Genomic DNA, 68,057 nt, shown 5'->3' with positions numbered 1-68,057 from the left:
CAGAGCATCCCTGGATCGGGGGTAGGGGTGAGGAGTCCTTTCTCTCCTTTGGCCTCTGAGGTTCACTTGAGAAACCTGGGGTCTCACGCAGCATCTAACCTTAAAGGTGTTCTGTAGGCCTCCTCTACCCCTACAACTCAAAGCAGGAGCCAGGAACTATTTCTAGGTAATGATGTAGTAATTTTAATTCAGATCGCAGCTAACATTGCCAAACATGTGATGGGACCCCCAAGCCTCCTGCCCCTGGCGGAGCTGCAGTCGTGACCCCAAGCTGCGTTAGTATCAGCCCAAGCCCTGGCCCAGCCATGGCGGCGCATCTTCTGCCCCCCACCCTCGAGGGACTCTGCTCTTCTGTACCCTCGCGCGTGGGGCCGTGGTACCTGTTAGGACCGACAGTCCAGGCACTGTTTTCTGTATTGGCCTCAATTCTCAGGACTCCTCTGTGAGGTCACTATTCTTGTCATTCCTCTGTTACAGATGAGGACCCCGAGGCAGCTCAAGGTGAAGGAACTGGCCCTGGACCACGGGGCTAGTTGGGGACCCAGGATGACCAGGTAGGGCCAGTGCGCTGGCTGGGCAGGGCAGGGCAATGCAGAGGTGCCCGGCCGCAGACCCGCTGGCCGGAGTATGCCCGGGGAAAAGGGGCGCTTCTTGCTGCAGGTGATTCACATTGTCCAAAGGGCCCGGCAGGGAGTGCAAAGGCCAAGTGCACTGGGCAGAGCAGGCCCTGCCCCTCCCAGGGCCGCTCAGGCTGGCTCTGTCTCTGCTGGGCAAAACCAGGGCTCCAGCTGGGCCCCGGCCTCTCGGGTCTGTGGCCTCGAGCCCGTGCTCTGCTGGTGCCAGGCTGGCCCACCGAGGTGCTCACCTTCGGCTCCGTTCTCACGCATACACCCCCCCCCCCCACAAGCCGCCTGCTCCTCTTCACCAGCGTTCGCCGTGTTCCCAGCAGAAAGTGACAAACGGAACAGGGGGCATCAAAACACATGAAGGCAGGGGAGTCTTAGGCTCTACATTTTAGGGTCCGGTTCACCACCTCCCCTACCCCCATTTTATAGAGACTGGGAGAAGAAGGCACTGGCCAAAGTCCCACGGCTGGAGCAGAGCAGAGATTGCAGAAGGGACCGGGCTGGCTTTGGGCCAGTGGACAGTATGGGGTGCAGCTGCTCATTGCATGGGGTGTGTGGTAAGTTGTCGGGGGGGCCAGTGGGGCAGGGGTGGGTTGGTATGCTGCACACCCCACCCCTCCCTGGCTCAGGCTCCCCTTGGCCTTCACACACAGCTTCCCGAAGTGCCTGGCTTCCTCCGCACGCAGGCGGGGCCCCTCTCTTGCCGGGATCACCAGCACACAAAGAACCTCTGGCCCCCAGACCCTGATTGAAGCTGCAGGAGAGGAAAGTTAGGAATAAAAAAGGGAGAGTTTGTCTGTGCTTCCTCTCTGCAGTCTCCTCTAGGCCCTGTGGCCCTCTGCCAGCAGCCAGATGGGAGACTGGAAAGAACATTTTGGGGAGAGGGAAGGTATTTGCAGGCAGATGGATGCTGGGGGCTCTGCTGCTAAAACCTGTTGCTCTAACTCACAGAGCTGTTGTTTTCCAAGACGAGACTCCCAGGAGGGGCGGGAGGAGCCAAGGAGAGCTGCCTTCCCGGCAGGACGCCAACCCTGAAATGACATTTGGCATGTTCAAAAGTACCCCTCAAGGCCACAAGGCTCTGTTGAATTTTGTTTTGTTTTTATGTCCTGCTTTGTTCCAAAAAGGATGGGAGGCAGCTTACCAAAATACCCAAATTACAGTGGGATAGAAATAGGTCAGAGGGAAAACAAGGCCAGAACAAACAGACAAAGCACTAAGAGAGGGGTACACAGAACTGCTACCAGCATGGGCCTCCGCCATTGTCAAAGGTGGGCTGAAAACTGGGCCCTGAGCTTCCTCCCAGTCAAAGCAAAAAGGGAAACCCGCCCGTTATGAAACTCACAATGTCCATGAGGTTGAAACGGTCCCAGAAGCGGCTTAGCTTTTTCTGACAGTGGCATCTAAGAGGGATTCTTGTAAGCTCTTTGGACGGGCAGGGCTGGGGTTCCAGGCCATGTCCTCAACAACAGTCTCATAACAGATACAGTCAAGCAAACCCCGCAAGGCTGCTTCTCTGCTCAGCAGGAATCGAAGGCTTGAGGCCAAGACACAGATCAATAAAACCAGCTCTCTGGAGGGCCAGACCCAAGCCGTCCAAGTATTCACCAAAGACACACAATTTAGATTCTTCAAAAGCAGGATTTCTCAACCTTGGCACTGTTGCTACTTGGCACCTGATCATCCTGTGTTGTCGGGAACTGTCCTGTACACTGTAGGACTCTGGGCAGCATCCGTGGTCTCTACCCACTGGGTGCCAGGAGCTTCCTCACAACGAGTCACGTCCATCCAGCACGTCCCCAAACATTGCCAAGTGTCCCGCTGGCTGCAGAAAAATCACTGCTCTTACAGAAATGGTGAGATGAATTTTTTTGTTTGCTTTTTTTATTTGTTTGTTTTTGTTCTTTTTACCATAAGGACCAGTTTAAGACTAAAAAAAAAAAATGTTTCCAGGTTATGAGCTTTTGGTTCAAAGCAAAACAAAAACAGAAAATGTATATACTTGCATCTTACATTACCTACTTTATCAAGAAAACCAGCACTTCTCTTAGCCACTGACATTGTTACTATGAGGGTATTATTTGAGAAAGAGCTGCCAGATGCACCTTCTAACTCCTCACCCTGCAGTCAGAACGAGGAACGTGTTGAGACGGTGCCCAGGCCGTGGTCTCCTCTCTGCGGATCGAGGGTGGCGAGTGACCTGCGTCACCTCCCAGCTGTCTTAGAAGATAGCGCTGCCCCTACGTCCTTCCTTACAACCAGGGTCCCTCTCCGGCCCCAGCCAAACCAGAGCTGACTACAGAGACTTTGAAGCTGTATTCTCTGAAAACAGAAATCTACAGCACAGATTCATTCATCCATCAGATATTTATTGAGCACTTACTGTGTGCCAAGCAGTCTGAGAGGCACCAAGATAGCAGACAAGACAGACACGGCCCCAGGGTGGCACTGTGACTTTTGTGGACCCCTTCTTCCATAAAAGTTGTAAAAATAATATTTTATGACCATATTAGTAAACAAGATGAATGCATTCATGTTATACCTTAAAACTTTATCTTCGGCCTAAAGGTTCATGTATTTGCTGCAGATTTTCATGGGCCCGCTGAGCCTGATGGAGGGAGGGGTCACATGATGGAAGCGTAGACCCTGCCCTCCAGGGCTCAGGGTGAGGTGGGAGTTGGGGGGGTGGACAAACAGACCATCAGCGAGCGAGAGCATGAACGGACCTATTGCATAGGGTGCTGAGGGCTTTGGAGGAAATGAACTGGTGGCAGTTGAAACAGAGAATGTTAGGATGTTGCTGCGGATGGGTGATGGGGTGGTCTCTCCCTGAGGAAGTGCTGTTCAAACCAGATCAAAGAAGGAGGCAGGACCTGGGAGGTGACAAGCAGGGACCAGCACGTTCGGGGGAATCGAGGACAGCTGCAGCTTTGGCCCCAGCATCTGGGTGGTCGTGACAGTCCTCAGAGGGCAAGGCAGAGAAGGTGGCACTGGTTTCTGGGAACTCAGAGTTTGGTCTCAGACAGATGGAAGCCATTTCAAGTGCAAACACCAAGAAGACAGGTGTCTGGGCGATGCGTGCTAAGGACTGAGTATGTCCCCCCTAAATTCGTACATTGACACCCTCACCCCCAAAGTGATGGTACCAGGAGGTAGGGCTTTGAGGAGGTGGTTAGGGTTAGGTGAGGTGAGGAGGGTGGGCCCCGTGATGGGATCAGTATCCTTATAAAAAGAGGAAGAGAAACCAGAGGTCTCTCTCCACCACGTGAGGACACAGCACGCCAGGAAGCAGACCCTCCCAAGGAACCGAATCTGCCAGCACCTTGATCGGGCTTCTGGCCTCCAGACCGTGAGTATAAATGTCTGTTGTGGAAGCCCCTGGTTTGTGGCATTTTGGTGCAGATGCCCCAGTGACCAAGACGATGGGCCGCTGCCTACGTGCCTGGAGCGGCACATCTAGGTCGGAATTTGTGGCCGAGATGCAATTCAATAACAGGCCAAGAAGTGAGGCCAAGGGCAGCTCTATGGTTATGATGAGCACAGGAGAGAAGGTCAGAACTGTGGGCTTCCCCCTGGACCCTGCCGACTCTCCTCCCAGGCCCGGGGTCGGGTGGTTTGTCCAGGCTGGGAACCAGGAGCGGCTGCCCTCTGCTTGCCAGCCACAGCCACTGGGCTTTGAACTCAAGGGCACAATTGACTCCCTGTCCATTGCCAAGGCCTGGAGGGTTTTTCCATGTGTACTCTGTCCGCCTAGTGACCCAAGAATCATTTAGAGATAACAGACTGGAGGGCAGTCTGTCATGATGGAAATGAAATTTTTCTCCCAGATGTAAATGACCTAAAGGCAGATCAAACGTGTGACCTTGGCCCTCAATCTATCAAAGTGAGCACCCCAGGCTGTGGCTGGGAGAATTAATCCATCAGTGTCCACAGGCCAGGCCAGGGCGGTTCTGTGTTCTATAGAAAGCTGCCTCTCCCTCCTCCCAGTGAGGGGAGGGGAGCAGAACCCAGGAGGTACACACGCCGTCCCCTGGCATGTTGGGGTGGGCATCAGAACTTTACTAGTGATTATGGTTTATCTTGACCGTCTACATTTTCCTGTCTAACAGAGCCTAGAACATCTTTCCTGGGGCTGCTTTTCAGCCAGCTCTGGATTCTGGCATGTTCACGGCTGGAGCCCCCTTCTCTGGCCCTTCCGAGCAGAGAGGCCCCAGGTTTGCAACCAGAGGGCTCTTTCTAAAAGGCAGATCAGCCCCGAATCACTGAAAGGCTGGCTCCTTCAGTGAATTACAAGGCCTCAGGTTCAAGGCCCTTCCCTGGCCGGCTCCCAGGCCCTTGAGACTCTCAGCAGCGGACTTGCCCCCACGCAGCCGTACACATCCGGGAGTGGCTTCCCCAATGGACTGCGCTGCTACCGCGGCGAACAGGGTCCCTTACCGCCTTGACAGCGCTCTACCTACTACTGACAGTGTTTTTTCTTCTCGTCCGTCCTCCCAGAAACCTTTGCGACCCAGGCCGGAGCTAAGGGTCTTGCAGGACCTCCTCAAGTGCCTTCTGTGCCCCACCATCGCAGGGCTTAACTGCCTGCTGATTCGTTACTTTCCCTCCTCTCTTAGTTCCGTTGCTGCTGCGCCAAATTACTACAAAGTTGCTAGCTTCAGGCAAAATGAATTTATTATCTCACAGTTCTGGGGGTCAGAAGGCCAAAATGCCTTGCACTGAGCTGAGAGCCAGGTGTCAGCAGGTCTGCAGCCCAGGTCTAGGGTCCCCCCACTTTCAGAGGCCACCTGCATTCCTTGCCTCCCGGCTCCCTCCTCCCCTTGAGAGCCGTGAGTGAGGCACATTCAGATGGCAGATCTTCCCTTCCCTCCTTCTGTCTCTCTCTCAGCCTCCATCTTCCTCCCTCCCTCCCTCCCTCCGGCCCTCCTGCCTCCCTCTTACAAGGACCCTGTGATTCCATTGGGCCCACCCAAACTATCCAGGATAAGCTCCCTACCTTAAGATCCATCACTTAATCACATCTGTACTGTCCCTTGTGCCATGCAAAGCGACATAGTCACAGGTTTGGGGCATTAAGATGTGGGCATTTTGGAGGGCATTATTCTGCATGCCACACCCCTCCTAGACAGCACCTGTGTCTTGTTCATTCTTTACCCCCTGAAGTGAAGAGAAGCTCAAAATATTTTTGAATGAGCAAGTGAATGAATGAATGAATAGCTTCCCAGAAGGTAGGTGGGGGCAGAAGCCAGAAAACAGAGCTGGAAGGACAGTGGAGAAGCAGGAAGAAACCAGTGTAACCTGAGCTGGTCGCATTCTGCACTTCTGCCACCTCCTTTTGCTGAGGCTTCAGGGCCTGTGTTGTCCCCTGAGCTGCTGGTGACAGGACTACCTGTCCTCAGGGCACCGGGCAGTGCGAGTGGAGTCTCTGCTGAAGCTCAAGGGACTCTGGGCACAGAAGCAGAGGACAGCGGAGGGCAACCTGAAGACCAAGACCCTTGGTGGTGACAAGAGTGGAGGGGGAAGCTAACCAGACACTCAGAGCCAGCCAGGGCTGCGTACCCAGTGTCCTGTCTCCTTGACTCTCGGGCCCAAAGCACAACCCTCATGCCCACTCAGAGGCCCAGTCATGCTCCCAGGACACTGCCCCCCCCGAACCTCCACACCCACCTCTACCCGCCCCCCACCCACCCCTCCCGTACCCTGCAGCTCAGCAGGCTGGAGGCTTGGCTTGGGGGTCATGCCAGCTGAGCTTGGGGCCTTGGCGAAGCCTGAGAGCCTCCGTTCTCTCAGCTATAGGAGCCAAATAACAAGGGCTCTCTTTGCGGGGTTTGGTGGGAGATAGAGAGACTAGAGTGTGGCAGTGAACCTCAGCCAATGAAGTCCTTGTAACCAGTAGCAAAGGTTGGAATTCTAGGTCCCCGTTCCCACATCTAGGTTGCTGTGTGAGCTCAGGCAATCACTTCACCACTCTGGGCCTTGGTTTCTTTATCTGTAAAATGGGTAGAAGTGACTTGAACAGTGACAGGGAGCACTGGAGGAGGCCCTGATGAGAGATGTCCTGTTACTGGGCCCCAGCCCCCGGGGAGAGATGCCTTTCCAGAGTGTACTTCCCAGAATGCCTGGATGCCCAGAGGCTGAGCTCTGGGGCAAAGGCGGGACAGGATCATCCCGGCCACTGGATGTCACCATCCTGTACTTCAAGTGGCTACAGTGAGGCCAACATCTGTCCCCACCAAGTGGCATCTCTGGGGGCACAAAGAGCAATGGAGAGGGCAGGGCACACTGGCTCATTGTCCCTGGGGCTGAGTGGCAGCAGCTGCAGGTCACTGGGGCTCCTCCTGACCCCCACCCCCCTCTAGCACCATGGCGACCTGGCCCATCCCTGGTGGGCTCAGGGCAGCCCCTTCGGCAGCATCTGAACAGCAGGGAACCCCCTGCCCCACAGCCCCTTCCGTCAGGGCCCTTAAGAACAATCGGTTTGAAGGAGCGGAGGCATCATGGACCTGGGGGCAGATGCTTGGGACCTTGAGCACCAGCCGCACACATTCTTAGTGCCTCATAGCACGGTCCTCCCAGGAAGAACTTTTCCCGTGTCATATATCATTAATGACAGCCCCCAAGGATGTCCTGCTGGCGGTGGGGGTGGGGGTGGGGTTTCTGGGGCTCACAGAGCTGATTAAATGAGTGGCCTAGGATTCGAACCCCGGCCTGACTGATGCCACAGCCTCACCCTTTCAGGGTTCCCAAGTGGGGAGACAGGCCGATGCACAGATATCAGAGAGGAAGGTGTGACCACATCCTGTCCAGAGAGGCACTGGCCCTGGTTGATCCAAGGCCAGGGGCTGGGTACCATGACCTCCGCCAGCTCCTGGCAGCTGGAGAGTTCTAGGGCTCCCCCACACCCCAGGCTGAACTTCAGAGCAACGCATTTATCAAGGGAGAGGAGCGGGGCGATGATTCAGGGAAGCTGCAGCTGGAGCGAGATGACAGCCTCGTAATGATGGTGATTAAAAATTAACACCACTGTTTGTACAGCGATTTACGCGTCCACTTTGCAGCCATGAATTAATTAATCAATGAAAACACAGTGCTGGGGAGAAGCTTCAGGGCACAGAAGAGCAGGCTGTGAGGGTCCAGAAGGACATCGCCAGGACAGGGGGGTGCCAGTCCACCTGGGAGCCGTGAGGTAGCCGTATAAACGGGGGAGGGGGACTGAGTGAGACGGACGGCCTGTGAGGCGGGAGACCCAGGTCAGACCTCCAGTTGACACCAAGTAAGTGTGGGACCTTGGCGGTCACCCAACGTCTCCGTGTCTCTATTTGCTCGGGTCTGTGCAAGGGGTGAGCTTTTCTGAAACTGAATTTCTAAGAGAAACAAGGTATTTAGTGTCCAGGGGCTCCCGTAGCAAATCACAGCAAAGGTGGGGGCCTAAAACAACGGAAACGCATATGCGCAGTTCTGGAGGCCAGACCTGCCAGGTCAAGGCGTTGGCAGGGCTGGCTCCTTTGGGCACCTCTGAGGGGGAGGTGGGCTGGCCTTCCTCGGTGTTCCAAGGCTGCTGCCTGACCCTGGTCCCTTCCTCTGTCCTCACATGGTCTTCTTCTCCAGGCCTCTGGTGGATCCATGTGTCTCAAATCTCCCTCTTGTTTCTTGTAAGAACACCAGTCCTTTTGTTTAGGGCTCACCCCAATTCCGGGATGATCTCACCTTGAGATCCTCAATGACAAGACCCATTGCCAAATAAGGTCACATTCACGGGTACCAGGGGTCAGGACTTGGACTATCTTTTTTGGGGCACAGGACACAATTCAACCCACTATAGAAGGCCTTTTGGAGAAACAAAAACCATGAATGCCAGGTGCTGTCGTTCTTATGATGAAGACATAGGAGAAGGGCACCCATCTATGCGACATCCTCCCTACACCTCTGTCTGCCAGGCACCCAGAGGTGGCATGGGAGTCCAGGGGGGAGGGCGGGCCCTCGCCCAGAAGAGGAGGGGACGCTGGGGTGGTTGGACGGAGGAGTCTCTGCTGGAGCTTCCTTCTTCCTCAGCCTGCAGGATGGACTCGCTGCCCGCAGCAGGCAGAGGGGACCTGCGGCTATACCTCCATGCTCTGGGGTTAGTTACCGCCCCCTGGGCGCCCTGCTGCCTCTGAATTTCCCCCAAAGGTCTGCCCCAGGGGGCTGGGTGGCGCTCCTAGTTTTTCCCAGGCCTTCCACTGTCTTTCTTCATGATTACAAAAATAAAAGTAAAAATAAAATAAAGTAAAATAAAAAAAAGTCCTAAAGGACACTCCAGGTTCAGGCCCTGCTTGCTTTCCGATCCTGTCACACACACCCCCCCACACACACACTTCGCGCTCTAAGCCCTCGCTTCCACCAAGCCCAACTGTCTGACTCCTTGCCTCATGGCCCAGTGCCCTGTTCAGGTGGCCCGTCTTCTGGAACGTTCTCCCCATCATAGCCAGGCTCTCCCCTGAGAGCCCTCCCTGCCCTCTGCCCCCGCTTAGGGGGCCCCCCTGTGCCATTACTGCACTGTCACCCATCACCCCCTGTAAAAGTGTGCTGCTGAACGGGGCCCCCCACTTGATGGGCCGTTCCTGAGGGGCAGTGACCCACTTCTCGGTTCGGGGTCCCTGGTCCCCAGTGTAGAGACACCCCTCGGATGTTCGTAGAGGGAAACCGTCGGGAGACGTGGGTTTGAATTCCATGGTTCGCGCCGTCCCAGCCGCGTGCCCTGGGCTGTGCTGGGCCCCCTTGTCCTTATCTGCCTGCCCGCCTGGCCAGGTCGGGGCGGGCCTTCAATGAGCCTGTGTTGACAGAGGAATGTGTTCTTGGACTAATCAGGGCACCCAAATAGGGCCAAGAGAAGCAAGGGCATCTATCTTACCCCAGGGACCCCCCCGCCCCTGCCCCGCAACGGCCCCCAGCTCAGCCCTCCGCCGTCCTGGGAATGCGGTTGGAGGGAGGCCCAAACTTCTGGAAACTCGTGGCTCCCCTCCCAGCCCCTCCCAGCTTCGCCCCAGTTCCAGGTGCCTGCCTCTCCAGCTATTTTCTTTTCTGATCCAGAGTTCAAAAGAACAACAAACCTAGAAGCCACAGCCCCGGGGAGACAAGCCAGCAGGCTCCTTCTTGTTGGCCCTGCGCGGACCTGCAGGGCGAGGCCCCCTCTCCGTGCCGGACCTGGGGGGAGGGCATCTGGGTCCCGCGGGCTTGGGCTCCAGCGCGGGTGGAAAACAGCGGCTTCAGTTAGAGGGAAGGCTCATTAGGGGGCCAGCGCCGGGGGAGGGGAGGCCTGCCCTAGTTAGAGCCCTATAAAGCTCCTTTGAAAGCGTTTTCAGACGTCCCCAGGCCCGGGGGAAGGGGTGGCGTAATAATAATAAAACAACATTTGCATAGAGATTTCGTTTACAAAGCACTTTCTCAAGGGCGGGGCGGGGCGGCGCGGGGCGGCCGGGCGGAATCCTGGCCGGGAGGCCGCAGCCTGGGGTTGGTTCCCCCCCAGCCCGGCGCGCGGTTGTGTGCCGGGTAAACAAAGCGCCATTCATCCAACTATTTCCGATTCCGCAGAGTTTCAGTCTCTCTTCCCTCTCTCCCATGAGGAGCTCACTCGGGGCTTGTCACTCAGGCCAGAAAAGGGGTGTCAGGGGCCCCAGAGGGAGGGGTTGGCCGGGGCCCAACTGGAGGGAAGGAGGGAGTGGGAGGGGGCCCTCCAGCCCTCTGCACCCCCGCCCCGCCCCCACACCCTCTGGCTCCCAGGCGCCTGCGAATCAGAACAGCCTGGCTGTGCTTGGTTTGTGCAACTTGTCTTGCTAACCTGGGCTGTGTCTTCATGTTGAAAGTCTGAGCGCAGGTTTGGTAACGTCTGTGCGTCGGCTGTGTGTGGGTTTGGGAACCAGCACAGATAGCAGCTTGTGGGTCTGTTAATCCCTCCCCAGCAGCGCGCACTGGGATGGGGCTGGCTGACGCTGCGTGGGGCAGGGGGCCTGGGCCTCTGCACCTGCATCAGGTGGGTGGGGCCGGGCAGCTGGGCCTAGAGCCCGACAGTCACCTGGTCTCGGGAATCAGACCCTGGCCCATTAAGGGCCCCCGTGAGCTATATAGGGCCCACCTGCAGGGGCTTGAGCAGTTTTTAGCAGTCCCAGCAGGAGGTGGAAGATGGAAGAGGTCATTGCAGGGCTGGGAAGGTTCACCTTCACCTTGGAGGAGGATGTAGAGATGCAAAAGGGCATCGGACTCCTGCCTTTCCAGGGCATGGACAGTGAGTGAGGATGGGGACGCAGCCATCCCTCTCCGGGACCCTGCACCGCAACCCCCAGCCTGCTCTGCAGGCCTCTCTGCCCAGCATCCTGCTGAGCATGGCCCCTTCTCTCTGCTCCTCACTGGGGCACTGAGCTGGGGGCTTGGGCCCCCAGCCAAGGATTCCCAGCTTTGCCCCTCTCTTCTCAGGGGCTCGGCCCTCCCCTCCCACATCCTGTGTGGGATTCCAGGGGAAGCTCCTAGGCTGGCCTTGGGTCCCGCCATGGCCTCTGCTGCAGAGTTGGGGAGCTGAGGTTTGGAGGTTTGGAAGCTGGTTCCAGAGACCAGCATCCGAAGGCAGGACTTGGGGACCCCCAAGCCCCAGCCTTGGGGAGGTTCCAGGGGGACTTGCTGATGGGGTGGAGGCCCTCTGTGGAAGCTGCCCCCTCTTCCTTTCTCCCCTTCCAGAGTCGGGCTCAGCTGTGTGCAACTTCTTTGCTAAAGGGCTCTGTGAGAAAGGTGGGTCAGCAGGTGGGCCTGGGCTCGGGGTGGGGGGCGGGGGGTGGTGTAGCAGCAGGGGCTGTGTCCGACCACCACTGGGCTCAGCTCAGCCTGGGATGGGGCATTGAATTCGCACCTGGGGAAGGGAAGTTGGGATGGGATAGAGTTTTAATCTTATCAGTAGGCAATGGGCAAGTAGGAATGCCCCCAAGATACTGGCCCCCCAAGGATTTCCCTGACTCAGTAGCATTGAGTAGGGTAGCTGGAGCTGCCTAGAGGGGGGCATCCCTTCTTCCTGCCCTGCTGGGGGTGGCAGTGTCTGTGGGTCTCAGCCTGTGTGCTTCAGGAGAGCCCTGACCTCTCTGTTTTCCTCCTGCCCCGCCCCTTTCCTCTGAATCAGTGGAGGGCCCACTCAGCTGTTCCATCCATTCCCTATGCCCTGAGACAGCTCTGGCCACAGACTGAAATGCTACCAACAAGCACCTTTAGCTCTCCCCCCACCCCAGTTTGGATCAAGCAGTACCCTCGTCCAAGGCCCTCCCCGCAAGGAGCCTGACTCCAATACAGGAGTTCTCAGCTCTGCTTCTGGCTCATGAACCTCACTCACAAGCTCTTCCTGTAGAAATACACAGTTGCTCCCCCAAAATCTTGCCTCCAAGTTGGGGGTTCCCAGTCCCTCTGTAGGCCCAGGTTACGTACTCTTGCTGGTGTGAATGATTTTAGGACCTGCTTCTGGGTTCCAGGTGTGTCTATTCTCGGGAAGCTGGGAGGTAAAAGGGGCCCAGGCAGGGGGTACATGGAGCCATTTTTGCGGCGTGCTGCTTTTGTCTTTGGGCCGTCCCTGGACGTTGGGGTGAGAGGGGAGGTGAGCTCAGCCTGGGCCCTGGGTCCTCAGCGTGGCCCACCCAGTCTCTAGGACTGCATTTCACAGTGGCAACCGCTTGCGAAGAAATAAAACTGTATTTGTGGAAGGTCAGATCCAAGCAGGTCAATGGCCAGGTGTGGAGGGTAAGGTAATTTTAAAAGAATCTTCCTGGCCCTCCTCAAATTCTATCAGATGCATGAGACCAGCCCCACTTAGAAACTTGGGAACTGGGGTGTCCTTCCTGCTGATGGTGACACTGTGTGGGTGAAGATGATGAAGAGTTAAATATCCCACGCCCATTTCCTTCTAAATTCTTCCAGAGTTGGCACTCTGTCATCATCACGTTAGGTCTCTGGAATCAGGAAGCATAATTTTTTTTTTTTAAAGACATGAATTCAACAGGCCCTTAATGAGCACTTACTATGTGATAGGGATGGTGCTGGTGAGGGGGAGCTGGGCGTGTCTAGGGCTGGAAATTGTGGCTCTGCTCTCTGGGAGGAGCCCCAACTGTCAGCTGGAAGACTAGGGGGTTGTAAGGTGCCAGTGGGGGTGTCTTGACAGCCTGGGGGCTTCCTGGGGGTTGATGGGGGCTCCACGCTGGGCAGAGAGGGAAGCTGGGGGAAAGGTGTAGCCATGGGAACGGCTGACTGTTCAGACAACAGCAGGTCCTCCGTGTTGCCTCTGGCCCCCCCGTTCTAGCTGCCACCAGGGTCCAGGAGAGGGAATGAAGGGAAGGCAGCTGGGTCTGAGCCCAGGGTGAGAGGGCCCAGGCTGTGGGTGGGGCGGCTCCCAGCTGGGCGCTCTGGTCCTTAGGGAAGCTGTGTCCGTTCCGGCATGACCGCGGGGTGAAGATGGTGGTGTGTAAGCACTGGCTCCGGGGACTGTGCAAGAAGGGCGACCAATGCAAGTTTCTGCACCAGTACGATGTCACCAAGATGCCCGAGTGCTACTTCTACTCCAAGTTTGGTACTGCCCCTTCCTGGCTCCAGCTCTTTCCCCTGGGGTGTGGCAGCGGTGGCTGTGGGACGGGATGGGGGGAGGGACACCCCAAGGAGGCCTTCTGTGTCTCAGGTGGCAGCGCAGGCCTGTCTGAGACGCTTACCTCTCCGATGCCATAGAGAAAGTGGAATTGAACTCTAGTCCCTGTTTATCTGCCCCAACCAGGCTCAGGAACACACCGCTTCCCCCCAAGGGAAGGAGTGGGTACAGTTGGAATCAAAGGCTGAATTGTTTCCCTCTGCAGTCCTGGCTCAGTCACACACCCAGACAGACTATCCGGAAACAACCTCGAATGGGCCATCTCTCTTCTGGGGGCTTGGGGGAGGGGGGGTGCAGTCCAGGCCAGCAGTGCCCAAATAGCAGGCACGTGGGGGCCACTTTTGTGGTGATATTTGTGATTCCCACAAAACACCTGTCCCATCGACATGCACCATTGGCTGATTTTTCAAATTGTCTTGCTATTTTAAACTCTTATTTTAGAAGAAAACTTTATATTGTTCCCATAAATGGAAAGCGAGCATCACTTATCGGCTATAAAGGGTAACTGTAAACAGCCATGAGGTTCATAAGAAGAGCCCCTAAAATTATCTTGTGTGGTCAGGTCTGGGCCAGCGTCTCATGTCCCCCTGGCCTCAAGTCCGTCTCTTGTCATTGAAGGGGCGACGTAAAGTAGGGAGGCAGGAGTGACGGCCACTTCCTGCCTCATTTAAGCGTGAAATCTGTGAATGTGTTCCCATCTCGTCCTTCTCCACAGAATTCTGTACAGCTCAGTGCTTTTCAGAACTGGAAGGAAACTGAAGGATTATCTAGTCCAGTGGTTTTCAAATTGTGTTCCAAAAAGAGTGACCAGGAGTGGGGAGAGAGCTGGGACAGTCTCCAGGGATGCCTTTGACGGGGGTGGCTTGGTTTTGAAACTGAGCGAGCACTGGGGGCAGGTGTTTCTCATTAGTGGGAGGTGGGGTCCTGGGTACGTGGGCGAGAATAACAGAGAGCACCCGCAAGGGCAGCAGGAGCTCCTCCCAGGCCGAAATCTGTTTCCTGCCTGCCCCCGGGGTTGAGAGTTGTGGCCGTTTATGAGGGCCACCGGCCAGGTGTTCCTTGAAAGAAGGGACGAAGTTCCCTGGAGGCCGGCTCCCCTTAGTCACTGCCTGAACCTCGTTCGTTTTGAAACACCACTTACTTTCTCCTTCAACAGCCCTGGGTTGGTTTGCTTTTGGGGATCGGTACTGTGCTGGACATGGATACGGGACCAGGACCGGGTGTTCTCCTGCCCTCAAATAACTCCCATTGCGAAGGGCAGACACGGAAATCGATGATTACAATACGTAGCATATGTTTTTGCCTTTAGAGTGAATGAAGGGATATCTCTCTAATCTCACACCAAAGTAATTATCATTCTTAAAAGGGAAGTAAATTGTTTTATTTAAAAAATATTGTTGGGGCATGTAGGAGTGGGAAGGGCGGTTGAAAGGGATGAGGAAGCCTGTGATCTTTGGCCCAACTCCTGGCTGTTGCCCATCAAAAAACACCCGGGGGTTGGGGGGTTGGGGCGGGTTGTGGGGGTCGGGACGCGGCTGGGAATCTTTGGAGGGTGAGGTGTGGTTGCCACCTGCTGGCTGGGAGAGGAATGCAGAACCGTGCATCCAGGGCAGGAAGGCAACACCTATCAAGGGGTCCCCAGCCCTTGAGTGCGGGATGGCGGGAGTGGGGGTGGGGTCACTTCCATTCTTTAGAAGGCTCAGGCCCAGAGCCAGCTGCACAATGGTGATGAGCAGGCAGACGCCTTATCAGTGTGAGGAGGAAGCCCCGTGAAAAGGGACATGGCAGTTCCCCTGCCTGGTCAGTTCCTTCGTGAAATGAGGGGGCTGGGAAGGAACCGTGGTGCTCTGCGTCTGTGCGGAAGCCCAAGGCACAAAACTGATCTCTTTGGAGCAGTTTGAAAACCAGTGGCACAGACACTGGAGTTCCTTTTGGCTCTGAAAGGCACAGAGTTGTACCCTTTTCAGGGGGATGACATTGGAAGCACCAATTCTCGACTTGAATGAGGTAGGAAATGGGCTGAGTCCCCCCCACGGTGCCTACGGGGCCCCTGGGTCCCTAGGAGCCATCAAAGAGGGTCCTCACAGTAACTCCTGAGCAGTCTATGAAAACAGTGCCTGCTCTCCCAGGGGCCAGGGGTCTGGGCTCTTCCATAGACATGCTACGGCGGGCACAGGTGTTCTCTCTGCAGTACCTGTCGTCACCGCTGTGCCAACTCGGAAGCAGAGGCCTGCTCCTCTGGGCAATCTCACCAGAAAGAGCTGCACCCCTGACCCCGGAGAAGAAGAGCTTGCTTGAGTCGCAGCGTGTGGCAACACCTCCATTCAGTGTCTTACGTCTTTGTGGGCCTTTAGCTGCTGGCTCTGGGTGCCTCCTTCCCTGTCTCTCCCGGTTCCTTCTTCCCTGATGGTGTCTAAATTCCTTTAGTTCCAGTCCCCGCTTCCTGGATATGCAGTCCTGCCCCAACTCCCCCAGATGTGTGTATTCACCCCAAGTCCTGCTTAGTGAGCATTACTGGGGTCCACCCTTCTTAGCTTGCAGGAAGGATTAGAAATACCTACTGCCTTCAAAAGTTGCTGATGCCCGCAGGAAGGCAAGTGGCGTATATTTGAGGGGGGCAGGGTCCATTCAGTGTGGGAGGGCAGAGGTGACGGTGAAGCTGAGCCTGCTTACATACAAAGAATGCTGGAATTTTCAGGTGAGTGCAGCAACAAGCAATGTCACTTTCTTCACACGAAGACAGCTTTCAAAACCCAGGACTGTCCTTGGTATGACCAAGGTTTCTGCAGAGACGGTGAGGCCCTGACCGAACGGGAGCAATAAGGGATGTGGGTGACCAGGAGGGGTGGTCTCCTTGCGGGGGAGGATGCATATTGCGGGTGAGGCCCCGCTGGGGTGAGTGAGGTCTGCCCCTGGGTTGAAATCCCAACCAAAATCCTTTCCAGAGTCCTCACGCTTCCTCCCATGGGAGAACCCTCTGTGACACTGTGACGTGTAGCCTGGTTTACTCGGGTTCAGTGGCTTCAGGGTACATTGGCTGCTTGACCTTGAACAAGAGAATGAACAAAAACAGAGAACGCCTCCCTCCTAGGGTTGCCAGGCTGCTTAGATGTAGGACCCCATGGGGAGCCCTTGACATAGGGTCTGGTCCATAGGAGACACTCAGTTTACCCGCCCGGGGTGTCCCAACTGTCACTTAAGCATGTTCCACTGACTCCATTACGGTCAGCCAGACTTAGGAGACAGGGACCACATCAGAGTCCCTGCTCTGAGCATCCGGGTCCCTTTTCTTCTTGTGCCTTCAGGTATGTTGTTCTTACTGAGCGCTTGGCGGTGTTGCTTTTGGGGGGCAGTTAGAGGGGAGGGGTGCTGAAGGAGGATTATTGAGACGTGGGGTTAGTCTCGCCTCAGCTGTTCCTTCTGTGGCAAAACAAACACAAGACCGCAAGTTATGGTCCTCATCTATGTAAGTCCTTCAAGACACAGCATGTTAGGGACGCTTCCCACCCTGCACAGCCCAGGGTTCTCTCTCCCGCTTCAGCCACTTGGCTAGGAAGCAGGTGCTTCGGGGCAGGACGGGAAAAATGGGAAGACTTACACCCCTGCATAGTGGACAGCCTATGACCGCCTGTATCCTTCCCAGTGAGCTTTGTCACGCGTTTTCTTCTCTTCGCTAAAGCAGAGCCTCTTGGCCGGTTTCTCTTTGCCTGGCAGGTCCCTTGTGTAAATACCGTCATGTCCACAAGACAATGTGTATTAACTACTTGGTTGGCTTCTGCCCCAAGGGACCCAGGTGCCAATATGCACAGTAAGTTTGATCCCACGGAGTGCTGGGCCCCTTCTCTGGCTTCCAGATCTAGATCCTTCCTTGGCCTCTCTGACGCAAGGTGGGAAATGAAGGATCTAGTGAGCACCCACCTAACGTTTCCCTGGCATTCCTCCCTGACACTGACCCCTCTGAGGTGCTGTCAGCTGCACTGAACTCTGACCCACGCTGTTGATGAGTGTTCATGCCGGGGAAAGGCAGGTAGCTGTTCGTGAGCTATTCTAGAGATAAGAGTAGACACATTAAACACCCCAAATCCTTGGCAGCTCTCCCTCACTCCCCGGATAGCGTTTGGGCTCCTTCCCGGGGTTCTGAAACATGAAATCTGCTGTCACCGGGGCAGAGCCCGTGGGAGAGCAGGCCATGGGTGGGTCAGAGGACCCGGCTGTAATCATCTTTCTCTATTCCCTCAGTCCCAAGATGAATCTTTTATTCAACCCAAATTACGTGAAGGTGAGTGCAGGCAGGAAGGGGCCGACGTGTCTCATGCCGTTTACTGCATGTGTTCTCTGGGAGACTTGGAGTCCCTGCCACAGCCTGTCCCCAGCTGCCCTCACACGATCAGCTGTGTGTCCCGGCCCTAGGGAAGGCACACATGTGTGGTGGTCCCTCCCTGACCCCTCTCGGCTTCAGATAGCACGTCTCAGCTCTCCGCCCCCAAGGCTTCCTTCCCCTTCTCCTTAGCTGGATAACACACGGATGGTTTCGTTAAAGAACACAGGCCCAGCTCAGAACTTGCTGGGACTTGTTACGGTGAACCGGGGCCACCCTGGCTGTGGGGGTCCCTGGGGGAACGGGACTCTTCCTACTTATACCAGGACTGATGACGGCCTCTGGCGCGGTCAGCAGCCTTCAGCCTGCGGGCCAGATCTGCCCCCCACGCCGTTTTTGTGCAGCCTGGGACTTCAGTGTGGCTGCGGCTGAGCTCTTGGTCACTGGCGGTCCCGTGTCCCAGGCCAGGCAGGGATGGCGATGGCGATGGTGATGGCGATGGCGCGGGAGGAGGGGGACCCCTGCCGGTGCCGAGCGGCATCTCCGCGGAAGGCGCGGCGCCATCTGCAGCACCCGGGGAATTCACAAGCCCGTTTCTGACTTGCATCAAAAGGTATGGCTGCGGCAGCTAGGACGGCAGATGAAGGCGTTTCCAAACCTGGCTTCCGCCTGAACGCCTGGCCGGAGCCCCTGCCCGCGGGGCGCAGAAGGGACGCCTGCCGTGGCTCTTGGCTTCCTCACTCCCCTGTGTCTGCAGCTCAGCCGGCCTTGGGGGTCAGCACCGCCTGCTGCTGCCTGGGGGGCTCGCGAACCCCCTTTCCCGATGGAGGGCCTGCTTCTGCCCCCCTCCGATAAGCCCCGGGGCTCCGGGAGCAGGAGCAGGGCCCGCGCTCCAGGGTGAGTAGGGGCTGAGGGGTTCCCTGTTTTCTGTTGAGGGCTGGCGGGGGGTGGGGGGCACTAGCTGCAGAGTGTGCGAGTCCTTTGCTGCCACGGGGAGGAGACCCGTAAGGGGGTTTCGGAGCGTGAATGAAGGGAACGACGGATACTGGGGAAGCAGATGTTGACTGGGGAGTCTCAGCCACTCCATCTTATTTTTATCTCCTGCCGCGCAAGACTTCCTGTCTTCGAAAGGCTGCCAAGTGAAACGCCCTTCGTGTCCTATTTTGCTGCCTGGGAGTTCTCTGCAGTTATTTGTATATAGTGTCCTTCTGATCTGGGGGGGGGGGGGCAGAGGCTGGGAGGGAGGAAATGTCGCAGCTGGGGTTTCTTCTTTGCTGTCTTCCCGTCTGTCAGGGCGTCCTGTTTGCTCGCACCTTCAGGAGGCAGCCTCCAAACTGCCCTGAGCCCTGACTCCTTTCTTCTGCTGAAGAGTCCTGTCAGGAGAGGTGACGGCAGACCCTTGTCTTCCTTGTACATTTCTTGGCCTTTGACTGTCCAGAGCCCTGTTCTCGGGGACATTGAGGCCTGGCTTGAATCTTGGGGCCTCATCTGGGCCTGAGATGGGGCTTCACTTGTGAGAAGCCGCCAAATGCCTCGGAAAGCCAGCCACTTTTTTCTCTGGTTCCCTAGACAATTTAGGATCTTTCTTTTGGGGTTTGAATTTACGAAATCTCAACGTTATTACCTTTTTCTCTTTCAGTGTTGAAAGTGGGCCAGTGCGCCGTTCCCTGCGGTAAGGCTGACCCGGTAAGAGCTATGGCAACATAACCCCTGGTGTGTCTGCACGATTGGAGGACCTGCCGCCGAGGACCCCCCCGTGGCCTTTCCGTGGCTTCTCTGTTCCCAGTGTCCCTGCGCGCCCTCTGTCGGCCCAAACAGGATGAGAGGCGGGGTATTTGCTGCATTTAGGTTTATTCCCTCTTGTTCTCTAAGTGAAGGAGCTACTGAAAATACAGCAGGCTTGGAGGCAGATTGACCGCGGCAGGAGGAATTAAACCGGGGAGCAAAATGTGTGTAAAAGCAAAAGCTCGGGTGTACAGAAACAGTCGTCTGCCCCGCTCCGCTCCCGGGCGCCTACAGAGAGGTCGGGTCTCGCCGGCTGCTACACACTGGCAATTCAATTAAATCAAGTGGTGTTCTTTAGCAAGTCTGCGGCCTCCCTGTGTGGCTTACAATTAAGGCTGTGTTCTGTGCTTGCCGGGTGCAGGGAATTACAGGGAGGCAGATGGTACAGAAAAGGCTTATGCTGGGAGGCAGGATGTGACGGGGGACATGCAAGGCTGTACTGTCTATATGCCATTGGAGCAGTTGACACCGAGGCATTTAGTCCCCTGGGAGAGGCGTGGGGGCGCTAAGCTGCGCCCTTTGGGGAAATGGAGGAAAGAGCTAGCAGACAAGGTGTGCGGGGGTAAGCCTGGCCCCTCCCTTTGGCAGGTGGAGACAGCTCCCTGCCTGCCAGACGGGAGGGGTAGGGGCAAGGCAGCCTGAAAGCATGCGGGCCCAGGGGACAGGTGTGGGGGCCTGAATGCCAGCCAGCTCCACCTGCCGCCACCATGTGACAAACGCCACATAGCTTTGTAGGCACGCCATGTCTCCTCCTCACACCCCAGTTTCCTCATTCTGGGAAACGCACCTGCCTCCCGGGGTGGGTGGAAGGATGAGAGAGGGTGCAGGTCGAGAACCCCGCACAGCGCTTGGCTTTCACAAAGCGAGCACCCAAGTTGGTGGCCGGGTTTTGTGAGGATTGTGGTGGTCTCTCCGGCTTGGTTCATGTCGAGAATCTGAACATAACATGACACCACCTGAGGTTTTAGAAGAGCTGTTATTTTAATTCTCACTGTCAGACCTTGCTGGAACTATCAGGCGTGAGACTGCTCATCTCACCACATCTCTGTAAGTCGGGACTTCACAGGGCAGACCAAGGAGGCTCCGAGAAAGGAGGTAGCCTGCCCAAGGGCACAGGTGAGGGTCGGAGAGGCGAATACTCAGAACAGAGGACTATTTTTATTAAAAAAAAAAAGTAGATTTCTAAACAAAGACCGGTGGTAGTACTCTGGAGGAGGAACATGGGCTGGGAGCAGGTATGGAGAGTATTTAGGAAAATCTATAAATCAGGATAAAAAAAAAAACCAGATGAGAATAGGGGTAGCAGATAGGGTTTCCCATTAAGTGTAAAGCACCCCACTGATAATATAACAAAATGGTTTTATTTTTAATAGCCAAAATTTTAACGTGCACTAGAGAAAATGTACTTTACCCAGTGAACTCAGTATGTCTGCTATTAAGTTAAGATTATCGATGAAACTCGAGTAGGCAGCACTGGGGAGAATTCGCCCTGCACAGACCTCGTGGTTGCCGCCAGGGTTCGGGCAGGCCCGTGAATGCTTGCGACCTGCTGTTGCGGGAGCTGCCTGTCAACAGTCTTCTCCAGGCTGGTGAGGGGCCCAGGCACCGCCGTCTGCAGGACAGATGGGAAAGCGGACAGGCACTGCCTGTGTGGACTCAGGCTGGATGCCTGTGCGTGGTGCCAGGAGACGTGGTCCGGACCTCACGCCTCTGCTCTGGAAGAAAAATCTAAGCCCTGTTGCTCAGCTAGGGAAGCTGTCGCCAATCCACAGAAGATGGGAGCATGATTTTAAGGGACAAAATTGAGGCTGTTTAAAATGGCAAATCATATAAAGAGCATTCTTTGTCTTGGCTTTGTGAAGAGATGCTTACTCCTGCCTCCGAGCTGAAGCTCACCGGCTTCTGCATGTAGCGCTAGTGCTCACCTACAACTCCAGTTTGGAAAGACTCTGCAGTCCTTCTGGATGGAGCCTTGAATCTGCCAGATCACACACACGTTAGGGACTGGTGTGGAACTGAACTTACGCTGTCGGGCATTTGCAGATAAGAACAATGACTATCCTCAGAAGGCAAGTTTACACCAATACTGCACGCTAGAGCTATGACGTGTATTCCTTGATCATGAGAAGTTTAGTTCTGAAGCAAGGAAATAAAAAAGGTTATCAACTGACCTCAACAACTTTCTTCAACTATTTTTGAACATTACGCAGAAATCCTGACAACATTTGCTAAAGGGTCTTCAAGTATCTCCCCACCTCAGATGGCAGCAATGGGTAGACGGGGAGCCCTTTCCCTCTGTTAACTTGGAACACTGTCAAGTTCACTCCAGAGTCTGGAGATCCTGCTGATGGCTTCTTCAAAGTCACTGCCATCATTTTATTTAAGACTCAGTGCTCAGTATCCAATTCTAAGGAGTCGGCTAAGATTTGCCCTTTCCTGCTGGATTCTTGGTACTAGAACCCTCTCATTAACGGAGGATCTGCCTTCTTCTGAAACTTGACAAGATGAAGCAGACAGCCCTTTAGGACTGGTGGGTTATTAAGTAGTTCCTCCTCCTCAGTAAGGGAACTGTCCCCAGGGATATGTAAAGTGCCTCCTGTGGCATAACTCACTTAAAGCTTCCCATTATGTTTTCACATGGATTATGACAAGTGACCTTACTTTATTTACAAGTGATACAAATGTTCTTGATAGAAGTCTTGGGGGGCTCCCAGCTACCCCTCAGGGCCACCACCGCACTTACGTGTTGTGGGTAGTTCAGGGGACAACATTAGGGCACTAAGTTACCAAGTCAAGAAAGGTTTCTGCTTTAGTGTTTCCTAACCCACAACCCTGTCTTCATCCCCCCAACGCGGAGACCGTGAGGTGCCCCTTTCCTCCAGGGCAGGGTCGGCACATTTTTCTGTGATGCCTCAGACAGTTAAGTACGTCCAGGTGTGCGGGCCGTGTGGCTTCTGTCCTAACTACCCAGCTCTGCCACTGCAGGGAGAACAGCCCCCGACCACACGGGTAGGGCTGTGCTCCCGAAGACTTGACAGGACAGGCAGTGGGCTGTGGGTGTTGAGGAACCGAGAAAGAGGACATTGTTGACAGGTTACCCTGAGCGCCTTTGATCCAGAGTGAGGACAGAGGGGGAGGTCCCGGGAGATGCTAAGTGCCTGTTAAGGGCATTTACGAAGAATGGGCACAAAGCCCTTTCAAATGAAAAGGGACTTGCTTTGGAGATACGATAAAATTCTTAGTAATAGTAAACTAAAATAAGTAAATGTAGTATTCTTTCTCTCAACTATTAGTTTCTTCTTATGGAGAAATCCAGTATACCTTTCCTTAAGTTGATGCAGCATTAAATTATTCCCACGGGGGATAATTCAAGAGGAAGAGAGGAGCCGAGGACTGGGAATGGAAAAGGCAGATAAAGCAGAAGATAGAGCCAGAATTCAGGTTCTGAGAAGAGATGTGCGAATAAATACATGCTGGCCTTCGAACAGCGCACCTGCTTTCTTGTGATCTGAAGGAACTCGGACAAAGGAGGGCCTGACTCATGTATTCTGGCTGGAGGATAACACAAGCAAAAAGATAGCGTGCATGCACACACACACACGAGTGGGCAAAGGTAGGTTAATAATACAATAATAAAAGAATAAACTGTTTCTCATACAACTGTAAACCTTTTGTACACCCCTGTGTGTGTGTGTATAAAAGATCTTTAGATATAGGCCTGTCTCTATGTGATACAGAATCAACCCCCTGTGCTAGAAAAGAGGCTGAAGAAAGTTATCCACCTGTTTTGCATACTTACAGATTTTTTTTTTTTTTATCTGTTAAGTATCCAAGTTACTCTCTAGGAGCTAAAGCAGAAGTCATAAAATTAGAAAAACATGGAATATGATGGGGGAAGAGTCCAGGAAAACCCACCAGCCTGAAACAACTCTTAACAAAGTGAAAGGAATGTAAGTATTTCACTTAAAGTTTTGAGGAGGGACAGAGGCAGGATTCTGAGAAGTTTCCGGGAAGAGATGATAGACTGAAACTATTGGCTCACTGCTGTAGTTGCTTGAGACGTACAAAAGGTGATTTAACGTTCTATCGGCGTATATGCAGCTCAGTGTCTAGTACAGATGAATAGTAATATGCCAAGGTTTAGAGAATTTCAGGGAGAAAGATTTAAAATTGAGATATTAGTTTTTACTGAGAATTGGGAAATCACTAAAAATTTGAACGACAAGCTTTGTTGAATGTCAGCCTTTTTATGATAAAACAAACTGACTTTTTTTCAGTAACTTTCACTCTTGAGAGCAAGCCAGGAAACAGCCGTACCAAACCAGATGTGCCCCCATGAAAAAGCATGCTTCCTAAATAACTGCTGTAGATTCAATAATTTATTCTCCCCTCCCTCCTCCCGCCCCCAGCACAACTGGGCGTGTGAACCACCGTGTCCCGCAGTTGTCGCCAGCGCGCTCTCCTTGGCACTCCGGGGTGTTCTTACGCGGCATCCAGGTAGGTCGCCGTCACTTGTGCCAGCGAGGCAGCTCTTTGGAGAAAGAGATAAATGTAAGGATCCAAGAGGCCACTGTGATCGACTCTTTCTCTTGCCTCTACAGATCATTCTGTTAAGTTCGGAACTAAAGTCTTAGGCAGCAGGGAGGAGTTTCAGCTACCCTGTCTTCAGTCTCAATTTACAGATGTGAAAAGCGACCCCAGGTGTCCCCTCCGCACAGGTAGGGGCTGCAGGGAAGGTCTTTCCCCTGTGAGGGTTCCGGGCCTCCCTTGATGCAGGGGTGGTCAGAAAGGAATCCCCCTTTGTCACGGCTGCGCAGGTGTGGTGGTCCGGCCCTCCCCTGCGCTGCCAGGCACCAGGCGGGAGCAGCTTCAGTCCCGGCTCTGCTGCTTGGCCCGCTCTCCTACTGACGGGCACGGAATTAGTTCAAAGATCCAATTGGAGTCAAACCTGATAGATGTTTTAGAAGTTTGTGAATTCTACTGGCCATGAGTGTTCCTGGTTATCTTTTACACCAAAAGTTTTCATCTGAAAGTGTTAGGGCTCTTTTAATACCTTTCTATATGTCTTTTAAAACTTTTAACTATATTTTTATAAAACAATACATTAAAAAAATGAGCCAAAGGCATCTTGAACCAAAAGAGAAATGAAGTCCAGGCATTTTCCTCCTGGTAAGACCTGGTACAAGCTGAAACCCATAAGTAGGAGGGTGTTTGTGTTTTAATTGCTAAAAGCAGATTAGCTAGGACAGCTATAAGCTGATGAGTGACAGCTGTATTCTGTTTCTCCTTTCTTTTGGGATAGAGAGCTATTGCCATCCAAAAAAGAAGTTCTTAGGTAGGAATTAAAAAGTCACCACGGAGAATGGCCCTGATCTTCTCGGAGGCAAACAGATCTCCAGTGACAACGTTAAATGGAACACAAAAGCAATGATGTAAGCTCTAGCCAAGTCTTACAAAAGGCCATCATAACCACAGCCTCTTAGGAAAAGGGCTCCCAGCGCCTCAGGCACTAGCTCAGGCACTGGCGGCATGTCAGACGGTGCCAAACTGTAAAGCTATAAAGAGCAGTTCGGAGGATCCCTCCGGAGGCCCGTGCAGTAGGATGTGACCTGTAAGTGAGGCTAAAAATACAGAAAGGCTTACTCAGATGCCTGCAGCCCCAGCTACAGCAGAGGACGAAGTAGCCTGCGAAGAACATTCGGAAGCCACCAGCTCCATTCCTCACGGCGCTGCTGCACGTGACCCAGCCTGTTTGAATACAAACAGCGTTGCCGTGAACGGTGCCTGAGGTCTGCCTGCCAGTCATCCCAGTTAGCTTGGGCGATGGAACTGCAACTCAGAAGTTCATACACTGCCATGTGTATGTTTACACAGATGAAAAGGCTATAGTCTAGAAGACCGTCATTTGAAGACATTTAAATTAGGTGCTCCAGTTTTTGGGAGTTTGGTGATGACCTTTAGTGGGGAGGAGACTAATACGATTGATGAGTTAACCTAAGGGTCAGGGTCGTCCTGGCTTGGGGACAATCAGTGTGGGCAAGGGAGGGACGGCTGTGGAGGGCAGAGAAGTGGGGCAGGTATTAACAACTGAGAGTTGTTCAATAAAAGGCCCTGCTGTTTATCCCCTTCGGCGCTCCCAGTGATGTCTCCAGAAGGAAACCAAGCAGAGGAGCAGGAAGACCACACATTTGTCCCTTTTCTTTAGCCACGCTGGAACGGTCATGACTAAAGCAGGGGGGACGCTCTCCCAAGGCTCGGAACCAACCACAGAACCCAGCAAGCAATGCCTCTGGCCTCACCTTTCTGCACAGCTCCCAAGAGCCTCATCAGAGAGACGCTGCAGGCGGTGAGCCTGGTCGGGGGTTCCCCACTCCACAGGGCAGTCGGGCTTCTTTCCAGCAAAGGAACTGCGGTTCCAAACAGAAGTCACAGTGATAGTTCATCTGAATCCCTCCTCTTCCCCAGCACTCAGTACCCCAGGTTCCCAGGGCTAGGCCCAGGGGAAGCATATTCTGAAGAGGTGCCCTGGGCTGCTCCTCCAAGCAATCAAGAGCCAAAGCAGCCCAGCGCAGGTCAAAAGGCTGAGGGAGCCCCGGGGGTCAGGACCTGGATACACATTTGATCTGATGAATATTCTGCCCAGATGATCTATGTGTATTTGCTTAATGAATGAATTGCTATTATTTTCTATCATCTGCTAAAACACCTTAGTAAGAAGCATGGCTTTCTACAATTGTATGAACCAGAGCTACTTGTCACTGTGTCTGCAATCAACGTGTCGAGTACCCATCACTGCTGCTGACCAGCAAGCATTGCTTATTTATGTTCAATACACAGCTATTACTAGAACCAGAATGGAGGGTTTATGCTAATATTCACACTTTTCCTGTACCTGCTTTTCTCTGTGTTTTATGATAGGTGGGGAATCTCTTCTGTTGCTGGTTCTCTGGTCTTGGTTTGGTTCATCAGGATAAGGGATAAATTAAGCAAATATTTAAAACACGTTAGCAGGTGTGGTAAAGGTTGCTGTGGATGTAAAAATACTATCCAAATGATTGTCACTGTGTTACGCAGCAATGAAAAGAACCATGCTGGCTTCCAAGAAATTAAATAGAAGATAATTCTCCTGTAAGGTGAAGATTAGGCTCTTGAAAAAACAAAGTATGATTTAACCCATTCATCTCGGAAAACATCGAAGGAAAAGCCGGGTGAAGCAACTTAATGGAAACCACGATTGTGGCACTTTCTCAGCAGCGTCGGGAACTGGGTGGCTTCCTCACCGTTCTTTCTCCAACCAGCTGAGCCTGCTTCCTTCCTTACACGTTGTCCAATTTACGTGCATGACATCAGTTCAGGCCCGGAGCCGGGATACCGAAGCCCAGGAGAGATCGGCTCGGAACCCAGTCCTGTTAAGTGTTTCCAATGCCGTCTCGTTGCCTAGCTACTCCGGGCTCTGATTTCCATCCCTTTGGGCTTGGCTGTGGGCCGGTGGCTGCTGACACCTCTGCTGTGCCTTTGCCATCTCACCTCCCAGACACTGTCTTTTACCCCATGTCCTAACATTTAAACCCGACACATGTGGCTAACTCTCCAGTGACACTGGCCCTGCTAACGCACCCACTGAAAACCCTCAGCCACCCTGTAGACCTCTAACATTTCCTGTCATTGCTCTGCAATCCCAGACCCACGATCTGACTCGCCCCCCAAGTCTCTGGCTGTTGATTACTCACATGCTCTAAAAAACACCCCTTTTCATGAGCTCCTCTGTCTGGCCAACAGGGGACCTAATCCTGGCCTATCATATTGCTGCTTAAGTCTGATCCTGACTATCCTAAGCCCTTCCCACTGTGCCCCATCTCAAACATCTCACATGGATGCCCTATTGATGGCAATGCTGTCTGGAGATCAGAAAAGAGCCTTTATTTAGTTGTTTCTTTGTCTTAAAAAACCTATGACCCTATCTGGTTTTCTCACGTTACCTTCTGGTTTCCCCATCAGCCAAGTTTTGCTTTCGGTAGTTACATGAACTGTGTTTTTCGAAACCCCCCGCCCCCTCCCCCATCATTTGTTCCAGACTCTTCCCCAGCTGGGCCTGAGGCACCAGCCCTTGCGTCACCTCCGCCGTCAGCAGCTGTCTGCCTCGGCTGCTTGTCAGCACTCAGAAAATGCCTGAAAAGATGAATTCTAGGCTTTAACTTCAGAATCAGTCTCTGGGGATGATTCCTAGGAATCTTTAAGCACCCTGAATTCTGCAAAGGCTCAGCCGAGTGCTACCGGCGGAACATTCTTAAGGCTACGGGGCCTTGGAAAGCTCTCCTTTGAACCATGGAAACTAGTTCCTATTGCCGGGGACTCTGACAGGTGTACTTGTTGAGTCTCTTGAGATTTAGATCTTGAACTTACAAAACCTGTTTTCTTCAAGACCAGTAAAACTACTAATTTTTGTATTAACCCCACAAAAATCCTTTCTGAACCTCAAAAGGTGACTCTTGATGCCGCTGACCTCCCGAAGCTGAGTTTCCATTCCTTTCTCACTACAACTCTGGCGTCCTCGGAACTACCAGTCTGCGTTGGGCTCTCCTAGCCTAGGCACCAAAATATATCCATTTTCCGTCAGTCAGGAGAGCTTTTGGTTCCACCTGGTTTCGTCAAAATGTCAAGATAGTCTTTTGATTCTCAAGACCCTGGGCACCTTGTCCCTTGGTGGAATCACTTTATATCGTTCACTCAGGTATCCTGTGGATGAGGACTAGCTGCTGTTACAGGTCTCCCTCTGCAGGACAGCGTATCTGACATCATCTCGAAGCCCAAGGGCCAGCAGAAGAAACACTGCCTGGAAAAGCTTGGCAAAGACCATCGGGCAATGTAAGATGCCAACCATTAACGGAAACTTGATGTTGGGCAAGTTACTGATCCTCTCTGAAACTCAGTCTTCTCATCTACAAAAGGGCTTCAGACCAGTCTCCTGGGATTGGCAGATACGCAAGCATCACAGCTGACATGGAGTTAATTCAGTTCTTGTCAGCTCACTGGCCCCGCCGGTATCAAAGAAATGAGTTGGCGTCCTGAGATAAAGAAGGCTGAACGGCCTACCAAAGGTCTTGTCTGAGCAAGGGAATCTAGCCCATGCTCTTCTACAAAGATTCCATGAAAATTTGGCCTTAACTTGCAGTCACGGAGGTAGCCATCGCCTGGGGAAATGACAGAGCTGAGGAGCTGCACTGCGTTTTAATCCGTGTAGACTTAGATGGCCACGCTGAAGTCCTTGGCCAGCTGAGCAATCAGGTCTTGACCTGAGATCCTAGGGTCTCATTCAGTGACAGCATCCAAGTCTGAACAATAATCGTGGAACTAAATGCTAGTTTTTGGGTTTATAACAGAACTAGAGGCCCTGGGATGGCCGCACACTGATAGCTATAACTAATCAATTATTGTAGACTGTAACCAAAAAGAAAGGACATAACAGTTCCTAACCGCTACTGTGGAGGAACTTACTGTTGAAGGAAAGATTGTCATTTCTCCCCCATAATCAATCCCACAAGCCTAGTGATTTGGTGACACGATACTGTGTCTCTTACTTCATTATTACTATATTTTTGGGATCTATTAAAGTGATGTAATAACTTAAAGACCATGTGTGTACAGGTCGGATGGACCTGGATTTGAGTCCTGGCTGCCACTTACTGTAGGCACATGAGCAAATCACTTAGTGTCTAAGGGTCAGGTTCCTCACCTGAGAAAAAGGGCGGGTCAGTGACATCACTTCAGAGCTGTTATGAGGTTTAAGTAACATTATAATGCAATACACCAAGCACAATGAAACAGTCGTCACATGACAAACACCAGTTCCCTGCCCTTTTCTTCTAAAGCAAAAAGGGGACGTATCAAGGACACTCCTTAGCGCTACAGAGGGCAGTCCAGAAAATAAAGAAGTCTTATGTGCTAGAGAGATTGCTACGGGCTGTGTGATTACGCCACTGAAAATCGCAGAGAAGCAGGGACATGACAGGCACCTGCGCTTCTAGTTATGGCAGGTTTCTCCAACGTGGCTTAATGGAAAGGATTAAACTGGGCCTCAGGAGATCGGGTCCTGCTTACAGTCCTACCATTTATTGGCAGCATGGCCTTGGACAAATCACTTATCCTCTCTGTGTCTGTTTCACCATCTCCAAAACAGATAAAATCCCTCTGCCCACCTCGCGAGAGTGGGGAGGGCAACATAAGAAAACAGGCGGAAGCAACCTGAAAGCCCCAGAGCAACGCGATTGTTAATATCCATTCTATGCCTAACGTGGGGGCGGGGCTTCAGACTACAACTCTGTAGAGAGCCTGTGTGTCTGTAGAAAAACCAGTAATTGCTGAGGCAGTTGAAGGAAATGGAGCTTTGGCTAACACTCTTTACCTGATACACCTCCATTCTGACATCTTTAGAAAGTGATGATGAAAATACAAAAGAAAATGCTTTGAGACCAAATTGGTGTTGAGTGAATATGTGATCATTTATAGGATATTCCATAGGGGAAAATATATCCCTTTAGGAAGAGATCATACAAGTTTTTCAGCTGTGAACCTATTCTGATTTGCTATAGATCTCCTGTCCAAATAAACCTAAAGGACCAAAACCACTATTCCAAAAAACAAACAAACAAAAACAAACGCAAGGGGCAATCCAAAGCTTCCTGATGAGGAAATCTTACGTACTGCAATAGAGGCAGTCTAATACCTGCAGGTGACAATCAGAAGAAAACCAGGGTACCTGAAATGACTGTCAGGAACTTCTTGGGCCCAAGTCCTGTCCGCTAGTGAAGCTATTCTAGGCATCAGCAAGGAGTATCTAGGAAGCTTCTGAAGAGACAGACTCACAGTCCATATCAGTTTCAATGTCCAGTCGCTGTCCCCCCCCCCCCCCCACCTTAATGGCTCACGTCTCAAGGCTCAATTTCTGGCTCCGCTCTCGCGGCCTATTCTCTGTGGACAGATTGTGTGAGCACATGGACTTCCACACCTTCTTCTCGCCCTCATCTCCTAAACCTCCACCTGTGCTTATCCACCTGAATGGTGCGCCTCCCTGGACAGTTTTAACCCCATCCGGCCCCCAAATCCAAAAGTAGTGTCTGCTTGTACCTTCTTTGCTATTCTAAATTATGAGATGTTGCATTTGATTATAAACGTGGATCCTGTTTTGTGTACAACTTGGTCCTGACTGAAATCTGAACACAGTGCTTGTTCTACTTAGGTGGACCCATGTCTTCATGCTTGCGTCTGTTCAGCTTAAATACCCACCCAGTTTCTTCTACGGGCCATGCCTCTTTCCAGTGTAGAAATTCAACTGTTATCAGTATCACCAGCCAGCCCGGCCTCGTCCAACCTGCAGCTACCGGTGGAGGGGAAGGGAGAGCCACACACCGCTGTTACCCCTGGAGCAAGAGGGAATGCTTTCAGAACTGTAAGTCCAGTGCACTTAAATGCCCTGGTAAAGAAAAGCTAAATGAGTGAAAATATTAGTATTCTGAATCTTACTAATTCAAAAGACACAGAGTAGTTTGTATGAGCTGATGGCCCCTGAAAAGGAGCATGGTTACCTTGTGACATTCTTTCTTCCTGGGGACTGATGAGCTGAGGCTTCGGGGCCACTGAATTCCAGTACCGAGGCTTCCCTGGCAGCACCCCTAGTCCGAGATAACCAGGATAGAGCTCTGGAAACCACTCCAGCCCCAGGGAGCTAGGAAGGGTCTTCCGGTGGACAACAGCCACCTGCCTGGTAAAGAGGCTTTTAGAAGCATAAGGCTGGGTTGAAGGCAAACTCTGCCGGCACTCAGGGTGGGAGGCCTGGGGCCCACGGCCAGGTTTGGGCCCCTCACTCTCCATCAGCGCCTTTACAGCACGGACTTGATTATGATCACAGGCTTCTGCTTTCTCTTCTTGAAGACATTTTATGGCCAGAGAGGTAAGACTTTGATTACATGACTGTGATACAGGAAGAAATTTACTGCAAGTCACCTCCCTTGGTGTGAACACAGTTAAGTTGGGACCCTCATCTCGAGGTTTCTTCTCTGTGGCCGACTCATCTGTACTGAAGTTCTTCAAGACATCGCTCATGGAAGAGCGCTCTTGCATCTCTGTCACAGATACACTCTTCTCTGCATGTCCTTGGCTCCCACGTGCCTCTGCTCCGAGGGGAAGCCCTTTTCCTGGGTTCTTCTTGACCTGGATTTTACCTAATGGGCTAACTTTAGGACCTAAACTTTGTGATTTCATGTTCTTTTCCTCATTCTCAGAGTCTCTAACATCAGAATAGGCTCCTGAGAGGTGGTCCCTGGTCTTGGAACCTCTCTCATTGCTTGAACACGACATTCGTTTTCTTTTATCTTCATCATTGAGATTCATGGGAGAACTGTGATAATCACCAGTAGGCATGTCTAGTAATTTTACTAGAAGCTTCTGTCTTGAGGGATCAATTCTGTCCAAGTTTAAATCAGCAGGAGTGGTTTGTACATCATTAGGTAAGGCTGAAGAATACTTCCTATCTTGATTTGACGAAGAAGGGTCCATTGGGCCAATAGATAAAGATGCTTTAGTTTCTGAAGGATTACTTCTACTTTTCCCTGATTTAGGCAAATCGTTGGCAAGTTCTCTTTTAGGAATAGTGGTGTTTGGTGCATAAAACTGAGCCTTAGTTTCTCCCTTGAGCAAGTCATTTGGTTTAGGATTGTTTAACATTTTGAGGGAGAGTGGAATTTGATTCCTGATGTCTTTACCTGCCTTTGTATTACTTGCTCTTTCCAAACCAATAGCTGGTAGGGGAAAGGACTCAATAGTCTGTTCTGGTTTGTCCCTTATCAGCTTAGTATTTCTTTTCACACTCTTTGTCCCCAATTCTCTCTCGTTAGCTTTAATTAAATCTTTGGTTGGACTTTTCATTTTCTTAGCACATCGGAGTGTAGCCTGCTTGGACTGACGAACATTTTGATCTGCAGACACAGTTGGTTGTATCATCTTACAATACGGCAGGTGGGATTTTAATCGTTTAAATGGCTTCTTACAATAAGGACACTCTTCCATTCTGGGTGGAATCTCGCTCTCCTAGTCCTGGGAAAGTTAAATATGAGATTATGAGGAGCACATAATCTGTAGAGTAAATACCAATATTTTATTTGTTCCCTCCCGTTTAAACTTATTCAGAAACCCCTGGGTTAAAGTTTAAAAGTTTATTTAAACTATAAAAGTCTTTAAAAGTTTATTTTAATCTATTCTTTTTCTTACAGAAGCAGAAAATAGAAGAGAGAGTTTGATTTCTAGATTAGTACCCCTGGCCCCACTTATACTTGGTATTTGACCTTAGGAGGTCTTCTAAGAATCAATCACTACAATCAAATCCACAGCCCTGATTAGGAGGTGAATAGGATCAGTGGGAGGAAAAGATGTCCAAATACTAGTCAGAATAAAAGGTTTGCTATTGAAAATTGTAGCAAGTCAACTGGATATCCCATGAGTGTAAACAAATTGTTAAAAAGCCTTAAACACATCATTAAAACAACCCAAAACCCTCAGGTCAGGATTTGAAGGCAGTTGATGATAGTAGTGGTTTCTAAAGGGGTACGTACGGCAGATTCACTGGGTACAAGAAGAAAGTATTAGCCCTTCCATGATCTAAGCATGAGAAATGAAGCTCTGCTAACATTTAACATAATATTAGTAAGTTGCAGAGGGCAAGGCCGCGTCTATTCTGTGCACAGCTGTGTTCTCAGGACTGCGTATTTAGCCTGGCATGTGATACTTGCTTAATGAGTTCTTCCTCTGCACATACACACGCAAATATGATTATCAAAAGTGCTGTAAGTATCAGTATCTTCTGACCACTAAATAGGTCAAAAGTGAGACTCTAAAACCATTTACAATATCATGTTTTAGGAAAGCAACCAACCCACCTTATCCTCCAGGAAGTCAGGCAAAACAGAACTGCTTCCTGCCAACAGGCTGACAGTAATTCTTCTTACCCGGGAGGTCACCCCTTTGAGCCGCCACTTACAAAAACACAAGAGGCCAGGCCCTGGCCTTAGGCTACTAACTTTTTGAGACCCCGGCCCGACTACCTGCCTGCCTCTACCGTACTCCACCCTCGCACTCAGTCTTACTAGAAATATCTCCCCACCCACTCATGATAACGCCTGATCGTGGGCGCCTAACTGCTTTCTTACCCGATCTTGTCCGCGAAGATGCTAATTTTGCGGTGGTTTCTCTTGGATCCGCATGCTTCCCGTCGATCGTCGTTCCCGAGTTTGACAGAAGGAAACTAGATAACGTCAGCCTGTGCAAGACACAATCAGCGAAGCCGACAGTCTGGAACCAGACAGAAATCACGGTGTTATCAGCAGGGCAGGGCCCCCTCGGCGTTCCGGAAAGCAGAGGGTTAAGGCTTCCCCGGCCTCCCGGGGGCGGGGCCGACCTGGAAGTTCCGCTACGCTTCGCCCTCTCCGCCTGCGCTCCCCGGCGAACCTCTCCCCGCCCGCCCTCCTCCCCGCTCCCTTATTTTTCAGAAAGCTTTCAGCTTCCAACGGAGAGAGTGGGGACCGCCAGGCAGCCCCGCGGCCCGAGGCGCTGGAGCTGCCAGGACGCCGAAGGGGGCTCATTTTGCGACCCGGGAAGTGTCCCCATCTGGCCCGCCATCCGATCGGCTCCCCTCTCGGCTCAGGACAATCGCTCCCAGATCTAGGGCTGGGGCCTTAGAAGAAAAAGCCACGCCCGTCAAGACTCCCCCTAGACGAGCGTCCTCACCTCCCATGACAGAAAAGTCCAGGACGTCCCCCGCGACAAGCCCCCCAGAGAATTTCACTAACCGCTCTCAACGCCCCGTCCCGGGACCCGTGGCAGGCCGTCTCACACGAGTGCCTGGTGCTTCTCAGCTATTTTTTAAAAAGAATTGTTACCTCACAGGGACTTGAGTCAAATACTTATATCGTATTATTAGGACATAATTTAATTTCACTTAAATCTGCCTTGACTTTTACGCTGTTTCCGCTCAACTGTGAACAGGCGAAAGCTCCCGATACCTCTGACGAGGACCCTTTTTCTCCCAGAGACTCCCGGTAGCTCCTCCCCCTCCAAGTCCGCCTTTTCCTGTGGGCGGGGCTACCGGTCAGCGCTGCCCAGAAGCGTCACTGCGCTGCCGCGAGAGGGCGGGACCACGGCGGCTGCGACATGGGGGGGCGAGGAGCAGACGCCGGAAGTAGCAGTGGTACGGGTCCCACCGAGGGGTACTCACCACCGGCTCAGTCCACCCGAGCCTCGGCGAGAGCCAAGGCCCGAGGGGGTGGGCGTGGCGGCCGCCGAAACACAACACCCTCTGTTCCCTCTTCTCGCAGCAGAGCGGCTTCGCGTCGCTCCCCTTCACCGGCTGCCATGAGCGAGCGCCTCCGCCCCAGGTGAGACCACAGGGACCCCCGTTCCTTACCAACCCCTCACGCCTGCCTTGGAGGATGGAGTCGATGGGCGCACACTAAGCGGGATCCGATGGAGCGTGGGCTCCGCGGGTCTTTATTTGGGCGCTCTGGCCCGGGGGAGGAGGGGCGCGGGACGTGAGCGTGCTTCTGTACCTCATCCCTGCGGGTTCCTGGCGGAGTGACTCCGGGGTCCGGGTCTCCCCCTAAACCCGTCTTTCCCCACCCGCCTCTATTTGAAACGAAGTCTGGTCGGTCCCGGAAGAGAGACGGTGGCCCTGAAGCCTCCCTGCCCTAAATTTAGGAGGGTGGGGGGATGGGAAGAATGGCTAATCTTCGAGCCCCTAGTGCGTCGGTGAGGGCCCGGGGAGCTGCCGGCTCCCCAAGGTCAGGAAGGAGGATTGGGTCTCAGCCCGCCGCCGGGCGGGATCAGGCTAGACTGGAGAATCCGTGCCCTGGGCGGCTGTGAACGCGGAAGGGCCGACGACCCAGGCGGCTGGCGGAGTCTGGCCGAGCCTTGGACAGCGCGCACTCAGGCTGGATGCGGTCCGTTCGCCTACGGAGACCGGAGAGAGGGAGGCTGACATCACGTTACGGTTCCTTCCCACGGAGCCCGGCCTTAGACTTGGGCTGTGGGGTTCCAGCCTGCGTGACAAGGGCTCAGCCGAGCCCGGGCCACCCCGCGATCCCTGCGCAGAGAAGAAAGTTGGGAGTGGGTACCCCAGAACGAAGGGGATCAGCTTTATTTCAAGTTAGAAAAACCCCTCATCGTGGAGCTGGAAGTGAAAACCTGTAGATCACAAAGTCCCCCTCTTCCATTTTTTTCTGATGAGAAAACAAACTTAGAGAGCTCAGGCGGTCCGCCCGGGTCTCTCCGGGTTCGCGGCTCTTCCCTTTATTCCACAGGGTCTCGGGGCCCGAAGCGGACGCTGCAGCCAGTAGGGTTGGCAGATGATGCGCTGTATTTTCTTGTTCTGTGTTTTCGTTGGCGCTGAATGTAATTGGCCGTCTTTAGGTGAGGACCCCGCTCTGGAGGAGAGTTAATTCATGGGATTAAAATTATGGAAAGCTTCCTGAGCTTATTTGCTTCAGTAGTGAAAAGCTGTGGTTCCTCAAATTTATGCATCGGATTATTTTGGGTCCTGGAGTGAGTGAGGCTTAAAGCCTCTTTACGGAGAAGATAAGACTGGACTAAATTTGACACTAGGGGCCAATGGCCGCTGCCTTGTCAGAATTCGTAACAAAGGCCTTAAGTTTTCGTAAGCCTGACCTGACGGCCGTTCTTTCCCCTTCTTGGGATGCGTCGCATATCTGAGAAGCTGAAATGGTTCCTACGAAGACATTCCTTTGATCCAGCACCTGCACACACATACTCTGGATTCCTCCTCTCCAGAACACAGATAATGTCAACGTGTTTATACTGGCCACTTGTGACTCTAAAAGGTCGTTTTATTTGGACGAGGGTTTCCCACCTGTTTTTCTCTCCACCCCGTGTCTCATGGTGCGCAGTGGACCAGCTCTGCCAGCCCCATTAGCTCCAAGGTGGTTCACGTCTCTGGGTCTGTTCCCTCAATTTTAAGGTGGAGAGTTGGTCAAAGATGATGGTTTTTCAAACTGTTTCACAGTATACTGGGATAGCCACAGAGGAGCAGGTGTGTGGCAGGGAATCCCCCTTCTTTAACCAGACGATCCTTTATCTCACATTCTGAGTGTTTTTTTTTTGTAGGAAGAAAGGGTTCTGTTACTTGTTAATATCTTTTTTGAAAACCACTGGCCTCTATTCTTCAGGGTTTCTTCTATGCCCAGTCAGTCTCAGAAAGATTGGAGAGAAGTGAAATAAGGAAGTGATGTAATCGGCCATCCTTAGAAGTAGCAGATGCTAAATAATAACCTGTAACTAGATGGTGAGGGGGAATATAATCAATTATAGGATGACTGCTAGAATTATAACCTGGTCTATGGCATTAATGTTGAAAGCTATAATCTGACTGACTGTGTGTGGATAGACCTGAGCATGAAGCTGTATTTTGCCAGGGATTGACAATACTGTCCAAAGTGGAATGTTTGACCGACAGAATCTGCAAAGAGCCTGGAAGAAGGAGACTTGAAGAACAAGTAGGGCTCATTCTGAATCCAGTTCCATCCAGAAGAGAGGGCCCTCGCCAGGTGAAAGAGAAAGTGCTGGTGCTTTGAGAAATCAGCTAATTATAAGGCTGGGATAGTTTGGGTGACTTTCCCGGAGTTTAGCTGAAATCTGCAGAACTAGCCCATCCTCTCTTTTCACCCTCTTTTTGCCTCGCAGCCTTCTTGACGTTTGTATTCTTGTCACTGGAAAGACAAGAATTAAATGAGGAAATTGGAAAGTTTTGGTCAGGCTTCTAAGTTTGGTAAGAGTGAGTCAGCAGCCCAAAGCACGATCAGCTGTTGTCACACTGATCAAAGAAGAATTTGGGGACCAACTTACTGCTATTTGTGAGTGTCTCTTTGGATGTCAACGGGCCTTCCATTAGACACTGCTCTGTAACTTCTTCGTGTTCCCCTGAGCATTCTCTGGTCATATTCGGATGAAAGCAATTTCTCAGTTCAAATCTATGATAATAGCATGTACTTAATAATTATTAAAACCTGGTATTCATCTGGTTTCCAAGTACTTCAAGATAACGTGTGAATACGATCTGATCTCCTGGGAGAAAGGTAGCAAGCAGAAACGATGATCTTATTTTCCAAAATGCTGAGCCTTAGAGTGGCATAAAGGGTGTCTGTAGCCCTCTGCTGGCTGGTTGGTTCGGGCTTTATCAGAGCTCACACCCACTGTTTATCATTCCAAGCCTAACTGGAGCCAAGCACGTTACTAATGTGACATGTACTGAGACTGTCGCAGAGTGCAGGGAAAGCCGCTCAGGGTGACAGCGTTGCTTCTGTGTCCAGCTCCCACCTGAAAACCTGAGGATTAAAGTCCAGCCCCAATAAGCCACCCTGGTCACAAAGAAGGTGTGTAACTGCGTAGAAGACACTGTAGGCCGAGAGCCAGTACTTTCCGAAAGGCTGCTTTTCCCTCTAGCTCTAAAAATCGGAACCTTTCAGAGTTTTCATTACAGCAGGTGACGTTGCTTCGCATAAACTGGCCCGTAGCCGGCACTGCCCTGTCGCCTCTCTGCAGTGGGGGGAGCTCCCCTGTCCGTGCTGTGCAGGGCCGCTGCCACTAGCTGAGACGGGCTAGGGTGACTAAGGGACCGGGTTTTTCGCTTTATCTAGTTTCAGTTAATTTAAACTTAAATAACCACGTGCGCTAGTGGTCACTGTATCGGACAGCGCAGTCCCAGGGATTCTGACTTAAAACGATCCCTTCTGTAATTTATTTCCCTTTTCTAACTGAGGTTTAGAAGGTCTTCTGCCAACACTAGACTCTTGCATAGAAAATGTACGCATTTTGTCTCTCTTCCATGTCTGAAAACACTTGACTGAGCAAAGGGTCTGATTTTTCTTTTTAGAAAATTTTATTTATTTTTACTGAGAGGGACAGGGAGAGAGAAAGAGGAAGAGAAACATCGATGTGTGAGAGATATACACTGATCGGTTGCCTCTCGCACACCCCCAAATGGGGACCCAGCTGGCCACTCAGGCGTGTGCCCTGACTGGGAATCGAACCAGCAACAGTTTGGTCACAGGCCGGCAGTCAATCCACTGAGTCACACCAGCCAGGGCTGATTTTTCTTTAAACCTCTGCATTTTAAGCAGCTTGTGCTGCAGTCTCAAAGAAGCAATCTGGGGAGGTTATTAATATCATAACCCCTGGTGCCATGTGTGGCCAGAATGATAAGTTCCTGTCCAGGAGCAGCTTTTCCAGTGTGTTTGTTTAACGTGATAATTGGGAGAAAATCAGGGATGAAGAGAAACTACAGATGAGCATCTCCCACAAACCTCTGTGGATATTCTTGGGTAGCACCATTTCTGTATGGATTTAAGGGTAAGATAGGCAAAGGCAGCCATTCCTGACTTAGCTGTTGTCATGTGGAAGGGAGTAAAATTAAGTAACTTGGAATCGTAATTTCAGGTAGGATAGAAAGACGAAACCTTAATCAGGTGGAGTTTGAAAGCCCAGTCATTACCTTCCTGCTCCGATTTATTCACAGTAGGCATTTAAGATGGCCAAGCTTCCTTTTGAACTTAGTCGCACAAATTGAAGCTTGACCTTACTGCTATTTTATGTTTTTGCTCTTTGAGCCTAGTGACAGTGTACTTCCAATTTTAACCTCTTGGGGTATCGCATGATGACTTATATTTTCTCAGGTGAGGGGGCAAATTTCTGTATTGTCGTGGTTTACAATTTTAAGTGTCTGAAAGATGAATTGTTGGATTCTTTTCCCTCCTGTGATTTAATTTCAGGAAGAGGAGAAGGAATGGCAGTGAAGAAGACCACCACCTTCCCCCCCAGACCAAAAGGAGCAGTAGAAACCCCGTCTTCCACGATTCCTGGGACACAGAGGTAGGAAGTATGGTCAGGTGTGGTCAGAGTCTCTGCTGTTTTCCCTGCTGGAGTTCAATAACCCAGTTCCTTTCATGTATTAAAATTATTCCTTGAATCAATAAAAACGATCTATTTGATTACAGTGGTTCCAACCTCTTCTTGAGCCCTGACCCCTTTGAGGAAGCTATGCGCCCTCTCCCAGCAAAGCCGCCTGTGCCTCCTACACTAGTCACACATACCACCCCCAAATCTGTTTTTGTCAGAAGTTTCATGAACCTTTGCCAGCCCTTCTTTGATATTTCAGAAACCAACTTATTTTTTAATAGTTTATAAAACCATGTCTTTAAGGCAAGCATATTTTGTTTCAATTCACATGTCTTTAAGAGACACTGTAGGCATTCGTGGTACATATTGTATAGGGACACAGAATCCTGTTTTTCAGTGTTGTTACTTCTTCATTGTGTTGTTCTAAAAAGAGCTGCTGTGGGAGGCAGAGCAGCGGGAGAGCGAGTGGAGAAGGAGAAAGAGCTCGCCATGTTGAGGCTTCCTGGAGTGCCTCATGTGCACACTGGAGAGAAACTCTGTGCACTAGAAAGGTCGGGTCACAGGGCGGAAGGGAAGCTCACGTTAGCGTGATGCTACTGTTGCCCTGGCCGGTGTCGCTCAGTGGATTGAGCTCTGGCCTGCGGACTGAAAGGTCACGGGTTCGATTCCCAGTCAGGGTACATGCCTGGGTTGCGGGCCGGGTCCCCAGTTGGGGGCACGTGGGAGGCAACAGATCTCTTTCTCTCACTCTCTTTCTCCCTCCTTTCCCCTCTCTCTAAAAAATAAATTAAATAGCCCTTTTTAAAAAAAATAAATACAAAATGAAGTGATGCCATCATTAAACCAGGTGCCTTAACAGGGCAACTCTGCAGTGGCAAAGGTTCCTAAGCTGTAGCCTCATAACTTCTACCAGAATTCTGTATATCACAATTCTTGCACAACCTGATTTGTAATTAGTTCTTGATAATAGGGCTTGACCTATATCTAGTCTTTGTCAGAAATCCAAAGTAAGTCCCCCTGGGGTGGGGGATCAGTGACTGTCATGTGGGTAAAGTTCACTGAGGAACAATTAATGAAAATTGCATATAGATTCTTTTACACAGAGACTTGAGTTTCTGTAGCTTTTATCTTTTAAAAGTCTTCCTATCACACTTTTTCTTCCTTTAAAAAAAATGATTAAAAGAAGAGTTATTGAGTTCTGTTTAATGTGGTAGTTGGGGAATCTCATGGATGCAAGAAAACCAAAGATTAGAGGCTGCTGTGAACATCCAGTGATAAAACTGTAACATAATTGAGTCTCCATTATTCTTTGGAATTATAAGGCTGTTCTTTAAAAGAGGGTGCAGTGTTTACTTTTAATATTTCTTTACTTGTATCTGTATGCAAATTTTGCTATGTAATCATATTCCTTCGAAGGTATAGGAGTCGTAGTAGCAGATGTAACTCTTTGTATTGGTCTTTTTCCCTGTATGTACAGTGTTCTTTCTTTTCTTTTTTTAAAAGATTTTTATGTACTTATTTTTAGAGAGAAGGGGAGGGAGGGAGAGAAACATCTATCGGTTGCCTCTCACGCACCCCAAACTGGGGACCCGGCCAGCAACCCAAGCATGTGCCCTGGCCAGAACTGAACTGTTGACCTTTCAGTTCACGGGATGACAGCCAGCCCACTGAGCCACAGCAGCCAGGGCCGACATGTACAGTTTTGATGGCTGAGAACAGGAATATAAACTGTCACGTTTCAGATATTAAACATGTCCGGTCTCTTGTTTTTAGTGAAACTCCCTAGTATTAGTTTTTGTTTTAATTGCTGTGTGTAGAAAATAACCTTCACTCCCCTTCTAAAACCTGTGCGTTACCATCACCGAAGAAAACAAGGTTGTTGTTACTCAACCTGTAGGTTCGCGTGTCTTGTTCTTACTTGTCCCAAGCAATTCAGTGGTTAAACCGCTCTGTCTGGGGATGGCCTAGATCGTCTTTGTTATCACTTACGGCCAGCACCGTACTCCTTATCTGCCACGGTAATCTGAACTCACAGGAGCCTTCACGGCAGTTGTGACCCCCGTTTCAGCTTCGCCGCTGAGCCTTTACCAGCCATCTGAGCGAGGGCCTCCGGCGCTTTGCTTCCCCGGCAGTGGCATTAACACGTAATGAGGCCCAGTGAACCCGGGCAGAGCTAGCGACGCAAAAGGCAGAGGGAAGTCTTTAAAATGGAAAGTTAAGCCCTAAATAATTGAATCGTCGGTCACCACTGTTCTAGATCATTGTGCTTGTAACAAAAATACCAAGGTCAGGGGCCTCTGGCTGCTTTTTGACAACTGTGTATAGAAGAGGAAATACTAAAGTGATTTATTATAAATGGATTATTTTTTTATATAACAAGTTATTGTATTAATGAAAATATTACCTTTTAATTCTAAGGTAGGGCAGAGGTAAATTTCCTTAAGACTAACTCATTCAGAAAAACTATTTCCTTTGTCATTCCTGAAATACTTACGTCATTTTGGAATTTTTTCTTGTAACTTGAAGAATTTTCATTTGGAAGGAACTTGTTTTAACTCTAAGATTTAAAATTCCCGAAAGTTATCTTTTTCTCGTAAATGCGATACTATCGGCAAGTACTGGGAAGTAAGATGTGAAGTGTTTGATTTCTGTGAAACTATTAAACTGCGCCACAGGGAAAGTGTAATTACCCGAAAAATGGAGATAGTGCATGCCCCTTTTTTTCTAGACACTGTGGAGCTGAAGAATGTGAACTGCCCTGCCAGATGAGTTGTGTGGGAACAAACTTGTACTCCACTTGTGCGTTTTCTTCCTGTCATTTCAATAGGTGTCATTATTCTTACTTTTCAGATGGAAAAATGGGGGCACAGAGAAGTAGTCATTTGCCCAAAGGTGCACAGCTAGTAAGAGGCAGGGTCAGGGCGCCCGAGAACTTGAGTGCTGAGCGGCTTGCTCCTCCCCGTGGCGTGTGCCCTCCCCCAGGAGACGGGGTGCAGGTTCCCACAGACTGTGCTAACTCAGACGAGGGGCGGTGCGCTCCCCGACTGCTCCGGAACCAGAAACAGAGAGGAACAGCTGCAAAGTGGTTTTCCAAGTCAGTGCTCTGATATGGCATTAGCGAGAAAGCCATTTTTGATTTCTGTCTAAAAAATATGAGGACTCTGGGGTCTAGTGGTTTTTTTTTCTTTCTAAAAATCTAATTGGTGTTTGAAGACCTTGAATTGTAACTCTAGTGTCTTAGATTTAATGACTTGTGAGCCTTAGGATGGTATTGTTTAAATTGAGATATAAATTACTAGTATAGGAATAACGTTTTTTTGGGGGGGGGTAAAGCCATTCTGTGTGAGTTACGTTAGTTAATGTCTAAGTCTGGCTTGTTTTTCTCTTGGTGAGTGAGAAGTGAAGTGATTTATCAATTTGTGTCCTCCTGTTGGGTCCTTGTCCTATGGACGTGACATTCCTGATCTTGGATGATTATTTGGATGGGTAAAAACTAGCTCGATTTAACTTACAAATTTGTTCTTTTAGGGACTGGCCTTTTCGGTTCTCATTGTGTCTTGTAGGAGTAACCCTCTTAGCCTTCAGTTTTAATACCTTTATCTGCAAAATACAGGAGATGTTCCCGTGTAAATCCAGCTCCTGGTGTGCCTTGTAGGAAGTGCTCTGCCTGAGTAAATAAAAGCAGTACTTTTTTACAAGACCCTAACTTATTAAATTCTTTAACCTACCAAGACCATTTTGATTTTTCACACCGCTGCGAAGTAACAAGTAGAGGATGGGGAAAAGTGGAGATGAAGCAGAAGTGGCTTCCCTGGAATAGCCTCTGCCTTTTTCTTGTCTCTACTGGGAAGGGGAACATTTTTGATGTCATAATCCTAAAATCCCAGGGGTATTCTTATGGAAATGTAGAGGCGTGACAGATTAAAAAGTAACAGGAGCCAGGGGAATCCATGTATTGTTAAAATTAGGATTCTATAAATCCATTCGTTCTAAGAATTAGATCGAGCTGAATGTTAGGTTATTTTTTTAAATTATGTGAATTTAGATCACAGTGGAATATTTAGCATTACTTCTCAAAGGTATCTTAAGGCTCTTGGTGTTTGCCTGTCCTCATCTTTAATCTGTTATAGTGTAGTGGGCACATCCCAGGAAACGTTTTGGGTAAAACTGTCAGGGTTATGTGTTGAAAACCCTGCAGCAAATTAACTCTGAAACTAACGTCTAAAAAGGTCCATTCAAAATGGAGGAGCCGTCCTTTCAAAAGTTAGTCTGATTTGTCCTGCGTATTTTAAGAAACTTTGCTCCCAGTTTTAAGTCCTTGGAATGTTTGTATTCATCACATCAACTCCCAGCGTCAAAAGCTGCCTCAGGCAGCTTCATGTTGAAACTGAACATCATGTCTGTTAAGGAATGAGGGTCCACATATACACGTGTTTTGTACAGGTACAGATTAGTTTTGGACTGTTGAAATGTAAACAAAATGAAGTTATAGATTATAGAATATTTTAGTTATGGAGGAACTTGAAACACATTATATGGTCCTGCTTTTTAAGTATTGACACAGAAACTGACCACCTGCGTTTTCTACCCTCGCATCTCTAGAAAATGGTTTAAATAACCTACTGAATCCGTTTGGAATCTTGCCGTCTCTCTGGTATAAGCAGACCTGGAGTGCTCTTAATTTGGGGGCACTTTGGAAGCCCAGGATTTGACATTAGGTGTTCCCGCCGAGTTGGCTAGGAGCATCTTCCGCCCTTACTCCGGATTCCACAGCAGCCTTAGAATGAGCTCCCGGGCGACCCCAGGGCGGTAGCGTGCGGAGCGACTGAGGCTCCTTTCTGCTTCTGAGGCTCACCTAAATTAAAGGCACCAGTGACTGGGGAGGTGGATGTGAGGGAAAGCTGGGGCTTGAGAGGAAAGAAAATACGCGGATGATCTGCTTCTCTAAATACGGAGAGAGAGCAAAACAGCTTTAGGTGATATGTGTACACACATATGCAGGTTCTGTTGTTACGAAGCAGAGAGACTCAGTAATTACCGCGCCTGCCGGGGCATCATTAGCAGACGTAGTCTTAGAGGTGAGTGGTTTCTCCCATGGGTACTTCTGGGTTATCTCTTAGCCGGCTTCTTACCCTGGGAGTGACGTAAACGGTGGGCCTAGCCGAGGGACCGAGGGGTCTTGTCCCGTGGTGGGTAGTGCGAGCCCTGTGGACTAAGGAAACGAGCTTCCTTAACTTCCCTGTCCTCTGCATTACGGTTTCTGCGTCTTCATGCAGGAGCAATGCTCTCTGCCAGAGAGAAGGAGGTGGGAGTCCCTCTGCCTGCCTTCATCTGCTCTGCGTTCTAGCGAGGACCCTTCTCTGCGTCTCTTCAGTCTCCCCAGGCACTGCCTCTCTGACCAGGACTCCCGGGTTCTCCCCCTTCCCAGCCCACCTCTGCCTTGTTTCCCCTGAGCCCACGCCGCCTTCTCTTTCCTGCTCCCCGCCAGCCTCCCCATTCTCTGCAGCGGCTGCCGGTGCGTCCTGTCTGCTTCCCACCTGTCCCCTCTCGGTCCTGGCTCCCTCCCGACACCGCAGAACTTCTCTCAGGGCTCACTGACACTCTATTCATCACGTGTGTCCTGAGCACCGAGGACACTTGCCCCGGGAACAGCACAGGCTTGGGCTGTGCTGGCCCGTTTGTACATGCATTTTTTACAGTAAGCACGTTCAGTGCTGGAAGTGTATTTTCTCTTATGATTTTCTTTGTCTTTAGCTTGCTTTATTAGGCAAATACATTACATATAACGTACAAAATAGGTGTTGATTGACTGTTGACGTTACTGGTAAGGCTTCCAGGCAACAGTGGGCCATGGTAGTTAAGTTTTGGGGGAATCAGAAGTTATATACGCATTTTTGACTGTGCAGGGGGTCAGCACCCCTAACCAACACCCCACATGGTTCAAGGATCAGCTGTATTTGGCACGTGTTGTCCCAGGTGTTTGGTGTCCGCTTGGATGTCTGTTTCTGAATCCCTGCCTTCTCCCTCTGGGCTGTGGGTGTGAGACACACGCCTTCAGTGACATTGTCACTGTCCTCGTGCTGGCCTGCCCTGCTGCTCGGTGTTCCAGTAAAATTCCCAGCTGGTCTCTGCTCGGTCTCCCCAACCCCGTTCATCTTAGCAGATCCCCTGACACGCTTGGCAGCTGTCCCTGAAGACTTCGGGCACTTAACCACCTGGCCGTGACCTCTCACGGACAAGTCCGTTTTGTCTCGCTGACACTTCCTGGAGTGGGCGCAGCCACACGACGCCATTAGCTTTCCTCCCCGGAACTCTCCTGGTGTCGTTCACTGTTCTCCCGGCTTGTCACGCCCTCCTTACAAAGCTGCTTCCTCATCCTCCGGGCCCAGTGCAGACACCATCCATTCTAAGGAGCCTCTCCTTGCTCCCTCTGTCTACACTGCTTGCCCGATTCCTGTCCCTGCGTCGGCCGTGTCCTGTCCTTATCAGTGGCTGTATTGCCACCATGCTCTTGATGAAGCTCGGGCAGGAGATGACCAGGGAGCCTTAGCGCAGGGCCTCCTGGTACGCGGTGGGCACGCACGTTTGTCAGGGCAGCGGCCGGACATCAGAGTCGTCTGTGCTCCCCCGAGCCAGGCTCTCCTGAGGCGGGCCCCTGGCCCGGACACTGCTGCAGAAGCCCCGCGTCCTTCTGGGCCGCACCCGGCGCCTGCAGGTACCGGACACGTGGGCGGATGGTGTTCCTGCTGGGGGCCGTCGCCGCAGGGTCCTGGGGCGTGCATTTGTGCATTTAGAGAGAGACTCGGTCAGAGCCTTCATGACCTTAACTGTATTGCGCTTGTGTACCTGCATTCGCAAGGGTTTTCATGTCACGGGTCATGACCTTACTCTCTTTTGGTTTAATACGAAGTTGACACGGAGAAGGCCCTGGGCAGTGTCAGCACGGAGCCCACACGGAGAGCTCAGGAAGCAGAAACGGGCTTTCTAACTGGGGGTTCGGGTAAACGAGGAGGGGTCTGAGGAACCAGGGGCCTGGAGACAGGGTCCCTATCTGATGACCCTTCCTCAGCCCCAGGGTTTCTGGCCCCTTTCAGGGAAGCAGCTGGCGACAGGAATAGGGACAAGGCGAACACCCCGCCAGTTCTCAAAACCATGCAGTCAGGTGGTGCCCCCTCCACCCCAAGGATTTGATACTTAGAAGTTCCCCTCAGTGTGTGAAACAGGACTTTTTTTTTTTTTTTTCTATTTCAAGTTTTTGATTTTATGAGACAGAACGGTTTAAAATTTGATTTTGTGCCTTCAGGGTGAAAAGTAATGATTTGTCCTTTATCTCATAAAGTGGACCTCCTTGACGGCTGACAGCGTTAATAAGACCGGTTACAGTAACTTTCAAACAGTTTTTACCCTTTTCCATAGAAATGTTTATATTGTGACCCAGTACATATCAAATGTATTTGTGAATACCTGAAAGACAGTTGCGTGGACCAGGTAGCAGCTTACACTCTGTTTTTCTTTAATGCTGGTTGCCCCCCACCAAATAAATGGGTTTCATGCTGCCTTTGAGAGACACCGGTCAGTCTTTGCGAGGTTACCCCTGAAGCCTCCCCGATAGTGAGAGGACATGAGTTAGCAGAAAATAGAGCCCAAGTATCTTGAAAGAGATGTGTTATTTTTCCCTTTGGTGGCAGTAGTAGGTATCTGATGCTTCCGGATCCCCAGGGGATCCCTGGCCTCCGCAGTGCAGGGAGACAGCTGAAGCCGTGTTTGCGGCTCTTAAGGAGTTCAAGGAGGCCAGGCGGCCTTGCTCATGAGCATTTTCTTCCTCAGAAGAAATGTTGGGTGTTTTTGTTTGTTTGTTTTTAAGAAGCTACAGAAAATACATTTAAAAAAAAAAAAAAGGAAGGTCTAAATTCTAAATACTTTGGCACATATATCCTTCCGGATTACTTTTGGTATACATATGTATCTACATTAAAGAAAAACATTTTAAAACTAGCTGACATATATACTGTTTTGTAACCTGTAAAAAAGATGTTAAAGACTTCTATCTTGGTGTGTGCATATCGTTAATAGATGAATAGAATTTCATTGTCATGAATTATAATTCATGTATTACATTTTATATACATGTATTATAACTTAACCAATTTCCTTATTAGATATTTTTGGCTCTATGCAGTTCCTGGCTGTTCCAAACAAGGCCACACTAAACATTTCTATGTGTGTCTTTATAAGGATACAAGATTTTTAAAATGGACTAGAAATTGCTAGTATATTTGTGTCTCGTTCCCTACCCTTTTTTATGATTATTGTACAGAAATCTTTTCTAATCTCCCTGTCTTAAAGAACTTCCCCCTTTTCTCAGAGTAGTGTCACCTTTGCTGTTATATTGTGAAATAAATATAATTTGAGATGGAAATCTGACTTACTAGAAACTGATTCTAGTTCTTGCCTTAATTTTCAGACAGTACCTGTAATGAAAAACAAAGAAAACAGACTAAGAGGAAACAAAGTTTTCTGCGCGGTGGGTTTCTTATCTAGTGTAGTAACCTGCTCGTTAAATATTCATGATCTCACATTTATTTTGATAATACAAATACATAATAACCACAGCGCAAAAATTTTATAGTAAAGAGTAGAAAAAAATAAGCATCTATAATCCCTCCATTCTAACATAACTACCATGGACTCTTTCTTTCCAGTTTTTTTCTTTTTTTTTAAGGTTTTATTTACTTTTAGAGAGAGGGGAAGGGAGGAAGAGAGAGAGAGAGAGAAACATCAATGTGTGGTTGCCTCTTGGTGCTCCCCCAAATGGGGACCTGGTCCACAACCCAGGCCTGTGCCCTAACTGGGAGTCAAACCAGTGACCCTTTGGTTCCCAAGCCAGTGCTCAATCCACTGAGCCACACCAGCCAGGGCTTCCAGTCTTTTTTGTTATATGTAGACTACATTGTTGTAAGCAGACATTTTAAAACCAATATCTTTGTCTTAGGGAATATAAACTTAGATGTATCAAATGGCTAATGACTTACAAAAAATTTACACCAGATCATTTACTAGAATCGTAATGTTCTCTTGTATTGATTCTTTCAAGTACAATATTGTATTGAGTTCTAAATAGAGAAGAGTGCTAATCAAGTGATTGGGGTTGTTGATTATTATAAATCAACATTGTACAGTACCATAATTCTGAAAGGGTCCTTAGCATTGCCTTCTCTTTTGAGATTCCTACTACTGGAAGAAAGATTTGAGTGATTCTTATTAGAGATTTCTGAGTAGCTTCTTCAAGATGACTAAGACACCAAATCACATTAGTTGCCTTAAAAAACATGAGCCAAGTTCATGCACACACATACACATATCGAACTGCAAAAATGGCAGTATAACTTCGTAAGAAGTATACTAGTCTTTCAGAATGTGTGTTCTGCATTTAGAAAATACCATTTCATGTGTCCCTGGACAGATGATAACCGCAACATTGTCACAGGTTTTTATTTTTTAACTTGTGCCCAGAAACCATCTTGTATGAGGACACCTTTTGTACACCCTGTGTCAATGATTGATACTCCCCTTAGAGGCCGAGACCTTCTTCCTGTGGCAATTGGAGTGAATGACAAAGGCAGGTAGAGAAGACATGGAAAGGCAGTAAGATGCAGCTGAAGGTTGGCAGCAGTAGGCCTCTGCTCCGATATGGACCCTGTCACTGCGGAGGGGTGTAAGGAGTACAGTACTGCCATCGATCGCACAGGGTAGTTGCGAGGGTAGGATGAAGTATCTTAGGAGAACATCCTTGGTAAGCTGTAAAGCCCAGTGTATGTTTTGATGGTGGTGCTCCTCAAATTGGGTAGGAAGAACACCCTTCAGTAGGGCGCTGTAACTTAAACCACAGCAGAGTCCTTAGGAAACAAAACAGACTTAAGAACCTGCTCCTTTTCCTTTCCAGTCTTCAAGCAGCGACAGTGGCGGCAGCAGCAGTGGCAGCGGCGGCAGCAGCATCAACAGCCCGGACAGGGCCAGCGGGCCCGAGAGCGGCCTGAACCACGTCGTCCCCGGGTCCAGCCCCAACACCCCGCAGCCCGCGCCCGAGCAGTCGGCACTGTGCCAAGGCCTGTACTTCCACATCAACCAGACGCTGCGGGAGGCGCACTTCCACAGCCTGCAGCACCGGGGCCGGCCGCCCACATGACGGGCGGGCTGCTGCGTGCCTTCTGTGAAGGGACAGCACTGTGCAGATTTGACACTGCGTCTTACGGTGTTCCAAAAGGTTGCACCAAAAATGCCTGTTGGCTTTTCGGTCTATATTTGAAATAACAGGTTAACAGGCAGTTGTTTACTTGTGGTTTTGCTGCACTATTGCAATTTTAAAGGGGCTTTGAAGCAATTTTTTATAGAATTCTTTTGAGGGTGGGTATCAAATCCATGTCAAGGTATTGGTATGAGGAAATCTCATCTGCGTGTTGAATCCATAGTTTGTCCGAGTCAGACTGATTTCCAAATCTGTCAATTAGAAATTCTACTTCATGTAAAAAAGGCCTTTTAAAAATGCAGGATCTTCAATTTTTTAAATTCAATAAACTAGTGAAGAATATATAGTTTCCATGAAAAAACATACATTTTTTCCAAAATACAGAAAGCTTGATTCAGTCTTGCACTGAGATTGCCATACTACCTCTTAGTATGTAGGTGTCCTGCTATTCTCCTTTGTAACAGAACAGTGTGATCAAGTGAGACTGTCAGTGCGCACCCTCCCTGATGACTGTCTTCTCTCTTCGTTATATATTTGTATTTCCAGAGAGAATATCTTTCAGACTCTTGTGTACCCAGATAACCTCTGTCACCGTCATTGCTCCAGAGCCTACATCTCAGACTCGGTAGAGAACACTGCAGTTCCGACAGTCAAGAAACATGTAATGATGTTGTCTTACTCACAGACCCGTTCTGGTGGCAGCTTGTGCGAGCTCATGGATGACGCCACCTTGTAGTGTTGAGAATCAAGGCGTTGTCGAGTGCTGACAAAAGGCAAGTTACCTGAACTGATGTCTGAAGTCACAAGTGTCGTGAGACCGTTGGCCAAGGACTCACCTTAGGCTTAAACTAACCCCCTAACAATAACTGGGGGCCACAGCCCACCCCTGAAACTGGGAAGACTGGCATGGCTCAGACACAAATGAGCAGAGGCACCTTGAGTAGAAATGATGCAGTAGTATTTATTTGGAGAGTGAAGGGTAACCCCCCCCCCCCCCCCCCCCCCCCGTTATTTAGTCATACTAGAGAGCCAACCCAGCTTGAATAATGAAGGTGTAGATGAGTCTTCTTCCTCGCTGACAAGCTGTCTGAATAAGGAGCCAGGCTGCGTTGGGTCATCTGCTCGGGAGAGTTCCGGGGGGACCACCTGCCGTTGTATGAGAGGAAAGTGCCTTAGAGCCCACCCAGACTCTCCTGCCCGCCCACACCCTGCCCTCCACTCCACTCCACACCACACCCAGCAGATCTGAGAAGCACAGAGAGCTCTGGTCCGTTCAGGGCATTTGTAAAGGGCACGGGGACAGCTAAGATCTGAAGAGGAGAACGACTGTAGGAAGAGGGTAAATCCAGACCTCCTTCCCATGATCTGTTCTTCTGCTCCGGACAGAGTTTAAACGGTCAGTTGCTCGCAGTAGAAGTTTAGAGTTGTGGCGGACGGTGCCGCGCAGGCCGGCGCTCACGGGTGGGTGGTCTGTGCAGGGACTTTTTTTTTACTACTGTCTCCCAAGTTTTAAAACCAGATGTTTGACAAGGATTTTGGATCTTAATGGATTTGATGGCAGGGAATATGGAAAGGATTCATTGCTAATATTTTGTATAGCAATAAAGCAAACAACTAAATGCTGTGAGAAGCCAGCATCTGAGCTCTCAAACACACACGTACACAACACAATGCAGAGATACCGAGGACCTTCCTGCAGACTTAACGGGTGGCAGCCTACTGAAATAAAACACGTATTAACATGAAAATGTAAGGCTTGAGGAAGCAAATTTCCTTTTATTTACCACCCAAGTAAAAGAAATGGAAGATGAAACCATCACTAAAACAAACCAGTTTCTCCAAATAAGTATCACGACAGTACTGGGTTAGGAGTTCACCCTTTCTTCCTGCAGAAACCAAGGAATGACCTCCAGCGTGTCCCGCATAGTTTTTACAGCCTTGGCAGCCTGAGATCCATATCTGTTAGGAGGCTACTTGATAATGTAAATGGGCATCTTTTAAACCTATCGGCTCCAGCTAGTAAAACCTTGTACTTCTATATTGCGCCGCCATTAAAAGCAGCATTAGTGCATTTTGTCCTTCAGTTCTTTATTGATTCTTTAAGAGGGGAGCCAGCTGGGTGGTGGTTGGTGGGAGATGGGACAGGACCAATAGGGACGAACCTCTTGGTTTCTGCACTAACCTGGGCTTTCGATTGGATGCTTCTGCTGGTGGATTTGGCCTTTCGAGTGGTTGTCATGCTCAGCGGAAGAAGCCCAAACCTCCAAGACAAGATGAAGGAACCTCAGTAGCAGGAACAGGAAGCCAGCCCCCCCCCCCCCCCAACACACACACACAGTGCCTCGCAGGCTCATTACCTGATCTGGCTCGACGCCAGGGGCAGTATGTTGTGAGGCTCTTGGGAGTTGAATGTACTGCTCCTGGGGGCGAACTGAGTCTCTGTTCCAGTAACCAGTCCGAAGAGAACCTGGCACACAAGAAAGGGGGTACAAAGCATGCTGGGTTGTTACTGGCCAGTTAAAAGAAAATCGCTTCTGTTAGCAACCAATCACCGCTTTCATTGTTTCTAACTGTCCTTTCGGAGAATGTTCTTTTCAGTGTGCTAACGCTTCAAAATGACCATTAACATGGCACCAGTCAGAATTGCGAGGTCACATGGCTCTTATTTTATTCCTCGGAGGCCGTGCTAAAAGCTGAATAATCCTTATCTGCAACAAAGGGGGTCAGATCGTGGTTGCCTCAGCGTGAGATTTTACCTAATCCTCTTCCGGTCTTTATAACTAAACTCGGCTATCTGCGTCTCCTCCCCCTCCGGGCACAGCGCCCGGGAGCATTAGCGTCCGAGCGGGGTCATCATCCCCCCTGAGAGACTCACAGAAGTTCGCTGCACCAGGCGGTTAAGGTTGCTGTTGAGGTGCGGTGTGAAGACATCCAGGTCGAATGGGTCAATGAGTGCTTCCAGGTAGTCAGCCACTCTCTCGGTGCTGCAAAAAGACAGGGTGATACGCTTCTTCACACTTTTAGGACAAAACCCACCTCCTGGTATCTGAGTGCCGTAGACATCCTGGAACTGGATTTATTCTCTTTAATTGCTGGGTTAGTACCACTTGTCACTGATCATTGTGATCAAGTAATCCTCGGAGTTTTAAGCTGATGGGAGGTTGTCTTTAAGGAGGGCACTTGAAGCTCAAAGGTACCGAACAGGTGGCAGGCTGGCTCACGAGAACGAGGAATGAGGGCCCACTCGCTACACTTGGCCGTGGACTTGATCCAGCAGGTGGTCGCTATTTATCTTGCTGGTAATGTGAGCGCTTACTGTTTAAAACACACACGACCGGTGTGCAGTAAGGGTGACTCGCAGGTGGCTCCCCAGGAAAGGGGCGATTTGCATCTGGAAGAGGCTGTATTGGAGAGTGGGGGGGGGGGTGAGGATACCTGGAGTCCTGTTTGCTGCGACCACTTTTCACCTCTTCACCCTTAGGTGTCAGAACGATGTTGAGATAACGCAGATCATAAAGCAGCTGCAGTGCCCGATTCTGGGTCATTGGAAATGCGCCTTCTTTCTGCAGATGAATTCCCCGTCCCCGCCCATTAAGGGAGATGACTTTATATGAGCATAATAAACAGCTTCGTGGTTTAGTTGAATTACAGCTTGTTATTTCAGAAGCAGAAGCTTTTTATACCCACATGGCCAGCTGAATCTCAACATCACAACAGGTTAGAGACTTGGTCTGAAAATGAAGAGTCCAAACAGCAGGGAGAAGACCCCTGGCCCTAACAAAAAGGTCTCGGGTGCTGGGGATGGCCCTTTTAAAGGAAAAGAAGCTTCCCGCGTGAAGGAGAGACGTGAGGAACCTCAGGAGAGGAGGCTTACCCCAGTTCTTCCCCAGATCGGGAGGTAATCCCATCTTAAAACTGTTACTAATGAAATGGAAATAAAACAGCCAGGGCAGAATGCTTCACAGACGGTGAGACAGGAGTGGAGGTTTGGGGACAGGAACTCCTTTAAAGAGTACCTCATGTGCCACAGGCTGTTTGTAATCCTCCCAACTTCCTCCGGGCCCCCGAGCAGTTTCCGTGGCGTGAATGGCTTGCCCCAAGCCCAGGGGAGTGTGGCTGTCCCAGGTTGGGCAGCGGGTCTTGGTTACTCTGGGGCTTCCTTCCTCCCACTGTACTGAGCGGCCTTTTTATGAAGACCTGCCTGACCCCTAAGAATGGGTGTAATTAAACTTGCAGAGTTGGCAGCCACCTCGGTGGCCTGGGCTCGGTGACCCTTAACACCCGGAACCCTTGACATGCACGGCCCAAACCCAAGAAGACGCTAAGGTTTCATTTCAGCTCAATGGAGGAAACTTCAAGCACCTACCTTCGTTTGTTTTTCTTCTGAGAGCTTCTCATAGGCAGCCACTACTTGAGCCATACAGCTTCTCAGCATCTCCTGCAGCGTCACCTTGGGCAGGGCGTGGCCTCCAACCCGATTAATTTCCTGGCACAAGCTGAACAGGAAGGACTGCACATACCAGGACGGCTACAAGAACAAAGGCGTGTGAGTCGCCAACATGCACCAATTAAGTGAGACGCGGTGAATATGGATCTATTTGTCCTGGTGTATACGCCAAGATCTTGACCTCTCCAGTCAGCCCCTTACAGACCAGCTAACAGATGCAAGTGACATTTGCTGTCATTCTCTCGGTGGTCTAGGGTGGACCTGGCTGATGGCACTGTCTGATGTGGCTGTGTTCCCTTGAGGGTGAGTGGTTCTCTGATTAGCACGGGGCCCAGGTTACAAAAGGGGAGAAGCATTAACCGACTCCTCAAACAGCCTCTTTACTTGGCCCTACCCCCTCCCCTCACACATGCCCCCCGTCAGTAGAAAGTTACACATATTTCTTGCAGCTCTTCCTCAGAAGCTGTCAGTTGATGATTTTCTAAAATCCCGTTCCTTTCCCCAGAGCAGGCTGCCAGCCCCGGGCACCGGCCGAGGCCCTGGCCTACCTGGATGGGGAGTCGGATCTTGGATGTGATGCAGCTGCCAGACTCTGCTTCCTCCTGAATTTCTAGTTCATCCCAGCTGGTGGCCGTGGCCAGGACCGAGCCAGCGTCATCGAAAAGCAATGACTGGGCGAAGCCATGAGCCAAAACCTGGTGATAAAAGGCAAACACCCACAGAGGACACTCAGATCCTGTGGGGCTTGTTTCTAGCCACTGTGGTCATTGTGAGACCAGCTTCAGTGCAGAGGTCAGGGGTGGGATGGCAGGTGGCAAACACCACTCTTCTGCTGGCAAAGTACCGAGAGGGCAATAGGCATGTTGTTGCTAACTACCCTGCTAATGTCAGCTCTGAAGGGACCCGGAGAGAACATGCTGTTTAGGTTGAAGAGCAGAAAATATAGACCCTTGTCCAAAGAGAGTCCTTCTCATCAGATGGAAGGGGAAAAATCCAGGGCTTCTGTCTATAAAATTCAGGCTAGAAACGAATGGGAGGGTTTTGACGTTTGTTCCATGTGGCAGAGATAAGTGAAAGTAACTAGTATGAAATAGGAATTGTTATTCCCTTATATTAAAAGAGCTTATCAAGGTTGGCAAGAGTGGACTGTGACAAAAGAGACAAAATGAGGAGGACCCCGTGAGCCCAGAAGGAACACGTTCAACGTCACTCACTTTCACAACCGCTGAGCTCCAGACCCGGTAGCCCATCACGCTCTGCTGCAGGAGGAGGTCCTTGACCTCCTGCCACTGGGCCTGCGTAGAGAGGGCTTTCTCAGCGTTCCCCTTCCCCTGTTTTTTCAGAGCCCTAGAATCCCTTGCTAGTTTCTCCGAGCTCCCAGGTTTTCCCAAAATGCACTGCTTCAGGTGAGGACACAGATCTCCCAGTGACTGGCAGAGTCTGGCCATGAAAAGGACCGCATGCAGCTTGACCCCACCGAGGGCATCCTGCTGGCCTTGCACGACTTCTTCGATGCTCTGCAGCTGCGCTCGGATGCAGTCCGTGATGTGCCTGATGCAGGCCACCGAGTGGCTCCGCAGCATCTCCTGCACCGTGCCGGCGTCGGCGTACCTGTCAAAGGCGCAGTTCTTGGCTTGCACGGGGCAGACATCCTTGGACAGCGACGAGTCATCAGAGGGAAGGTAAGCAAGGAGGTCTTCCAATTTAACCTTCAGTTTGGAGTCCAGGGCAACACAGAAGTTCTGGACGCAAGGGCTAATGGCTTGGGCTTTCATGGAGAGCCCACTGCTGGCCAGCTGAGCCCGGTTTGCCACGCTGACCCAGGCGGCATCCGAGGGCAGGTCACTGGGACTCTCGGACCAGAGAAAGAGGGACATGTTGTGCTCGAAGTGGATGGGCTTGTTTGATGGCGACTTGCTGGTGCTGCTTTCGAGCTCCTGCAAAGCGGAAGTGAGGAGCTCGCTGGAGCTTATGGAGATGGAGTCCAAGCCCTCTTTCGTCAGCGTCTAAAAGGGGATGAAAAAGAGTTCTAATCACATTTCCTCTCAGGAAGTTTCAGAACCAGAGCACCACGTGGCCGTCTATCCCAGCATCCAGAATGTCCTCCTCCTGGCTCAGGAGGATGACACGATATTTGCGGGGGACAAAGTCATCATCGATGGACAGGCACACGATCCCGACCACCTGACAGAGGCCTGGCTCTCTGTTCATATGCAGAAGAGACATGTTTGGAAGGTACGCTGTGGGACTCCCTGGAGTAAGTCATCAGGGAAAGAATACACTTAGAAGTGAGAGGTGTCAACCCAGACGATAAGAAAGTCATACTAGGCCTGGCCATAAAACAGACGGACCACGTGACTGCCCCCGTTACCTGTAACCGGTCCAGGAACAGCTGCTGCATCAGGTCCTCCCAGAACAGCAGCGGCCTCTCCAGGAGCCGCCGGCACACCGCGTCCCAGCTCGGACCGGCAGACACGTCGGTCAGTAGCTCCCACACGGCGTCCCGGATGCCGGCCAGGCCTTTCATGCTCTTCACGAACATAAGCAGGTTGGTGATCCCGTTCTTAATGTCTTCATTGCACCTGCAAAAAATCATTTTTCTTGGGCCTCCTTAGGTTCGTGGACCCACACCGTTATTAAGAAAAAGAGCAGGCCTCCATCTGAAAACCTCTTACGTGGGTTCCAACATATAAATATACCTATCTCAGAGCAGTTAAATACCTGCATACACACAGCGTCTCCGGCTGGACCGGGGGGCAGGGCCTGCAGGCTTTTCACCAGGCCCGCCCTTGCTTCCCGGAGGTATCTAGAAGGAAGTCAAGAGCCCCACAGAACGGCTTCCAAAACCAATGCACTAAATAAGAGTCTAGGAGTGGCAGAACTCTTACACAAAGAGAATTTAAAATCCTCTACATAGGATTTTGAAAGACCAATTCCGTTCTGGTTTTCCCACAGCGGGGGCTGAGGGCCATGAAGGTAGTGACAGGCGGCTGAGGAGCTGACATGACCTAGTGAGTGGTGTGCAGAGCATCCTCCAGGAGATCAGGCTTGTCCCTCATTTGTCACTGGCCCTTGTATGGCCACACACAAGGCGGCCTGGGGGGTGCCTGCCAGCCTCGGGAAAGCTCTGGCTACTTACACGTGGATCCATTTCTGCAGCGTGTCGGTCAGGTACTCCTGGCTGATGGGGTGTGCCAGGGTCCGGAGAATGGGCTGGAACTGCACGACGGATGCTGGCAGGTGCTTGAACCAGCTGCAGAGCTTCATCTCTTCCTGCAGAACACCGATGCCCTTTTCTAAAGAGAAGGCCAAGTGAGAGGAAATCGGGGCCATCCTCTGAATAGCATATTAAAAAATGGACCAGACTGAGCCCTGAAAAGGAGGGAAAAAGCAAGTATGGGCTATGTTCAGGGCCTCCGGCACCAGGGGGCCGGCAGCTTAGCCCCCAGCTCTGGTCATCCAGTCGGTTGAGAAGAAGGCAGGGGAAGCGAGGAAAGGAATAGGGACGAGAGAGAGAACGGGGTGTGTGCCATCCTTGACATTTGCAGAGCAGAGCGTAAGTTGTCGAAAAGCAGGTGACGTTCCCCTCTCCTCACCGTCCTCCTGCCTCCCCTGAAGGTCTAGGCAAGGACCGGCGACCATGCATCCTGCTCAGTGAGGGAGCTGGTGCAGCTCTTCAGAGGTGACCACTCAGAAGGGCACGGGCCGCCCTGGGAGGCCCACGCATTGTATTCTGTGCGCGAGCACCCTCTTGAGTTTGAAATGGGTCCTTCTGAGTCCCTTGTCCTTGTTTGCCAATGCCACGCGTGACACCTTAGTCAATAATCACCTTTCATAGGAGGGAAGACTGTATTAAATAAATGTGAGGACCTGGAGGGAGGCCACGGCATGCTGAAAAATCGAATGAGCTAGCATGAGACCGATACACAGCTCTGAAAACCGCCACATGGCTGCTGCCGCGTTCTGCTTGCTTCTCGTCCCTCTGGGGCTCTCTTGGCCACCTGACTTTTGAGTTCTAGAGTTTCCTGAGACACGGTCCCCTGGCAGCCTCTCTTCTTGCTGATGACGTCGCCTCACCATGGCTTCATGCACCAGCCACATGCTGTGCCGCCAGCCAGACCTCTGGCTCTGCTATGGACCCAAAGCTGATTGCCCACTCACATGCCCATTCTAAGGTGTCAATTGTGAACTCATCATGGGACACCTCCTTCCCACCCCTGCACAGTCAGTCCACCACCAGATCGTCTCTGAAACAGATGTCTGAGTTGTCCAGGCAGCTGCATCTCTGCTGCTCCCATCCCTGGTCACCTGGGTCACAGGGACAGCCTCCTAAGTGAGCTCTCAGCATCCACTCCAGCCCCATGGGGACCCACTGCCACATAAAAACCAATTGCGTTTAATTCCAACTGGGAAAAAATCCTGCCAGATAAAAGTACAGGATGCATGGGAACGTATAACAGAAGGACCACCCAGGCTGGAAGGTCCTTGAAGGCTATCCACTGTCTTCTGGATAAAGTCCAAACTCCCTAGTGTGGTCCACACAGCTCTGTATTATCTGGTCACATCTGAGAGACTGGCCACCTCTTCTCATGTTGCTCTTCCCATCATCACCCAATACCCCTTAAACTTACCTGCTCTCTTTCAGTTCCTCAGAAATACTAACATCCTCTGTGCCTCAGGGCCTTTGCACTTCCTCGTCCCTTTGCCTGGAACTCTCTTCCTTGCCTTCTTCACCTGATTAAGTCTTATTCAACTGTTAGACTTCCGTTTAAATATCAATTCTCCAGGGAAAGTAACATGGGTGAGGTCCCTCCATTCAGTGCTCCCAAGCCAACTTGTACTTCACCTTTAGAGTAATGACCAATATTGATGCTAAATGGGTATGTGTGTATTTTGAGTTCAAGGTCTATCTGCCTCTATCACTAGACTGTGGCCTCTGTTGCAGGTGCGGTCCATATTTGTCCAGTTCACCACGGTATCCCCAGAGCCTAGCACAGTAGCTGGCAGACGGCAGATGTTCAATAAGCATCAGTTGAATGAACCAGAAAATAAAAAAGCTTGGCTGGGAGCTTACCGGTAGGATGCTGGCCTGTGATGGTCTCCAGAGTTGAGAAGAGCAAGCCGCATGGCAGGGATGGATCTGGTAGCAGGCCTTCTGGTAAAGTGTAGAAAAGAGCATGCGCTTGGTTCAAAGTGGTGGCCAGCAACTCCACTAAGGAGCAAACCTGAGCCTTGATGCCAGCACCTAGGAGAAGAAACCATCCTTTTCAACAATCCCCTTTAGTAAAGTTAACAACAGAAAGTGCTCTGGAGGCTTCAGCCTCCCTCAGCCCGTCCTTCTCCATCCCCATGCTGCTGGCCCCAACTTTAGAAAGAAGCCGCGCCCACCATGGTGTGGCTGGTTGAGGAGTTTCTGAATAGCCGCCTTTCTGGCTAACAGGAAGTCTGTCAGGGCTTGGCGAGGGGAGCTCTCTTCTAAGAGCATCACAGAGCACAGGGCCTCGGCTACGGCTTGGTCCGACACAGCGTGGCATTTGAGCAGCATCTTGCTTTCATGCAGAATGGTTGACCTGGAAAGATGACAAAGGTCACCAGGGCACTTTTTACATCGTGGGAGAAGAGCCGGGGTACATCAGGAAACAAGGCATCCTCCATAAAAAAACTAGAGTGGTGAAGTGTGGCCCTCACCAGAGATCTTGATGCTCGATCCACTCACCGGAAGTGGCTGGCTGCTGCCACCTGCCGGATGAGGATGGGGAACCGGGAGAGGATGGGGCTGTACCGGGAGCCAGAAGAATCCAGCTGGAGCAGGCTGTGCAGGTGGCAGCAGAGCAGGTACAGCCGTGTGGCACGGAGGTACTGAGAGGCCTCCATCGCGCTCCAGATCTTCTCAGGAATTTCTAGGAGGAGCTTGATCTGGGCAGCCGTGCTGTAGAACCTCTGCTGGGATGGCTGCGGCTACAGGCAAAGGCACGCACGTGAGAAGGAAACACAGGCGAGGTCGGTGTTTGGCAGGCTTGGGGAGAAGGGTGGGGGCACATTAGGGTTCACAGCTTTTATTCATCCTGATTCAGTGCCACGCAGCCAGGCAGCGAAGTGCGGTGCCGTAGAACTGCCGGCGTCAGGAGTGCCGGGCAGTCCCACGGGGCTTTCCTCCCTGGCGGTGCACCTTTGCTCAGTCCCAGGAGGCAAACTTAACCGGGTCACCCCACAGCCCGGCCCTCAGTGGTCTCCATAGCACGGAGCCCTACAGACCCCCCTCGGGTGAGCTTTCCCCTTCCCCTGGCTGACGTTCAGCCTCCCCACATTTCCTCCTCCTGCTCGGGGCGCATCGTGGCCTTCATTGCTGGCTGTCCTGCCCCACCAGCCTTCCGCCCAGTCTTCACCTGGCTCAGTCCTCACACCTCCTGTCCTCTCACTCCAGGAGTCTCTCCGCTCAAGCATCACCGCTGAGCAGACCAGCACTGCCACACCTTTATTCCTATGCTCGCCACTGCCCTGAATCCCAGCGCAGCCTCTCTGGCTGCTGCCCGGCAGGCTTCACTGCCGTTCCATAGTCGTGTACTTCAAACTCAATTCACCTTCCTAACACAAATCTTAGCCGTCCCCTCCCTGTCTAACTTAGTGCATACCCCCATGCTGCTGCTAAATTCCTGGGAAACTCCTGGCCTTCTGAGGGGTTCTCTTGATATCTCTCCTATTTGAGGTTCTGTTACCACTCCCATGATTCTAGCGCAGGTCAGCACCATCCCACACTTAGGTTCATCCAAAAACATTTCGCTTGTGCTGTGTCCATTCCCGACTCCCTCCAGTCTGTCCTTTTCCTTTGCTGTCAAATTTGCTTTCTTCCAAGGCCACTTGGATACTATCTTTGCTTGGTTCTGGAAGGCTCCTCGCCGGTTAGTATCAGCTCAGCCCGGTGGTCAAGGGGTTCTTGCCCTCCACTACTTTCTTCCAGGTTTTCACATGTAGGGTAGAGGGGTGATTCCATCTCTCGGGGAACAGCGGGCAGTATGTGGAGATATTTTTGATTATCCCAATGGGGGAGGGGAGAGTGCTACCGGAATCTAGTGGATGGAGGCCAGGGATGCTTCTAACCATCCTGCAACGCTCAGGACAGCTGCGACTGCAAAGAATGCCCCAAATGCCAGTAGCGCCAAGGTTGAGAAACCCTGCTTTAATCAAATTGTCAGTTTTTAATTGTCTTTACATACTTCAGACCCACATTCCGAGTCTCATCTGTCCTTAAGGCCCGTCTTTACTGAGAAAGACCCAAGTCTTACGCGACTTCCTTCAGAATTCTTATGGTAAATGTGCACACTTTTGGGAACCAACCACCATTATCCTAACATGTTTTCTCCTGCTACTGTAAATTACATTTTTCTTATCAACTTTCCATGGATTTAGTTCGACTAGATTGTAAGCTCTGTGAGAGCAGGAACTGGGGGCCTTCTGTGTCCTTGTGCCTTGAAGAAAGGCACTCAAAGTTATGTGTGTTTGTTGTAAGTCAGATACAACAACTAGAAAAAATAAATACACTTCTAAAGTCAGGTATAGTACAAGTTAATTTACTATCAGACCTTGAAGCGTGACTCAGTTATGGTGACATATACTTAGTGCACAGCTTACAGGGGGATGAGGGTGCTCATTGGAAAAACTAGCAATTTTCACCCTTCTATGGTTCCATGCTGTGGGTCCCACCTCCTGAGCCGAATTCCTCTAAAACCCAGGTTGTATTAAAAACGTCCAAAATGGAGCTACGTTGTACTTGCGCAGTTTCTCCTCGGCTGTGGCTGTAAGGTTCTTCCCTCAAATGGTTAAGAAGGAATTCCTTGTTTTCCTTTCTGGCCCTCTGTGACCTTTCACTTTGGCTCCTTGTCCCTAAGTCAACACTCTTTAGGAACACCAAATGCTGCGGGGCTGGGGGGTGGGAGAGTGCTTGGGACAACCTGCTTGAATAACTTTAGTTCTCTAAGGGGAGATGTTCTGCTATTAAAAGGTGATGGCCTGACGCTGGTACGATCCTCCAACAACGGATGGAAGAGCTATTTGGGATTGGGGAGGTTATTCTTGGGAATGGGGTGGAGGTGGAGGAAGACGGGGATGAGGAATGTCAACATGAAGGAGAAATCTGCTCTAAGAATAACGCCAGGAAATGGCCTATAGGGAACGGGCTGAGCTGTCAGGCAAGGAAACCCCTGGGGTTTTCCTCTAATGTCGGACGAGGGAGCCCAGGGGACCCACGAGTGAGGTGAGGGAATCGGGGCCCGGAAGGCAGGGAAGGCGCCGGATGACTTGGGGGACGGAGCAGCAGCAAGGGGAAGGGCTGCCGGCCACGTCCCTTAGCAGAGGAGCCCCCAGAGGGGCGGCAGGCTCCTCCCAAACGCAGGTGAGGGCGCGGCGGGGGGCGGGAAGGACCCGCGGGGACGGCCGGGTTGCGGGGCGGGGCTGACCTGCAGGTCCCGCGGCGGCAGGGTCGCGGCCGAGCCCGCCTGGCGGAGACGGGCGCAGTACTGGTCGGTGACCTGCACGGCGTCCACCAGCCCCTCGGCGCAGCGGCGCATCTGGCCGATGGTGTCGGCAGCCTCGATCAGGTCGCGGTAGCGCTCGCCTACCATCTGCCGCAGCTCCTCTTTCTTGTGCTCAATCTCGGCCCGAACCTGGCGCTCCAGCCCTCGGATCTCCTCCGTTCCGTGTGTCTCGAAAAGCGCCGCGGGGTCGCGTAGATCCAGCCGCTTCAGCGCGGACGACGTGGCCGCCATGGTGGCCCCGTCAGCCACCCAGCAGCTCACTTCCGTCCCGCTGCCCCGTCGCGGGGCGGGGGCGGGCGCCATCTTGGTTAGGGGCGGAAGTACTTCCCCCGCTGCTGACCCCGGCTAGTTCCGGGTGGGCGATGGACGGCTGACCCCTGGCGCGGCATTTTTAAAAAGGGAGCCCATGTGGTTAAATTAGATCCCCAAGGCTGGCAGTCCGCGGGCCCAGCCTCTCGGGGATCGGAAGCCCTTCCCCGCGCAGGTGGAGCCTTTCCTCGTGGGAGTTAATTATCGTAACCAAGCACCGCCGGCTGGTTGTCAGGACTCCTCAGCGCGCTCGCGTCCCTTCCTGGGCCAGTCAGGACCCCGGACAGTGGTCTTTCCCGTGCTACGAGGGGCTGACACTCCCGGTAGGTCCCCTTTCCCTTGAAGTCGCGCAACCGCCTGGTGTCCCGGTCTGACCGCTGGTGCCGGCCCGCGGCCGGGATACGACGCGTATCCGCGCTCCCCGCAGGCACGAGGCACGCGTGGCGTGCAGCCTTCTGCGGCCTCTTTGTTGTTCGTTATTTTCTGGGGTCCTTAGCCGATGCTGGGGGGAGAGACGTTTGGGTCCGTTTTTGTTCCTTGGAAAGAAGAATTTCACAGTTGTTCTCTGAGCCGGAACGGACCGGGAGGGAGCGCAGGGACCGGCTGCCCTCCGTAAGGGGTGCGCGTGCGCTCGTGTCGCTTGTTTTTCTCCAGTCGGTTCGTCCTGTGGGTTAGTTCTCTGGGGTTTTCGTTTGACTTTCAAACCAGAGGTTTGGCCCCGAAGATGTGTTCCCCGATACACGCTTGCGTTGGCGCCCGTCCGGGGAGGAGAGGGGAAGGACCGCGCGCTCAATAGTAGAACTTGGAGAGTGTGGCCTGTTTCTTCTAGGAATTTACAGGACACTTTATTTTAAAAAAAAGAAAACATTTATTGACGTTTTCATACCCATACTAGTGTAGAGAGAGTGGAATAATGTGCCCACGCTCCAGGTATAATACTGGTCAGTCTTATCTACATTGCTGCCCGTTTCCTTTCTGACCCACCACCTCCATTATTTTGATGCAAATCCCAAACCTCAAAGAATCTCAGTCTGTGAACAAGCGATTTATGATGTTCTAGTTTAGCTCACAATAACCCTACAATGTAGGGAATATTCTCATTTGACAAATGGGTAACCTTAGACCCTGAGAGGCCAGCGGACTTACTCAGTAATAGTATAATTTTCAAAGCATGTTCACAAAATGATCTGATCTACGCATCAGCTCTGCAAGGTAGGGAGAAATAATTATTCTATGTGTGATAAAAACCCAGAAAGTTTATTTATACCTGTCCAAGTCACATAGCTAATAAGACAGAATCAGCATTTTTGGACCTAGAATTTTGAATGTCTGGCTTGTTCCTTTTTGACTTCGTCACACAACTTTCCACAAACTCAAAAAACACTCCCTGGTGGCGGGTCTGCAATGTGCTGTCACTGCAGTCCCATTCTCTAGGGACACTTGTCTGTTTTGGGCTCCCCAGCAATCTGCAGAATCTCTTTTCTATGTCTGGGGGAAGTCGCCTCTGTATGGCAAGGTCTTTTCCCCTTAGAGCCACTCTGTTATCGGCCAGTCAGACACAACCACCTAGGACTTTAAATGGAGAGCTAGGAATGTCAAGAAGCAGGGACAGTGGAGATTTCATTGGTGGCAGATAGACCACCTGTAGCACCCACTCTCTGAGGCAGCAGGATATTGAATCTGGTTGCGGGGCCCAGCTGCCAGTGCTGGGGGGCAGCTGTGTGTGACCACAATGACATCCTCACCAGAACTGTACAGTGGCATGCTTTGCCTGGGTTCTGAATGTTTAGCTTCCTTTTGTTCCTGTCTGTCTCCTGAGCCTGTTTCCCTGGCTTTCCCAGTGATTCTGTGAGCTGTCCAGTATCTTAAAGACAAATTTCATTTCTTTGAAAAATCGTTTTGGTTGCTTGCCCTCGAGACTTGAAACTGACACATAATTCCTGAGTTGCCAGCTCTGTGAGCCTTTGCCGATCTCTCTCTAACAGCCAGAGGGAGGAATGTCAACACATCAGTTAGGGGGTGGAGGCCTGCGGGTTTGTTTCAGGCGGCTCGAACTTGTGCCATTACAGGTGTGTGGAGAAGAGGCAGGCGCGCCCGCCCGCTGACCTCCACACGGTGGGGCACGGTCTGAAGGCAGTGCTTTCCCTGACCTTCCTCTCTGCGTCCCCGGCCAAGTTCATCTGGCTGCCCTGTAGATGCCACTGTTGCTCTTCTGCCTGCAGAGCCCAGCGCCTGATGGGCTGTTAACAAGCCTTCTGGCTTGGGCACTGGAAGAGCTCCGGGGGCTGGAGGAAACGTGTCTTTGACGCTTTCCTCTCCTGTCTCCTTTTTAATTCTCCCTACACAGAGGCAGCAGCCCCTTCCTCTCCTGCCTTCTGCTCTGTCGCCCTGGCAGAACCAGGACTGGGCAAAGGGCTCAGCGTCAGCAGCTGGACTGGCAGAGATGAACTCAAGTCTTCTTTTCTCAGGGTGACATGTGAGTAAATGGCCCCTCCTGGATTTACGGCCATCATTTTGGTTTAGGGATAAGTGCGCGCGCGTGCGTGTGTGTAGTGTGGTAACTCTTGGTGTCACGTTTTCTTTTCATCTTAAACCTTTAGGGTAGAATTTTAAGCAACCAATGTTTAAGTTCAAGAGATTATAGTCAGACCTTCCTGGGGCCCTGAAATGAAACCTAGGCATTCTGCCAGTTGTAACAGCTGTGACTGTGAGCACCACCTCGGCACTTTGTATGTATTATCTTTAGCTCTCACAATACCCCTGCCTCATAGGCAGCCTGACACTCGCGTGGTTGGTAACGTAAGGTTCAGCAGGAACGAGGAGCCTGTCTGCGGTAGTCAACGGCCAAGGCTGTCTTCAGGCCCCAGGCAGTCTGACTCTAAAAATCCTGGATCTTCCTACCTTGTCACTGTATTAGCGTCAAAGAAAATTTCAGAACATCAAGAGACAGACGGACCAAACAATTCGGAGCAACGTTCAGACGCCAGCCACACTGCTTCCTACCCTCTGTGGGGCTCTCCAACTCTATGGCAGTCTGCAGAGGCTCTCTGATCTGGGGGCACACAGCACCTGGAGGGGCCGTGCCTGGTAGCTGAGCATCTGCATGTTGGAGGGCTGTCTTTCAAAAGTGGGAACATACTCTGACGCTTTTACTTTCTCTGGGTCCACTCCCACCTCATCCTGAACGTGGAGGGGGCAGGCTTCTCCTTACTTTTTCACAGAGTCATAGAAACCAAGCCGGCATAAAGCCTAAAATAGAAGGCTTTTTCACAGGCTTTTGCAGACACCAGATGTTCTCTTTCCTTTATGTGATTTGTGGTCTAGCACTGGGGAGCCGTCCCCTAGACCTTGGTTCCCAAACTAAGTGATCCCATAGGTATTTGCCGGGTGAGTGAGTGGTAACGTGCAGGGAGCTGCTCAAAGGATGCATCAGAGAAGGTGAAAGGGTCTTTGACCATCAGTTGCCTAGAAGCTGAAATACTGAACTCAGTAAGATGGTTCCCAGTCACCTCACACCCCTTTCAGTGCCTGACTTCATGTCGGGCGGGGGAGTTTCAGGCACACACCGTGTGAACAGCGACTCCTGTCCCTGTGCCCTGGTGCTGCCGGAGGCAGGGCTGCGTTCTCACAGAGCCTGGATGGAGTGGGGACGGGGCCTCCGGGAGAAGGGATAACACACAGAAAGGCGGAATTACTTGGGAACATTAAAATAAGAAACGGGACCCTGCTGAGCTAGGAGAAACGGAAAGGGGGAAGGCAAGAAGGAAGAAAGAAAGACAAGGAGAGGAACTGGACAGCAAGTGACCAGAGAGGGAAATCCAGCCTGGTGAAGGACAGCCTGTGTCAACAAAGGAGTGTCAGGGTAGGACAAAAGGTTGCATTCCACCTTGCTGCCCAGCGGGACTCAGACAGTTGGTGTTTGCTCTTGGCCGAGATGCCAGTGGGTTAGAGAGCGGATGCGTTGTCCTGACAGCTTACCTTTATGGCACTGTTTATCAGCCTGCGTCTGCTGGAGGTGACATTTGTAGCAGAAGGGGCGATTATTTGACTTCGCTGTTTGCAAATACCCAAGCCTCTGCCTTCAACAAATAGCTAGGCAGGCATCAGAGCTCGTGAAGGGGACCTGGCCGGCCTGGGGCCCGCACCTTGTCAATGCCTTGACTGAAAAAGGTGATAGCGAAGCTCACGCCCCAGTCTTCGTGCCCTGGATGCGCGTGTAACTGAGCCCTTGCTGTGTTAGCTAGCTGGATGCTGGGGAGGTACAAGGGATATTTGATTAAAAGTCAGTGGTTCTGTACCAAGTTCTCACTTCTTTTCAGACCTCCTCCATTGCTTTTTCCCTCCCCGCCTTTCCAGCTAGCTGATGAGCCTTCCTCAGGTACGCGGAGAAGACAGTAATCAGGCAGGAAGGCCTCACTGTAAATCTGCTGTGTCTGCCACCCTGCCTGACGTAAGCTCACACCCTGTACCTTCTCGTTGCAAGAACACAGGTCCCTCGTCCTGGGACCTCTCCGCTTGACCTCTGGATCTCACCCTTCCCACCTCTCAAAGACCTCGCTTCTCTCTCCTCCATCATTCTCTCCCTCTCGGCTGCATCGCTCCCATTAGTCATATTTTCTACTGTCAGCGTTCTCTTTTGTCTGCATGTCTCCTTCCCGCCCCTGCCCAGGCCTCCCTTCCTCATCACAATGGAGCATCATGGCCACAAGTCACCCCCCATTGTCTTCCTCAGCTCCACCCATTGGGGCTTCTTGTGTCCCCACTCCATCCGCCGAGAGGCCTCCATCTCCACCTTGCCAATTCCCGTGGTGACTTCCCAGTTTCTGAACCTTTCGGCAGCGTCGGCATGGCTGCCTTGCCCCCGGCTGACCTGCTTCCTCTCGACTCCTGTGACATGTTCCAGTGGCTTTCTCCTGCCTCACTGGGCACTTCCTCTCGATTACATTTGCTTGTTCTTCTTCCTTTGCTTGACCTCTCAACATTGGACGGTCCCAGGCTCAAGCCTCAGCGCTGATCTGTTCTTAAGTCTACGTTCCCTGCCTAAGGTGGTTCCCTGTCTAAGGCCCTGCAGCCTTAAGAGTTACTGACTTGTGGTGTTTGTTTGTTTCTGTCATGTTTTAAGTTCTACCAGGTAAACGAGAAACAGCAACCCTGCTTGGCCCAAAACTGGATGATAAAATACTGAATCCTTATGTTATGTGA

The 68,057-nt window shown here is 51.2% G+C and overlaps 4 protein-coding genes across 9 annotated transcripts; 2 read left to right on the top strand and 2 right to left on the bottom strand.

Annotated features, from left to right (window-relative positions):
• Positions 1–10,784: 10,784 nt before the first annotated feature.
• On the top strand, positions 10,785–18,488 carry CPSF4L (cleavage and polyadenylation specific factor 4 like). Its single transcript, XM_090257582.1, has 7 exons — positions 10,785–10,887; positions 11,334–11,384; positions 13,045–13,197; positions 15,968–16,063; positions 16,984–17,077; positions 17,509–17,548; positions 18,345–18,488. The coding sequence occupies exons 1-7, from the start codon at positions 10,785–10,787 to the stop codon at positions 18,486–18,488; spliced, it is 681 nt and encodes a 226-aa protein (XP_090113708.1).
• A 5,335-nt stretch (positions 18,489–23,823) lies between these two features.
• On the bottom strand, positions 23,824–34,454 carry MTNAP1 (mitochondrial nucleoid associated protein 1). Of its 4 annotated transcripts, none has more exons than XM_090291277.1 (6): positions 34,148–34,454; positions 33,571–33,712; positions 30,955–32,461; positions 25,672–25,779; positions 25,016–25,120; positions 23,824–23,903 (listed from the first exon to the last, which is right to left on the bottom strand). In XM_090291277.1, exons 3-6 carry the CDS (start codon positions 32,432–32,434, stop codon positions 23,881–23,883), a joined length of 1,716 nt encoding a protein of 571 aa, XP_090147403.1. In that variant the 5' UTR covers positions 32,435–32,461; positions 33,571–33,712; positions 34,148–34,454; the 3' UTR covers positions 23,824–23,880. The 4 variants fall into 4 exon arrangements, 3 of the variants coding, with proteins under 3 accessions (XP_090147403.1, XP_090147404.1, XP_090147405.1); XM_090291278.1 differs by having other exon boundaries at positions 34,210–34,454; XM_090291279.1 differs by having other exon boundaries at positions 33,571–33,680; positions 34,148–34,183.
• Positions 33,920–49,912, top strand: VCF1 (VCP nuclear cofactor family member 1). Of its 3 annotated transcripts, XM_090291280.1 has the most exons (4): positions 33,920–34,794; positions 39,196–39,295; positions 47,787–47,846; positions 49,266–49,912. In XM_090291280.1, the coding sequence occupies exons 1-4, from the start codon at positions 34,571–34,573 to the stop codon at positions 49,506–49,508; spliced, it is 627 nt and encodes a 208-aa protein (XP_090147406.1). In that variant the 5' UTR covers positions 33,920–34,570; the 3' UTR covers positions 49,509–49,912. The 3 variants fall into 3 exon arrangements, with proteins under 3 accessions (XP_090147406.1, XP_090147407.1, XP_090147408.1); XM_090291281.1 differs by lacking the exon at positions 47,787–47,846; XM_090291282.1 differs by lacking the exon at positions 47,787–47,846 and having other exon boundaries at positions 39,278–39,295; positions 49,266–49,425.
• Positions 49,913–50,561: 649 nt separating this feature from the next.
• COG1 (component of oligomeric golgi complex 1) lies at positions 50,562–62,828 on the bottom strand. Its single transcript, XM_090291283.1, has 14 exons — positions 62,469–62,828; positions 59,732–59,973; positions 59,404–59,585; positions 59,090–59,260; positions 57,155–57,311; positions 56,387–56,597; positions 55,230–56,021; positions 54,564–54,710; positions 53,935–54,096; positions 53,004–53,131; positions 52,444–52,552; positions 51,926–52,035; positions 51,751–51,829; positions 50,562–50,714 (listed from the first exon to the last, which is right to left on the bottom strand). Exons 1-14 carry the CDS (start codon positions 62,775–62,777, stop codon positions 50,577–50,579), a joined length of 2,937 nt encoding a protein of 978 aa, XP_090147409.1. The 5' UTR covers positions 62,778–62,828; the 3' UTR covers positions 50,562–50,576.
• Between the last annotated feature and the right edge of the window lie 5,229 nt (positions 62,829–68,057).

The sequence above is a fragment of the Furipterus horrens genome, unplaced genomic scaffold, assembly GCF_987537825.1.
Source record: "Furipterus horrens unplaced genomic scaffold, mFurHor1.1.pri manual_scaffold_11, whole genome shotgun sequence".
Classification (NCBI taxonomy): Eukaryota; Metazoa; Chordata; class Mammalia; order Chiroptera; family Furipteridae; genus Furipterus; species Furipterus horrens.
This window is presented reverse-complemented; position numbering and strand designations above follow the sequence as displayed.

Coding starts and splice junctions, on each gene's coding strand:
- CPSF4L (XM_090257582.1), top strand. CDS start 10,785: ATGGAAGAGGTCATTGCAGGGCTGGGAAGGTTCACCTTCACCTTGGAG. Junction 10,888..11,333: donor GCCTTTCCAGGGCATGGACA/GTGAGTGAGGAT, acceptor CTCCCCTTCCAG/AGTCGGGCTCAGCTGTGTGC. Junction 16,064..16,983: donor CCAAGGTTTCTGCAGAGACG/GTGAGGCCCTGA, acceptor TTTGCCTGGCAG/GTCCCTTGTGTAAATACCGT.
- MTNAP1 (XM_090291277.1), bottom strand. CDS start 32,434: ATGGAAGAGTGTCCTTATTGTAAGAAGCCATTTAAACGATTAAAATCC. Junction 25,780..30,954: donor GGAAGAAAGAATGTCACAAG/GTAACCATGCTC, acceptor TTGGAACCGCAG/TTCCTTTGCTGGAAAGAAGC. Junction 25,121..25,671: donor CTTGGGAGCTGTGCAGAAAG/GTGAGGCCAGAG, acceptor GTATTCAAACAG/GCTGGGTCACGTGCAGCAGC.
- VCF1 (XM_090291280.1), top strand. CDS start 34,571: ATGGGGGGGCGAGGAGCAGACGCCGGAAGTAGCAGTGGTACGGGTCCC. Junction 34,795..39,195: donor AGCGAGCGCCTCCGCCCCAG/GTGAGACCACAG, acceptor ATTTAATTTCAG/GAAGAGGAGAAGGAATGGCA. Junction 39,296..47,786: donor ACGATTCCTGGGACACAGAG/GTAGGAAGTATG, acceptor CTTAATTTTCAG/ACAGTACCTGTAATGAAAAA.
- COG1 (XM_090291283.1), bottom strand. CDS start 62,777: ATGGCGGCCACGTCGTCCGCGCTGAAGCGGCTGGATCTACGCGACCCC. Junction 53,132..53,934: donor CAGAAGAAAAACAAACGAAG/GTAGGTGCTTGA, acceptor ATTCATCTGCAG/AAAGAAGGCGCATTTCCAAT. Junction 50,715..51,750: donor GCATCCAATCGAAAGCCCAG/GTTAGTGCAGAA, acceptor ATACAACGGCAG/GTGGTCCCCCCGGAACTCTC.